Source organism: Eptatretus burgeri, chromosome 3 (assembly GCF_056783735.1).
Source record: "Eptatretus burgeri isolate ZD-2024b chromosome 3, Ebu_testis_v1, whole genome shotgun sequence".
NCBI classification, from domain to species: Eukaryota; Metazoa; Chordata; class Myxini; order Myxiniformes; family Myxinidae; genus Eptatretus; species Eptatretus burgeri.
The window spans coordinates 93956365-94028453 of record NC_140963.1 but is presented as its reverse complement, the minus strand read 5'-3'; the positions used below and the strand labels follow the sequence as shown (position 1 = coordinate 94028453).

Genomic DNA, 72089 nt, shown 5'->3' with positions numbered 1-72089 from the left:
AGTGAGCAAGTCTCCATTGCAAGTCACCTGATCTTTTTGTTATTGGTGTGCAATACATCGATTCCCATACAGGTTCAGAAGGGGTGGCATATGTCAAAAGCGTTTTCCATCTCAGTACTCCAACTGCAGAGGTATTTATAATAATAACAGAAAAACAAAAACGATAAATTGATTTACTGTCAAGATTACTAAATAAACAGGAAGCAATACTGACTGGAGATGGAGTAACCCCAGCGAATTGGACAAGTAAGCTCGGAAGTGAAGGCTTATGGGGTGTCCATTGGACCTCCGTACTCCACTGCAACCCAAGTTTAAAGGATGTACGGATGACATCGACAACTACTTTCCCGACAGCTCTTAACGACCTGGTGCCAGTGATTTCAGCAATTTCTTTAACAGACTTCAAGCAACAATTGGATGTGTCGTGAAGATGCCAAACATATTTGATACCAGCTGAAATGAAGTTTTGTAAAAAGCAATGGCTTTTGGGAACATTGGGAAAGAGTGGGTTGAGGAATCGAGGTTCTCCCACAAACATTTTGATGTCATACAAATTCCTCTGGCGGGTCACCACTCCTGCTTGCCAAGCATTCAACAGACTCTGGTAAAACAGAGGAAGGTGAGACGTGTCAATCTTTTTTGACTAAATTCGGAACAACTCAAGGCCGTAGCCGAGCAATCCAGCTTGTCTCAATATTCGTTGTGCTCCAGGGCGCCAGGGCCGTTTTTCCACATTGATCGCTCGTTGTATCGACTTCAGCCGAAAGGCCATCAGACGACACTTTACGTCAATGAGCCCTTGGCCACCATCAGACAAGGGGTGACAGAGTAAATCTGACCGCAACCAATGATAACCATTCCAGAAAAAATTAACCAGTATCTGTTGATTCTCTTTTAGCAAGCTGTGTGGTGGCTGTTAACAGATGAATTTGTGCCACAAGACAGAGGTAGCTAAAGTATGAATTATGAGTAAACGACCTCTGAAAGACATTTGCGGTAGGAACCTTTTCCATTTGTTGAGACGTTTGGTTACGTGATCTACCACTCCTTCCCAGTTAATAAGGGAGTACTGGTGAGGGCCAAGATAAACACCTTAGTATTTCACCCCCTCTCTCGTCCACTTTAGATCTTTTGGAAGAGACTGAGGTGGCACGAAGGGAAGCCCACCGGATGTACATTGAGCTGAGGACACCCACAGAGCTTGACTCTTTTGCCAATTACACTGCAAATCTGAAGCAAGATGAAACTTATGTAAAGATCCAAGAAGAGTGGTTAGATCCTGATCATTTTAATTACTATACAGACATCATCAGCATATGTAGACACAACGATAGGGTGTTCTTCTGGTGACTGTACAAAGCCAGAAAGAGAGTTCCGAAGATTAATTCGTAATGGCTCAAGAGAAAGGCAAAACAGTAAACCTGACAATGGACAGCCTTGCCGAACACCCCTCTGAACCTGAATGGGAGAGCAGAGACCATCGTTTACCTTACACAAACTAGATATATTGTTGTATAACAACTTAACAAAACCAATGAACTTTTCACCCAGACCAAACTTTTGCAGCATATGAAACATATTGTTACGTTTGAGGGAGGGGGGGGTATGCATTCAAAGGGTAATTAGGATGTTTAACTAGGTATGCCATGCTGTTCGAGTGTACCAGGATCTCGATGTAATAAGTAGCAATTCAGTGGTGATAAGTTGTCTTGTAAATGTCCATTTCTTCAAGGGGGAAATGATAATTGTCACGTAATTAGATAGGGACACGGGATAGGGTAAGTGTGTCTACGTAAACCCCTTTTAGTATTCTCTGGAGGCTTGCTGTGACGTCACAGGACAGTGCTGCGGATGGCTCCGCCCCGTGATCACGATTGGCGGAAGGCGACGGTGCAGGGCCAATAAAACGGCTCGATTGGAAGTGACGAGGAGGGGAGGATAAAAAGGCTCTGTTCGGGGAAAAGGTGAAGAGGAAGAAGATCGGTACCGAAAGACTGGTTTGGTGGAGGTTGTTGTGCTGGGAGCGTGCTGTGTTGTTACGCTGATTCGGCCCTGGTTTGATCGTGTCTTGGAGCCTTGCTGAGCCTCGTGCCTCACCTTGGTTGGCTCTGGGGTTCTGCTGGCTCGGAGTACGGGGTCCAACGGCGGGCGGACCTGCCTCCCTCCCCTGCTCGCAATTTGGCGCCAGAACTGGTTCCCTGGCGGCTGTGAGCGGACTTGGGCCAAGACCAGGAGGTCGACAGCACCACGGTTTCTCCTGCCCCCTGACGAGAGCAAGGCCAGCTCGTCCGACGCCAATCCAGGGACTGTTGCGTCCACACCACGGTCCAGCTTGACCACCAGGAATAGCTACGTTTTGTGTGTGTGTGTGTGTGTGTGTGTGTGTGTGTGTGTGTGTGTGTGTGTGTGTGTGTGTGTGTGTGTGTGTGTGTGTGTGTGTGTGTGTGTGTGTGTACCTGGCGCCTTAGAGGGTTTGAGATTTGTATATTCATTGGAATTGGCTGTGTTTTCCCCACGCCCGAACCCACACCACCATCCCGTCGAATCGCCCCGGATCCCTCTTCTTGCCGAGTGTTATTTCTGGTTAGAGAAAATAAACGTTATCAACTCAGTTAAAAGCGACTCGTGCCACCTTCCTCGTCCTGTTTGCGGTAGAGCGATTAGAACCGCCATCTTTGGGTTATAAATAAATAAACCGCCTCCATCGTTTCAGCTCATTCTACGTTGGCGGGACTGTTCAAGTCCCGTGGACGTCACAATATAAAAGTGATCAATGCAATCAAAAGCCTTTTTGACATCAAGGAAAATCAAACCAACCCCCCCCCCCTTCCTCCTAAAGACCACAATCAATCAAATCTCTAACTAAAAAGATGTTATCAGAGTTTGATCTCCCTGGAACACAGTAGCTCTGGTCCTGATAAACGAGAGTCCCGACGACAACTTTTAGCCGATTGGCCAACAATTTGGAAAAGAGTTTGTGGGCAGACCATCGTAATGAGATGGGGCGCCAGTTCTTGATTTGACGGAGATCATCGCTTTTTGGGAGAAGACAAACCACCGCTCTTCGACAGCTGAGAGGCAGTATGCCAGAAAGTAAACTTTCTTGCAGAACCAACAGTACTTCTGGACCGAAGATGTCCCAAAATTGTGAAAAAAATTCCACTGGAAGTCCGTCGATTCCAGGGGCTTTTCCACATTCAAAGCTGTTCAGAGCCATGTTGAGTTCCTCCAGGGAAAGCGGTTTTTCAAGAGCTTGACGCTGAACACAACTCAAAGAAGGAACATGATTTGTCATCTCATCAACACAATCTTTAAACACAGATTCATTCACAAATAAATCAGAAAAATAATTTTTCACAAGCCGACCAACATCACTTTCATTTTGTATAATAGTGCCTTGAGCATCCAACAAGGAGTAAAATATGTCTTTGGGATTTCTTTACCCCTTCTCAATGGAAAAACCTTGTATTTGGGGAGTCAGAAAACTTCACATTTTGGATTCCGAGTCGAACTGACATCCCCATGACTTTTTCATGAATTAATTCTCTGAGATAAGGTCTTTTTTCGTATAATAGCCGAAGCTCTCTGTCATTTTGAGCTTTAGCCAAGTCTTCCTCCAACTGCAAAATCTCAGTTTCCAAGAGTGAAACAGCAATTTTACTCTTGCTCCGAGAAAAGGACCGATAACATTGAGAGAAAACACGAATTTGAGCTTTTGCGTTGACCCACCATAACTGGATAGAAGCAGAGGAAGGTTTGCTTTGGATAAGTTTTTCCCAAAACCTATCAAAAGCATCATTGAAAATAACATCCTCCAACAGGCTGGTATTCAAGGTCCAATACGCACTTTTTTGCAGTAACTCAGAAGAGGATAAACCAAGCACTACCAAGTGCTGGATCAGATAAAATGGAAGGAAAGATGTTTCAAGACATGAGGACATTTCTAAAAGTAGAGTTAATGTACCATCTATCCAACCTTGCAAGTGTTATCAGCACGTTAGCACACCGGCACAATGTACACCGAAATGCTGTACGGTGCTGCATGCACCAAGCATCGAGAAGACCAAGTGATGAAAAACAACAAGATATGTGTTCATGAGATTCAGGATGTGGTTCTGGTGTATTCCTATCTAAATTAGGTTCAAACGTGCAATTGAAATCTCCTCCGATACAAATACAGTGATCAAAGACAAAAGTATGGAAGTAATAAGCCAGATGTGAAAAAAAAAAAAAAAAAAAAAAAAAAACTTTACGAGCCCCGCTTTCAAGAGGAGCAGAGATATTAAGTAAGGTGAGGTGAAATCCTTGATACATAAAGGACACTTGGCATCATTGGAGTTCAACTATTTCAAGGAAACGATACGAGTCAGGAACAAAACCTGGACGAAGCATAAAGGCAACACCCGCCGAGACAGAAGACAAATTACTGAAGAAACAAAGCCCCTTGTTAAGGCAGAGCCAGTCAGACTGTGAAGTCTCTGTTGTGTGCGTTTCTTGCAACAAACAGACATCCACATGTTTCCGAAGCAACGAGTTTTTAACTTGGATCCGACGCAAATGGTGAGCACCAACCCCCATTCATGTTTAAGGTGCCAAAAAGCACTTCGTTCCTTTTCATCCTGTATCAGGGGGGTTTGGCAGCTGTTGAGAACATTCTAAACCTGCTTTTGTAAGAAACTTCCTCAGTCTGTGAATTTGTGGTTTAGTTATTTCAAAATCTTTGGAGATCCTAATTATACACTTTGCAGTCTGCATAAAGGAAAGCAAGTTAGGAAAATGTTGATGAATGATGACATTCCGCTGCCTAAACATCCCATTCAGAAAGGATACTGTTGCGAATTCGCGCCCGCCGGCGTGCGAACGGCCACGTAACTCGAATCGCGGCACGTCGCCCACCGGACGGACAATTCTGTCGTGACCTTCTCGGACTAACGCCGGGAGCTAGTCATGGGTGGGCCTTTCGGCCTCACCACGATCGTGGCAATCGGCCCCCCGCGTGGGATAGGGTTGTTCGCCAAACTCGACCTACCTAAGTACCCACGCGGAGGGAAGACCGGGCGATCGCACCTCGCCGCAGGTCGACTCCGGACACGGGCCACTTAAGCGACCCGTTCCGTACTATCGGGATAACCGAGCGGTGTTATCGTCGGCCTCGACGGTTCGATTAATTATCGGGCGTATTAAGCCCACTACCAACCCTTTACGTGAAGCAAGATGGAGATTCAATTAAAGAAAAGACGAAGCGAAACGGGAAAACAGTTCAACATGAGGCACATTTATTCCACGGCACACGGAGAGCACACATATACAATTACAACAATTACGCACCAAAAGCAGATGTAACAAAAGAAACACAACAATGCAGATCTACAACCGACGACGCGAGCACACGGCAACACTTACACAGTTTTACTTTAAAGACGGTGCCAACAACACATTTACTCAAAAGCGAAAGAAAAGGGCCACCCTCAAAGACAAGGGGGCAGACGGGGCCTGTGGGCCGCGAGACCGGGTGGATCCTACCCGTGTCTTTGTGATGAGCCGCAAATGTGGCGGCGTGGCGGTGCCCGACTCCGCGCTCCTTCACGGGTTTCGTTGGCGCTGCTTGGAGTGGGGTGGGAACGGGGCCCCCTTTTCGCACTATCTCAGCGCGGGGGGAAAAAGGGGGGAATTGTTGATGCTCTGGGAAAGAGGATAGCTGGCTTGCTTGGGTCCCGCGACGAGCGACTCCACTGCGAGCTCGTCGCCGATCGCCGTCTTCCTTGCCTCGGACCCGAGCTATCCGGTCCCTCCGCAATTCTCCTCAGCCGACTGCAGCAAATCACCTCGACCGCGCTCCAGGCTTTCTCTCTCCGCAGCTCCCCGACAGACTCCGAACCTCGACAGACTGCCACTCTCCTGACCCGACTTGACTGCCTCGACCACACTCTGCCGCTGCCACACTCTGTTCTCCAAAACTGACTTGACTCGCCCCGCGCTCGGCGCTTGATAGTCCGGCAGGAGAACCCATATGCAAATTTCTGGATCAGAACGAGCTCGGGGTGGAACCACGCTCGCCCATTGGACGGAGAAAAGGGGCGCGAGTCTCCCTTGATCCTCGAATTTGCATATCCCGATTCTACTCCGACGCGCCTGGAGGCGGTGCCAAACCGCCCGCGCTTGCTGATTGGACGGATCAGAAGTGGGCGTGTATCATTCCTGATCCGACTTCTCCTCGGAAAGGCCGCACTTTGTACCCGCGGCTCGGCGCGCGTCCCGCACCAGGCCAGGACAGCCTGACGCTCGGTGCCCACAAGCGGTGCGGGAATGGCCGCATAAGGAGAGGCGAAGGTGGTGGAGGGTTTAAAGTGGTGGTCCATGGCCATGGCGACGTTTGGAATGGCGGTGATGCGATGTTTGCGGGAGCGAGTTGTGAAGGTAAAGGTCGTGGCTGTTGGCGTTGTTGATGTGAAGCGGCGTTGCGGTCGGTGGTTGTTGTGTGATGGCGGTTGAGACGTGGTTGGTTCAAAATAAAGATAGAACAGAAAAACGGCTATCTTAAAGGGTCGCAGCCCGAATGAATCACATAATTTCCTCTAAACAACGGGTTTGGGGCTAACTACACATGTACTTACAGAGATATCTCACCGACGGGACCTGAATGGTGGTTTGCGAATTTCCTCAACCGCAACAATACAATAACCTGCAGAGATATCTGTAAATGATCAGATGATGACTGTGACAGATCAGTCACCTCCATGTCATCATCATCTGAAGCAGACAGCCCAGATAACCTTCCACAAGGTTCGTAAGTATCACCCTGGACCTTTACAAACACGTCGAAGAGGGGTACCGAGTGATGCACGGTGGTATTTTGTGAGTCCTGTTTTACACTTTCATCAACATGAGATGGGGCGTCCAATCCACCATCTTGTACAACTACATCGGGCACCTCTACCGAGGCCTCACAAACTGCATGTTGATCATTTGTTGAGGCGCGAACATCTCATGGAGCTGAAACATTATTTCAATCTGTCTCAGGAAAACCGAGCGCTGATACTTCCCGACATTCTACACACGGTTCAGCAACACCAAGAGACACTTCACCGCTATCTGAAGGACCCGGACCACACTGTACACTCTGAAATACATTCTCGTTATCGGAAACCATTCCATCCTTTTTTTCATTCCGATGACGTTCCTCAGTTACCCGAACAACCGTATCCAGCACGACTCCCTTGGGAGAGCTCGTGGGGTCACGAGGAGCAGACGATCTACGTTTTTTTGACACAGTGACAAAATCATCCTTACCGTCCTCACTATGTGAGGAAACAGTATGAGCAGGAACGTTGGGTTCACTGGGCATCACCTCCTCCACCAGACGAGGTTGTGGGTCGTAAACCATTTCACCATCAACATCAACATGTACCGATTCCCCACACTTCGAACAACAACCTTTCCGACAAAATCTTTTTAAATGGCCAAAGGCTCCACAAAGAAAACATGTTAAAGTCGCTGACGAAGCCCACACTTGGTAATCATAATTATCAATTTTAATCTTTAATGAAACATTCAAACTCGTGTCCTCCCCACGGTCCGGCAGCACCATGTAAAGTTGCCGCCGAAAGCTCATCACGTGCTTTGCCTTGTCATGGCGGCACTCGAGGGGGATCATCGAGATCTTTGACACAATTTTCCCGAAACGAGACAACACAGAGACAAGTTGTTGATTCGACACGAAAGGAGGCACGTTAGAGACGATTATTTTCATTGCCAGGACATCCATCGGGGAGGCCGTAACAAAGTGACCATTGTGTGTGGTAAACCCGGAACTCACGACGTCGTGAACAAGACGAACATCGGAGATGAACACCACGACCTTCTGATTCATCCCGACATGCTCAATGTCGACAACGTCTCCAACGGCCAAAACAATCTCCTCAGTAAGAACCCCGTCGGAGGGGGGGGGGGTAGGGGGGGGTAGGGGGGGGACACAAATTAGAGCGTTTTTCCGAGTCCGTACCTCGAAAGTAGCATCGTGCTGCGAGCGAGCCGCCGCCATGTTACAACCAAGATGCAACGCTCGTCGTCTTCCTCACTGAGGAAGAGGAAGTTAAAAATACACTCCTACTTTCCCGAAATTTGGGAAAGACGGTGTGAACTAAACAAAATAAGGAAAGGCAAGCAAAATAAAAACCAAAATAAAGCAGGTTTAAATTGAAAGGCTTTTAAATAACTAGTGCATGCCCGGAGATACAAACAAAACAAAACAAAAAACTTTCAAACCGTGTGCCAGAAACAACAACACAGGCCGTTCCTTCGCTCTCACGTGCCCGTACGTGCGTGGCCGTACATGCAAAAAAAAACAAAAAAACTTTCAAACCGTGTGCCAGAAACAACAACACACAGGCCGTTCCTTCCCTCTCGGAAACGACGACTGGATTGGGGCATTCCCAGGTCAAAAAACCAGTAAAGACCAGTAGCTTACTGGTCAACTGGTACCAGTTGAAAACCAGTAGCCAACTGGTACCAGTAAAGCCAGTTGGTTTCTTACTGGTTTTAATATGGAAATTGGAATAGAGTTACCAGTTGAAATACATGTATTTAACTAACTGGTATCAACTGGGACCAGTACATTGTAACTGGTATCAACTGGGAGACCAGTACATTGCAACTGGTATCAACTGGGACCAGTACATTGCAACTGGTATCAACTGGAACCAGTAAGACTTTAACTGGTATAAATATGAGCTACTGGTTTTTTCAACTGGGAAATTGGAATTCTGACTGAATTTAACTGGTACCAGTTGAAACCAATAGAGACCAGTTAAAGACCAATTAGAACCAATAGAGACCAGTTGAAAATGTGTACTGGTTTTAACTGGTTTTTCGACCTGGGTTGTGTTTAAGAAAGTACAGAAATCGAGAAAGAAAGAATACAGTAAGTCGATAAATCAAGAAAAAAAATCGAGAAAGAATACAGTAATCGTCACTGACTGGATTGGGGTATTGGGTATAAGAAAATCGAGAAAGTACAGAAATCGAGAAAGAATACAGTAATCGTCACTATCCGGAAGTGAAGTCCTCACTGTCCAGAAGTTCACATATGGCAGTTCCGATGATTCGCAATTTAGTTTTAATGGCCAATAATTCAATTAGCACCAACGTATTTTGCCTTTTATCGCAAGGAAAAACACAAAGACAAGAGGAGAGGAGAAAAAAAAAACATGCAACAAATAATTTACTTCCTGCTTCGGAGCATACCAACACTGATGTCACCGAAATTTATGCACCGTCTAATATGAGAACGATCATAAATTGGGGCATTGTGTTTATCTATAAATGCGCAGAAGAAATCGAGAAATTATTAGAATACACGGTCATCATTATCCGGAAGCCCGTACGTTGTCACCCGAAATGGGGAACACGGCCGAGCTTCGCTTCCCCATCGGCCACGCCCACGCAACAACGTGCATTGTCATTGGTTTGGTAAATAAATGGGCATAACTTGGGAAGCACTTGTCCGATTAATATCAAACCTTGAAAAGGCACATCCTCAGGGCCGCAGCAATATATCTGGCAAGTTTCAATTAGATCGGACCAGCGGTTGTCAAGAAACAGCGGTCACAGACACACACACACACACACACACACACACACACACACACACACACACACACACACACACACACACACACACACACACACACACTGCTGGAATTATAGATAGATTAATGGACGAATAGGGCACCGCCCAAAAACAGGCGATACCCTGACTCGCACTGCGACGAGCTCTCTCTCCCCTCCACACAGAAGGGAAACAAGGGGAAAACTCACACAAAAAACACGAGCACAGAGGGATGAAATGGGGAAAGGGGAATCACAAACCGGCACAACGGAGGACGGGCACTCACGGCACGAAGTAAGCAGCCACCATGACAGGACACACGACGAACCAACAGCCAGCCGGGGGCGAGAGAGAGAGAGAGAGAGAGAGAGAGAGAGAGAGAGAGAGAGAGAGAGAGAGAGAGAGAGAGAGAGAGAGAGAGAGAGAGAGAGAGAGAGAGAGAGAGAGAGAGAGAGAGAGAGAGAGAGAGAGAGAGAGACAGATGCTTTATGAAACACACACACACACACACACACACACACACACACACACACACACACACACACACACACACACACACACACACACACACACACACTGCAGAATTTGGCAACAACCCAAAAACCTCGAGAACCTTTCACCGAAAAACAATGTTGCATTTATATTAACTTTATATAGATGTTTCAGGGATATGTTCACAAACATTAATCTTTAGACACAGCTGCGTGTTTCGTGTGAAAAAAAAATTTTGCTCGGTAATTTAGAAATCAGGTGAATGTGGAAAACGGCTCGGAAATCGGGTGTTATTTCAGAACTCACTCAGGGTGACGGGGCATGAACCACTCACTTCAGGTGTCAGAGCAGGAACCACTTGTTCAGGGCGAAAGAGCATGCACCATTCGCTCAGGGCAGCAGAGCACAAACCACTCACTCTGGGTGACGGAGCACGAACCACTAGCTCAGGACAGCACAGCATGAACCACTCGCTCTGAATGAGGTGGCGGGCAAAAGCTTCCTCACTGAATGAACGATTCGCTCAGAAGGACATAGCGCAGGACTCCCATCGACTGTAAGGTGATCAGTATGTGGTTTAATTGCTCATGCATGCAATCCAATGAAATGGTTGACAAGGAAAGGTTGGCCAGGTTGGCGCTGCATATCATATCGGATGCCTTTAACTTTAAAGCCGGTCTTCACTGTGCACACAGCAGTTAATGAAATAGAATGAATTCCTTCAATTAATGACTTTATCTCCAAAAGAGTTGCAGCTTAATGGAGAACAACCCTGGCGACATCGCAAAGTTCAATTGCCGGTGAAACAAACATTGCAGATAATCCATCATCTGCCTGCTCATCTGTGTATGCGTCACGTGGTACATCTGCTCAGGGTCAACGCAAACGTCATAACTTTTTTTTAACGTCCATTTTTCACCAGAGTTGCTTTGATTCTCTGCAGAGCATCTCGCAAAATCTCCGAAAATATAGACACAGATCTGTCAGACGCAATGGATCGGCATCCCCTGTAGGGGACATGGCGTGAGGTCGAGCAGTGAATGTATTGAATCATAAAGCTCAATGAAGCTGGTCAATTATGGCACGTTCCTGTATTTTTGTTCACACAATATAATTCTCCAAACAGAATAAAAAGAAAAGTTTAATGATTTGGAAATTTCACATTTTCCTGTGTATCGCTTGTCGAGGGAACATAGCCTTGCTTGCTTAAAGTAAATAGGTATATCGGCTTAGTTATTGGACTCTTTATTTCTTTAAATTATCAGATTTCACAACAGATTTCAACACTTATTTCGTCCGAACGATATCCGATCCTCAAAACCGAAATAATATTTTGATGATGTATTTTTATTGGGCTGTGAGAGTATATCATGGAAAATCGTATCATATAATGCATGAAATCACCCCAAGCTCCAAATTTGAAAACGAGTGCACTTACAAAAGTGATGTACATGGTGATTTGTACCTGTGATGAACAGGTATTCAATAATATGAGTGAGGAAAGTGAAAGAAAAATCTTTATCGTAAAGAAATCGTTGCGGGCTGTTCCAAGTCAGGGCATGGTTGAGCAGGCCAAAAAAACATGGCGGCTTCAGACCCCAGCGAGGTTACCCAAGAAACGTCTTTTTCCCCAGAGTGAGGTGGCCGAGGATCACCTGATGAAGGATATAATTTCAAAAGGCCATTAATTAATTATCTTCAAAAGGGGTGTTTAAATGAAACGAAACAACCACTTTTCACTCTTGCACTTCCTTGGAGTTCAATTTGTATGCATGCACAGTTTCATGATGCTGGGTTTTATTATTTTCGAGTTATGGAGAAGACACACACACGTATAGATGTATGAGCATTTAACATTTTCTTTGCTGTTCTCACACCAATCTGAATATCTCTCAAAATCAGTGTTCGAAGAATGAGTATCTCACCGAGCAGGTAATTTTCTCGCTCTCATGGGTCCTGCTCGACTTGCAACCATTTCATTCCTTTCACTTACCCCACAACCAAAGACAAAGGAGGTTTTGTTTTCACCTCTTTCTGCCTGCTTGTTTGTTACGTGCAAAATCTAAGATTTTTCAAATAAATTGGTTCGTCAATATTGTTGTTCTGTCTGTTTGTTTCTTTATTGCCTTCAGGTCACAATTTTAAGCCGATCTTCACGAAGCTTCATCACTTGGGAGAGTTTGTCATAACGATGAAGCCGATTGTTTTTGAGGTCAAAAGTTAATAAGGTAAACATGGGGCAAAGGTCAACAACATTGGTGAGATTTCTAAAATCCTCAATTTTCATCTGATCGACTTAAAATTTAAAGAGGTTTTATATTTCAGGTTAATTAATTCAACCAACCAATTATTTTTGAGGTCAACATGGACCAAAAGGTCAGCATTGGCCCAAGGTCAACAACAAAGCTGGTATTTCGAAAATCCGCAATTTTCATCTGACTGACTTGAAACTTGAAAAAGATATATATATCTATCTATATATATATATATATATATATATATATATATATATATATATATATATATATATATATATATATATATATATATATATATATATATGTTTCAGGTCAATGAATTCAAACTGTGAATTTTTTTGAAGTCACCATGGACCAAAAGGTCAGCGAAAGCCAAAGGTCAACAACTTGGGTGAGATTTCTAAAATCCTGAATTATTTCTTTCGAAATTCCTCAATCGGTTCTTCTGACCACGTCGTTGTCAAAGTGGACATCTCTCTGGCTATTATCAGAGAACCACCTCACCGCCGTCGAGTCTGGCATTTTATTCAAGCTGAGTGGCAGGATCTCCAAGCAGCCATCAAACTTGCAGATTGGTCTCCTATCGCAACTTTCTCCAACATCAAGTCATCCTGGGAATTCTTTCAAAGAAACTTGCTCTCGCTCATGCACAAATTTATTCCCTGTCGTCTTCAGTTGTCCGACCCTTCCTCTCGCTCCTGGTTCACTGAAGCTTGTGGTGAGGCAGTTGTCCTGAAACAACTTGTGTTTGCCTCATGGAAAGCAAAGCCAACTGAGGGTAATCTCAGTTCCTTCCATTAAGCTTGGAACAAGTGTGTATCTCCTCTCAGGAGAGCCAGAAAACATCATCTTTGAAAGCTCCAGTCCGAACTTTCAAACCTCTCTCCCTCCTCAAAAATCGTGTTGGTGTCTAATCAAATCTGTTTGTGGTGTATGTTCCCCCTCTATCCCCTCCCTTACCTCAAATGGCCGAGCTGCTGACACCGCACGTGTAAAGGCTGAATGCCTAAACTCGGTGTTTGCAGCTCAATCTTGTGTGCAAAACCAATCGCTTTCTCTTCCCACCTTACCCAGTCGCACCCGACTGTCCCTGGACTTTGTGTCCTTTTCTCCTGACAAGGTAGAGAGCTTGCTGTCAAACCTCAACTCAGATTCTGCAACCAGTCCAGATGGCACCAGCCCACGTGTCCTAAAAACCTGCTCGTCTGCTCTTGCTCACCCTCAGTCTTATTCACCCTCTCATTTACCCAACATCATCTGCCATCTGCTTGGATATCAGTAAACATTCCTTCACTGCATAAAAAATGTGCAAAAACAGATCCCTTCAACTACAGACCAATCAGCCTTCTGCCAATCATCAGCAAGGTTATGGAATCCATCATCGCTTCAGACATTAAATCCTTCCTCTTCTCCAATGGCTTGATTTGCGATCTTCAATTTGGTTGCATACCAGGTCACCCCACCCTGGATATGCTGCTTCTGCTCTCCCAACAATGGATGGAGGTCCTCAATGCCGGACATGAAATCTGAACCATATCCCTAGACATCTCGCGTGCGTTTGACATGGTCTGGCACCCTGCCCTGCTCACCAAACTCTTCCTGTGGTATCCAAGGCCATCTGCACTCTTGGCTCGCAGACTTCCTCTCCTATCACAGTCAATGTGTGGCCCTAAATTGAGTTCTTTCAGCCCCTCTTCCTGTCCAGGCTGGAGTTCCTCAAGGTCGCGTTCTGGGCCCTGTTCTTTTTCTGGTTTTCATCAATGATCTCTGTGACTCTGGAAAATCCTCTTTATCTCTTTACTGATGGCTCCACCCTCTGCCATACCATGTCATCCCTCAGATCGGCATGCAGCAGCTTCTTCGCTCACTGCAGATCTGGGTAAAATCACAAACTGGTCCAACACGGGGAACATGTATTTCATCCCGGACAAATCACACACTCTCTCTCTGTCTCTCTGAAAGGACCGTTGAGAAACCACCCCCATCCACTTTCTCAACAATCCTCTGGAAGAAGTCCTTTCTTTCAAGCTTCTGGGTCTCACTATCTGCCATGACCTTTCCTGGGAAGCCACATTTCAAACCTCGCCTCCAAAGCCAGTCACCGACTGGGAATCCTCCGTCGTGCAAAGTCGTTTCTTGGCCGACCTGATCTCCTGACCACCAACAAAGTTGTCGTCCGCAACCTGATGGAGTACTGCTCACTCCTCAAGGCTGGTGCTACTGCCTCCCACCTTTCTCGGCTTCACGCTGTGGACACCAAGACATTTCTGATCATTGGCATCTCCCGCGGTGAGGCTGAGTCTTTGGGCCTCTCACTCTCTCACCGCAGGCTGGTCTGTGGTCTTTCTGTCTTCTACAGTCTCCTCTCCAGCCTAACCCTCCCCCCCTGCTCCAACTGTGATTTGTCCCCACCACATTTCCGCAGGGCACTCTCGGTCCGCCATCAACTCCCTTCTGGTAAAACCACCAAAATCACGAATCACTGCTCACCTTCACTCTTTCATTCCTATTTTTTCCATGCCTTCGAAATAAATTCCTTCACTCTGTTCAATCCCATTGTTCCCTCCAGGCCTTCAAAACAGCTGCTCAACACCACCTCTTATCATCCCTCATCCAAATCCTCGATATTTTCTATCCCCGATAATCCACCCAAGCCAACCTCCTTAAAATTCCCTGCTTTCCTTCCTGAAAGTCCTGTAATGTCCATCTTGTATTCCCCATGTTCCCTGCCCCATTCATCTCCCTTCCACAGATCCCCTAATGTTTCTGTTCCCCACTGTTTTGTCCTTCGCACTCCCACTCCTCTTGTCTCATCACTCCCCCTTGCTGTGTGTTGTGTGTTCGCTCTCATACGAGCCTCGACAAGGAATACAAATGTTTTTCTTTTTTAAAACCTCACATATGAAACCCAAACCCTAACCTCACATGAAATATACCATCAGAGATGGGGAATCCCCCGCTATTGAATGATGTCATACATATTCCAGATAATGAGGGAGTTGAGTTGGAAACAAGACCCCATTTGGTCATCATCCCAAAAAAGTTCCCCAGGGGTGAGGAACGTAGTAACCAAAAATAATTGAAATCAGATAAGCGGTTTTCCATTTATTATGAAAAAATGTTTTTCAAGATTGTCACCCCAGTCGGCCATCTTCGATCCGGCCACGCCCAAAATCAATGGGGTTCTTCCTTTTCAGGTGGTACATGTGTGACTCAAATTTCAAATCGATATGGCGAAGAGTTTTGGAGTTGTCGCACTCACAGCTATAAATGTTGACGCCCGGACGGACGGACGGACAGCTGGACGACCCGGGTGACAACAATCGCGCCCTTCTGCTGTGCGGCGGGGGATAAAAACCAAACCCGAACACCCCAAACCCAACCCGAACCCTCACATGAAAACCCAAACCACAACCTTCATTCCCCAAACCCAAACCCAAACTCAACCTTTACCTTCACACTTAAAACCCAAACCCGAACCTTCACACTTGAAACCCAAATCCAAACCCTAACCTTCACACCTAAAAGCCAAACCCTCACCTTCATATCCCAAACCCAAACCAAACTCTAATCCCCAGATCATTAATCATTTTTACACATTTTTTTTTAAAAAACAACTCAACGAATTATAATTTTTTTAAAGTTTAATGTTTTTTTTGAGCAGTTCAATAAGAATACAAGGTCAAGACAGTTTTTCAACTCAACAAAGTTTTTGGTTTTTCCTTCCAGTTCCATCTTAAGAATGAAATTTCAGTTGTTTCAAGTTTGAAAAAGTGGAAAGGAAGCGATATATTGTAAATTTGTCTCAGGAAATCTCAGGTCTTCCCAACACTTTCTTGATTTTGCTGAAAAAGAATAAATAAATACATGATGTCTAATATCGAATTAAATAATATATAACCATAAATTTTTAATCAACTGAACTTACCACTCATCAAGCACCATCCAACCAAGAATGCCATGGATAGATGGTTTAGAACTCCAAAGGTCTCCAAGATGGAACTCGTTTTTCGAGTCTGGAAGGTCGGTCTCATATTTTGCGCCCTCAAGGTGGAACTCTTCTCCTGATTTTCCCGAATGTTTTGGATCATCAAGGGAGAATTGATATGCTGGATCAAGGCAGAACTCTTTTCTGGGTCTCTGCACACACATCAGCTGAAGGAAGTGAAAACCACTGTATATCACCACATTGATAATGTTCATCATTTTAATACCTTCTAACACAATCCTGGAAACACTGTATTCTCTCCATTGCTTTCTGCATCTCAGTTCAATTTCCCTTTCCTTTTGCCTTCAATTTCACACCTTGATTTTCTTCATCACAAAGTCCCACAGGCTTTAATTAACGTTTTTCAAATAATAAATTTTAATGCAGGAAAAGTTTATAATTGAAAAAATATGAACTTTCTACTCATCGGAAAAGGCGACGTTTCGGGAAGAATCCACTCGCCTTGGTCACGGCAGATGAGGAATGAGGAAGAAGCTGGAAATCTGCCACGTGACATCCAACCTGCTTCGATTTAATTACCAACATTCATCGATTTAATTAATTAATTTAATTGCATCGATTTTTTTTTACCAACATTCATCGATTTAAATAATTTTAATGATCATCCAGTTGCACACAATGAATTATATACGGATACATTAACACTCATGCCAGACTTTCACCAACTGGATGAATTTTTGGTGCTTGTCTGGATAAGAGTTCAGCAAAACATTCGTTTGTTCCGAACACTTTTGAGACACAGACAGAAAGGGAGACGATGGGGATGAAGAACATGCAGTTTATATCAAGTTCGGAATAATTTGTAATGTAAGGCAAGAATCTTGGCAACTTACGTTCCAACCGGTCAGATGGTTTCATTCGAGGGGGTGGAGGGAGTAAACGAGCACCTCTTCTGAGGAGTCTTCAGAAAAGAAACAATAAAAACATAAAAGAATAAATACATTGATATCTTCATCAGTTTAATAACTTGTTCAGGAAAGGGCACAGAAGGGAATGCACTGATGGAACAGGTAAGGACGAAAAGGTGAATAATCCAATCGAGGGAAGTTAAACGTCTTGTGATTTCAGCTGCATCACGATGACCATGTTAATAAGTTACCTTCCCACCAAAGTTATAATTACAATGATCTCCACAACTAAGAACATTCTTCTTCATCGAAGGAAGTATAAACAGCAATGTTTATAAAAGAACAAGTGGCAAAATGTATTTCAGTTTAACGTCCCGATCTTGGGGTTTCCTGTCTTTACACCGAGTGTGGTCACCCCAACTGCCCAAAGTATCGAAGAGTGCTTACCTGTTGAAGGTCCTGCATGTCGTATGACCTGTCAACATCGTGATGTTTCTGCTGTTGCTGTTGCAGCCCCTCAGTAACATGTTGCTTGTGTTGCTGTTGCAGCCTGTGATCACAATGAGGGTTCTGCTTTTCCTACAGCCCCTCAACACCGTGCTGCTTCTGTTGTTCCTTTCGACCCTGTTTACCCTGAAGAACTTTAGACCCCACATGACCCTTTCAACTCCTATATATCCTTTGACCTCTTTGACATTTATACCCGCAGATCCTTGAGACCCGTTGAGACCCCATAGATCCATTTGATCCCTTTTTTTGTTAGAGCCCGTATGACCTTTACACCGTTTGAACTGCTTTGACCCCTTAAGAACCCTTTACACACCACACAAACATCCAAATAGTCTTTTTGCAACAGAGACTACTCTTTTCAGCAGGTGATATGCAAACTCGTTCCTCCCAGAGGGTGGTAAACTGTGCTGATGACCTTGTCTCATCGAAAACTACTTGGAAAACTGCAACTGAAATGAAATCAGATTCCTGGAATTTGTACAACACAAAATAGAGCCTCTCCCCCTCCTCCCCTGCGAACCTGGTGTTCCTGTCCTCAATTGGAATCGTCATTTGAACAAAGACATTCATCGTCCCCATCCTCACAATGACATCCGTCATCATCACAATCACATCCATCATCATCGTCGCAATCACATCCGTCGTCTCCATCATCACAATCACATTCCTCGTCTTCTGAATCAAATCTCTCATCATCATCATCTTCCACTTCTTCCACATCTTTATCCTCCCCATCAGGCTCATCTTCTCCATCAACTTTCTTGTCCTTTCTGTGAACACACAAGAAAAACCAGAACTTCGTTTGAGAGAACATTTCTCTGTGTAGCACAAATGTATCAATCAGAGGACCACCAGAGATATAAACTCCAATAACAACATATTCATCAGTAGAAAGGTCCATCGGGATCATAGTTTGCTGTTCTTAATTTGAAGATCAATCATAAAATGAAGACTTGTGAAGAACTTTACCGGAACCGTTTGTTCATCCATAAATAAATCGCACAAAGCGAGTTGATGATAAGTATCACCATGGAGATGATCCCAACAGCAAATTCAAATCTCCCCCAAAACGACACGAGTTGTCCAACATCCATCGGACCGAAGATGGAACCTTCCCCAAAGATCTGCGGACACGGATATAACAAGTTTAATAAATAAATGTTACTTCAATGAAAACAGGAATCAATTTACTTCATAACAATCCTTAAATAGGATCCTGTCAAACTGAAATTGAAACAGGACGTTCTGACCATAGGCCCAGTAAACAGATCAAACATTCCAGAACAGGTGTGGTTTCCTTGTAACAAGATTTAAGAGAACAATTGTTCACATCGTAATCAAACCGTCATAATTTCTTGAATATCACAATCTGCTCCGTTCCTTTAACTTCCTTTTCATTCTCATCAATGGGATCTTTAAACCTTTATCCTCCGTCCATCAAGGACGGTCTTTCTCTTCGTTTCCCACTTACCTGGTAAGACTTCCTTATAGTCCAGACTCCTGGACGCACTTGCAGGTGTGCCGGAAACATATCCTCTTGAAATTCTTTGAAAAAACTCAAGAGCACAACAAGGTACGACCACATCGTAGCAGCGAATGTGGCAGAATGGTTGAAATGTTCAAAAAGGTGAACACACAATGCATCCCACCGATTGTCTTTGTGACGCTGCAAGCATTGTTGTCATGGTAACCCCATTGCGTTCCAAACGAACCCATTTCAGTTTTCATTGTATCATCATCCCATGTATTATATGTAATTATATCATGGTTTGTAATATTTGTGTACATGTTGGCCTGAAAGTCGTTTTACCCCTCACCAGAAAAGCATTCATTCTTAAACTCTTGAAATACAGGTTTTATTGTGCAGCACTGTACTTATTATATAAAAGAAACACTTTTTGTCTTTGTTTGTAATCCATCAGTATGGAGATGATCAACATCAATATCTTGAATGCATCCACATTATAATGTTCAGCACTGTTTGCATTCGCAATCAAATGCTGTCCAATAGCAGATGCACACGATGTTGGGATTGATGCTGGAACCTTCCTTCAAGCAGGTACCGGCTGTATTCGTGTACCAATGGTGTTTTTCCTGATGGACAAAGGGACGTGATGATTGATTCTATCAGTTGGAATCTGGGCAGTTCTGCCTCCATACCAAGCATCACAGCGGCACTTGAACTCATAAATAATTTATCTCTAATTCCAGCAGTGTGTGTGTGTGTGTGTGTGTGTGTGTGTGTGTGTGTGTGTGTGTGTGTGTGTGTGTGTGTGTGTGTGTGTGTGTGTGTGTCTGTGACTGCAGTTTCTCGACGACCGCCGGTCCGTATTGATCAGACAAGCGGTTCCCAAGTTACGGCCATTTATCTGTTGGCCAATGACAAGGCATGGTGCCATGACGTCACGAATGACGTCACAATTAAGGTTTATTTATTTATTTATTTTTTGCACGATCGACGGTCCGATCCGACTGAAACTTGCCAGGAATATTGCTGGGGCCCCGCGGATGTGCTTTTCAAGGTTTGATATTAATCGGACGAGCGGTTCCCAAGTTACGGCCATTTATCTGTCGACCAATGACAGGACAACACAATTCTTCTTCGTTTGATATGACGTCAAAATTGACGCTAGGGACCTGAGTATGTTTCCCAAGTTATGGCCATTTATGATACGGTTGGTCCAATCTAATTGACATGACGCCCCAATCCAGTCATCGTTTATGCACCGACGGGCCCGCCCTTACGGGCCCGTACTCGTATTGCTAAATTTTAAGGCAGGCAGACCATCCTTCTTAACTGCAGGAATCAGATGTCGAGAGGTGAAAATCACTCTTGGACAAACAGCGAGATACATGTTTGAGATGCATCTTTTGATTTGTTCCTCATATCTTTGCGTTCAAGATATGCATTCAAAAATTGAGGAGAGGACGAAGTACATCACATCTCTGAACACCAGAAGTAGCATTTATCTATTCCATGGACCCTGTGTTATGTCGGCAAACAGACTTTGTCCACTCTCTTTGCGTATTTGTGCAAAGAAGAAGAACACGAACTCGTCTCATGATCACAGATGTTGATGAAGAGGATTCTGAAACAGCCTCAGGGGCTCTGTCTCAGACTTGGCAACCTCCAACTGGAGAGCTGAACACTGAACTGAAAGCCTTGTGGTTTTCTTTTAGTCTGTTTTATGGAAATGTCCTTCAAATGTCTCAACTGATTAACTTTCTTTTTTAATTTCTGCACAATAAAACCTCTCTGTTAAAAGAGTTTAAGAACAAATGTTTATGTCTTGTGGGGTTTGTAAGGGAAAGACTCAAAAAGGGTGTGGATGGGGAAATTAATGGGGTGAAGCCAGCATGAGGATTGAGTTTAGAAATTGAGCTGTTAATGTTAAAATTGTGGTTTCCGTTATGTTGGAGTTCAAGTCAATACCACCCATCATTTCAATGATGGGAATACTAAAGGGGGAGGGAGAAAAATAGGGGGGAAGAGGGTGAGTGAGAGAGTGAGAGAGTGAGAGAGTGAGAGAGTGAGAGAGTGAGAGAGTGAGAGAGTGAGAGAGTGAGAGAGTGAGAGAGTGAGAGAGTGAGAGAGTGAGAGAGTGAGAGAGTGAGAGAGTGAGAGAGTGAGAGAGTGAGAGAGTGAGAGAGTGAGAGAGTGAGAGAGTGAGAGAGTGAGTGAGTGAGTGAGTGAGTGAGTGAGTGAGTGAGTGAGTGAGTGAGTGAGTGAGTGAGTGAGTGAGAGAGAGAGAGAGAGAGAGAGAGAGAGAGAATGAGAGAGAGAGAGAGAGAGAATGGGAGAGAGAGAATGAGAGAGAGAGAGAGAGACAGAGACAGAGACAGAGACAGAGGAGGAGCAAGGAGGGATGGGGAAGGGAAGACAGTGTGAGGTGGAGCAATAATTACCACCCAGAAGCGTCCAGAGAAAAAATCCAGACGTGTCTGGAGCCAAGCTGAGAGAGACAAACACTGCTTGGACATGTCCGGAGACAAACACCGCCCAGACACGTCTGGAGAAAAACACCGCCCAGACACGTCCGGAGACAAACATCCCCAGGACACCTTCGGAGACAAACCCCGCTTGGACACGTCTAGATAAAAAAACCTGCCCGGACACATCAAGAGACAAACGCCATCCAGACATAACCACTGTCCGGATATGTCCAGAGACAGACAGAAAGAGAGAGAAGGAAGGGGGAGAGTGAGAGACATGTGGGAGGAGGGTGCTGCACTGTATTGGGAGGGAGACGAGCAAAGATGGGACACAGAGAGAGAGAGAGAGAGAGAGAGAGAGAGAGAGAGAGAGAGAGAGAGAGAGAGAGAGAGGAGAGAGGAGGGAGGAGGAGCAAGGAGGGAGGGGAGTGATGAGGGAGGAGGGATGGGGAAGGCAAAAGAGTGTGAGGTGAGAGGAAGGAAAGGCAGACGTGCGGTGGAGCAATAATTACCACCCAGAAGCGTCCAGAGAAAAACTCCAGATGTGTCTGGAGCCAAGTTGATAGAGACAAACACGGCTTGGAGACGTCGGGAGACATACACTGCCCGGACACGTCTGGAGACAAACATCGCCCAGACACATCCGGAGACAAACACCCCCCGGACAAGTCCGGAGACAAACACCGCTTGGACACGTGCGGACAAAAACCCTGCCCGGACACGTCAAGAGACAAACACCATCCAGACATAACCACCGTCCGGATATGTCCAGAGACAGACAGAAAGAGAGAGAAGGAAGGGGGAGAGTGAGAGAGATGTGGGAGGAGGGTGCTGCACTGTATTGGGGGGGAGTCGAGCAAAGATGGTACACAGAGAGAGAGGGAGAGAGAGGGAGAGAGAGGAAGAGGGGGAGAGATGCTTTATCAACACACACACACACACACACACACACACACACACACACACACACACACACACACACACACACACACACACACACACACACACACACACACACACACACACACACACACACACACACACACACACACACACGGCTGATTTTGGCAACGTCCCAAAAACCTCGAGTCGCTTTCACCGAAAAATAATTTTGCATTTATATTAACTTTATATAGATGTTTCAGGGATATGTTCACAAACATTAATCTTTAGAAACAGCTGCGTCTTACGTGTGGAAAAAATTTTTTCTCTGTAATTTCGAAAATAGGTTAATATGGAAAACGGCTCGAAAATCGGGTGATATTTCAGAACTCGCTCAGGGTGACGGGGAACGAACCACTCACTGAGGGTGTCAGAGCAGGAACCACTCGTTCAGGGCAGCAGAGCACAAACCACTCGCTCAGGGCAGCACAGCATGAACCACTCGCTCAGGGTGACGGAGCACGAACCACTTGCTCAGGGCAGCACAGCATGAACCACTCGCTCTGAACGAGGTGGCGGGCAAAAGTTTCTTCACTGAATGAACGAATCGCTCAGAAGGACATAGCGCAGGACTGCCATCGACTGTAAGGCGATCAGTAAGTGGTTTAAGTGCTCATGCATGCAATCCAATGAAATGCTTGATAAGGAACGGTTGGCCAGGTTGTTGCTGCATATCATACAGGATACCTTTAACTTTAAAGCCGGTCTTCACTGTGCATACTGCAGTTAATGAAATAGAAGGAATTCATTCAATTCATGACTTTATCCACAAAAGAGTTGCAGCTTCATGAAGAACAACCCTGGCGACATCGCAAATTCAATCGCCGGTGAAACAAACATTGCAGACAATGCACCATCTGCCTGCTCATCTGTGTATGCGTCACTTGGTACATCTGTTCGGGGTCCATGTAAACGCCATAACTTTTTTTGAAACCTCCATTTTTCACCAGAGTTGCTTTGATTCCCTGCAGAGCATCTCGCAAAATATCCGAAAACATAGACACAAATCTGTTAGACGCAATAGATAGGCAGCCCCTGTGGGGGACATGGCGTGAGGTCGAGCAATGAATGTATTGAATCATAAAGCTCAATGAAGCTGGTCAATTTTGGCATGTTCCTGCATTTTTTGTTCACTCAATATAATTCTCCAAACAGGAGAAAAGGATAAGTTTAATGATTTGGAAATTTCACATTTTTCTGTGTATCGCTTGACGAGGGAACATAGCCTTGCTTGCTTAAAGTAAATAGGTATATCGGCTGAGTTATAAGACTTTATTTCTTTAAATTATCAGATTTCACAACAGATTTCAACACTTATTTAGTCTGAACGATATCCGATCCTCAAAACCGAAATAATATTTTGAGGATATACTTTAATTAGGCTGTGAGAGTCGATCGTGGAAAATCGTATCATATAATGCATGAAATCACCCCAAGCTCCAAATGTGAAAACTACAGCACTTACAAAAGCGATGTCCACAGTGATTCGTACCTGTGATGAACAGGTATTCGATAATATGAGTTGGGAAAGTGAAAGAAAAATCTTTATCGTTAAGAAATTGTTGCGGGCTGTTCCAAGTCAGGGCATGGTTGAGCAGGCCAAAAAAACATGGCGGCTTCAGACTCCAGCGAGGTTACCCAAGAAACGTGTTTATACCCCAGAGCGAGGTGGCCGAGGATCGCCTGATGAAGGATATAATTTAAAAAGGCCATCAATTAATTATATTCAAAAGGGGTGTTTGCGTGAACTGAAACAACCAATTTTCACTCTTGCACTTCCTTGGAATTCACTTTGTATGCATGCACAGTTTCATGATGCTGGGATTTATTATTTTTGAGTTATGGAGGAGACATACACACACACACACACACACACACACACACACACACACACACACACACACACACACACACACACACACACACACACACACACACACACACACACACACACACACACACACACTTACACACACACACTTACACACACACTTGTATGAGCATTTAACATTTCCTTCGCTGTTCTCACACGAATCTGAAAATCTCTCAAAATATTCGTTCGAAGATCGAGTTTCTCACCGAGCAGGTGATTTTCTCACCCTCATGGGTCATGCTGGACATGCAACCGTTTCATTCCTTTCATTTACCCCGCAACCAAAGGTGAAGGTGGTTTTGTTTTCACCTCTTTCTGTCTGTTTGGTTGTTACGTGCAAAATCGAAGATTATTCAAGTAAATTGGTTTGTCAATATTGTTATTACTTGACGAAATTACTTAAAGATTTTGTCAAGTATGTTGGTCGGTTCAGTTTGTGAGTTTGTTTGTGTGTACGTCTCGCTCTACAGGTCGCATTTCGAGTCGGAATGTCATGGAACTTCACCAATGGACTTATTGGCCACCAGAATTGAACCCAATAACTTTTGGCATGTCAAGGTCAAAGGTCAAGGTCAGGAAAAATTCCTGAAAATCGCGAAAATCCGTATCTTTTAGCATGGGCCGATTTTCAAAAATTCATGTCTCCGCCAAATCTTAACGGATTCCTTTCAATTTTGAAACACGGACATTGGAGGGGAGTATCTTTGACTGGATTAAAAATTGGTCACATCCATTACGGATTTAGGAGGAGGCAGGAATTTTGATTTAATTTTTTAATTGTTTTGTTTGTTTTCCCTAAAAAACTATGTTTAACCCCAAAAATACCTATTATCGCTCAATATTCTCGATGGTACGCGATTTTGGTGAATTTCGTAAAGTCCTGGCACTATGGGCCATTTTTTTTCTGTCTGTTTGTTTGTTTGTTTGTTTGTTTGTTTGTTTCTCGACTGCAGGTCACAATTTTAAACCGATCTTCACGAAGCTTCATCACTTGGTACAGTTTGTCATAAGGATGAAGCTTATTGTTTTTCAGGTCAAAATGTCAGAAGGTCAACTCAATATAGGGCAAAGGTCAACAACTTTGGTGAGATTTATAAAATCCTCAATTTTCATTGATCTACTTAAAATTTGAAGAGGATTGAAATTTCAGGTCAATTAATTAAACCAACCAATTATTTTTGAGGTCAACATGGACCAAAAGGTCAGCATAGGCCTAAGGTCAGCAACAAAGTTGGTGTTTCTAAAATCCACAATTTTCATCTGATTGACTTGAAACTTGAAGAAGATATATATTTCAGGTCACTGAATTCAAACTGCGAATTATTTTTGAAGTCACCATGGACCAAAAGGTCAGCATAAGCCAAAGGTGAACAACTTGGGTGAGATTTCTAAAATCCTCAATTCTTTATTTCTAAATTCCTCAATTGGTTCTTCTGACCACGTCGTTGTAAAAGTGGACATCTCTCTGGCTATTATCAGAGAACCACCTCACCGCCGTCGAGTCTGGCATTTCACTCAAGCTGATTGGCAGGATCTCCAAGCAGCCATCAAACTTGCAGATTGGTCTCCTATCGCTGCTTTCTCCAACATCAACTCATCCTGGGAATTCGTTCAAAGAAACTTGCTCTCCCTCATGCACAGATTTATCCCCTCTCGTCTTCAGTTGTCCAAACCTTCCTCCCGCCCTTGGTTCACTGAAGCTTCTGGCGAGGCAGTTGTCCTGAATCAACTTGTGTTATCCTCATGGAAAGCAAACCCTACTGAGGGTAGTCTCAGTTCCTTCCATAAAGCTTGGAACAAGTGTGTAGCAACTCTCAGGAGAGCCACAAAACATCATCTTTGAAAGCTCAAGTCCGAACTTTCAAACCGCTCTCCCTCATCAAAAATCGTGGTGGTGTCTAATCAAATCTGTTTGTGGTGTATGTTCCCCCTCCATCCCCTCCCATACCTCAAATGGCCGCGCTGCGGACACCGCCCGTGAAAAGGCTGAATGCCTAAACTCGGTGTTTGCAGCTAAATCTTGTGTCCAAAACCCAATGCTTTCTCTACCCACCTTACCCAGTCACACCCAACTGTCCCTGGACTTTGTGTCCTTTTCTCCTGACAAGGTGGAGAGCTTGCTGTCAAACCTCAACTCAGATTCTGCAACCAGTCCAGATGGCATCAGCCCACGTGTCCTAAAAACCTGCTCTTCTGCTCTTGCTCACCCTCAGTCTGCATTATTCACCCTCTCATTTACCCAAAGTCATCTGCCATCTGCTTGGAAAACAGTAAACATTCCTGCCCTGCATAAAAAATGTGCAAAAACAGATCCCTGCAACCACAGACCAATCAGCCTTCTGCCAATCATCAGCAAGGTTATGGAATCCATCATCGCTTCAGACATTAAATCCTTCCTCTTCTCCAATGGCTTGATTTCCGATCTTCAAGTTGGTTTCAGTCCAAGTCACCCGACCCTGGATATGCTGCTTCTGCTCTCCCAACAATGGATGGAGGTCCTCAATGCCGGACATGAAATCAGAACCATATCGCGAGACATATCGCGTGCGTTTGACACGGTCTGGCACCCTGCCCTGCTCACCAAACTCTCTTCCTCTGGTATCCAAGGCCATCTGTGCTCATGGCTCGCAGACTTCCTCTCCTATCGCAGTCAACGGCCCAAAATGGAGTTCTTTCATCCCCTCTTCCTGCCAGGCTGGACTTCCTCAAGGTAGCGTTCTGGGCGCTGATGACTCCGCCCTCTGCCATACCATCTGTCATCCCTCAGACCGGCATGCTGCAGCTTCTTCGCTCACTGCAGATCTGGGTAAAATCACAAACTGGTCCAACACGTGGAACAACGTGAGTCAGACGTAGAGATCCTCCACGAGGATCTAAAAACTCAACGAATTTTGATTTTTAAAACAGTTTATTATGTTTTTTTTGAGCAGTTCAATAATTATACAAGGTCAACAAGTTTTTCAACTCAACAAAGTTTTTGGTTTTTTCTTCCAGTTCTGCCTTAAGAATGAAGTTTCAGTTGTTTCAAGTTTGAAGAAGTGGAAAGGAAGAGATATATTGTAAATTTGTCTCAGGACATCTCAGGTCTTCCCAGCACTTTCTTGATATTGCTGAAAAAGAATAAATAAATATATTACATGTCTCATATCAAATGAAATAATATATAACTATTAATTTTTAATCAACTGAACTTCCCACTCATCAAGCACCATCCAACCAAGAATAACATGGATAGATTGGTTTAGAACTCCAAAGGTCTCCAAGATAGAACTTATTTTTCGAGTCTGGACGGTCGGTCTCATATTTTGCGCCCTCATGGTAGAACTCTTCTCCTGATTTTCCCGAATTTTTTGGATCATCAAGGTAGAATTGATATGCTGGGTCAAGGTCGAACTCGTTTTCTGGGTCTCTGCACACAGATCAGCAAAAGGAAGTGAAAACCACTGGATATCACCGCATTCATAATGCTCGTCATGATAATGCCTTCTTACACAATCCTGGAAACACTGTTCTCTCCATTGCTTTCTGCATCTCAGTTCAATTTCCCTTTCCTTTTGCCTTCAATTTCACATCTTCACTTTCTTCATCACAAAGTCACACTGGCTTTTAAGACACGTTTTTCAAACAATTAATTTTAATGCAGTTAAAGTTTATAATTGAAAAAAGCTGAACTTACGACTCATCGGAAAAGGCGACGTTTCGGGAAGAATCTACTCGCCTTGGTCACGGCAGATGAGGAAATGAGGAAGAAGCTGGAAAACTGCCACGTGACATCCAACCTGCTTCGATTTAATTACCAACATTCATCGATTTAATGATCATCCAGTTGTACACAATGAATTATATATGGATACATTAACACTCATGCCAGACTTTCACCAACTGTTTGATCTGTTTGGTTCTTGTCTGGCTTGGAGTACAGCAAAACATTCGTTTGTTCCAAACGCTTTTGAGACACAGACAGAATGGTTCCAAACGCTTTTGAGACACAGACAGACACAGACAGTGAAGAACATGCAGTTTATACAAAGTTTGGAATAATTTGTAATGTAAGGCAAGAATCTTGGCAACTTACGTTCCAACCTGGAAGATGGTTTCATTCGAGGGGGTGGAGGGGAGTTAACGAGCACCTCTTCTGAGGGGTCTTCGGAAAAAAACAATAAAAATATCAAAGAATAAATACATTTATATCTTCATGAGTTTGAAAACTTGTTCAGGAAAGGGCACAGAAGGGAATGCACTGATGAAACAGGTAACGACGAAAAGGTGAATAATCCAGTCGAGGGAAGTTAAACTTCTTGTGATTTAACCTGCATCGTGATGACGATGTCAGGAAGTTACCTTCCCACCAAAGTTATAATTACAATTATCTCCACAATTAAGAACAGTCTTCTTCATCGAAGGAAGTATTAACAGCAATGTTCAATAAAAGAACAAGTGGCAAAATGTATTTAAGCTTAATGTCCCGATCTTGGGGTTTGCTGTCTTTGCACCCAATGTGTTCACCCCAACTGTCCAAAGTATAGAAGAGTGCTTACCTGTTGAAGGTCCTGCATGTGGTATGACCTGTCAACACCATGATGTTTCTGATCTTGCTGTTGCTGTTGCAGCCACTCAGTGACATGTTGCTTGTGTTGCTGTTTCAGCCTGTGATCACAATGAGGGTTCTTCTTTTCCTGCAGCCCCTCAACACCGTGCTGCAGAATTCTGTTGATGCTTTGCTCGTTTCGACCCTGTTTACCCTTAAGACCCCACATGACGGTTTAAACTCCGATATATCCTTTGACCTCTTTGACATTTATACCCACAGATCCTTTAGACCCGTTGAGACCACATAGATCCATTTTGATCCCTTTTTTTTGTAAGAGCCAGTATGACCTTTTCACCGTTTGAACTGCTTCGACCACTTCAGCACCCTTTACACACACCACAATAACATCAAAATAGTCTTTTTGCAACACACACGACTCTTTTCAGCAGATGATGTGCAAACTCGTCCCACCCAGAGGGTGGTAAACTGTGCTGCTGACCTTATCAAATCGAAAACTACTTGGAAAAATGACAACTGAAATGAAATCAGATTCCTGAAAGTTGTACAACACAAAATGGAGCCTCTCCCCGTCCTCCCATGTGAACCTGGTGTTCCTCTCCTCAATTAAAATCGTCATCGGAACAAAGACATTCATTGTCCCCATCCTCACAATGAAATCCGTCATCGTCATCGTCACAATCACATTCGTCTTCTCCATCGTCACAATCACATTCGTCGTATACATCGTCACAATCACATTCGTCGTCATCGTCGCAATCACATCCGTCGTCTCCATCATCACAATCACATTCCTCGTCTTCTGAATCCAACCTGTCATCATCATCTTCCACATCTTTATCCTCCCCATCAGACTCATCTTCTCCATCAACTTTCTTCTTCTTTCTGTGAACACAAAAGAAAAACCAAAACTTCGTTTGAGAGAACATTTCTCTGTGTAGTACAAATGTATCAATCAGAGGACCACCAGATATATAAACTCCAAAAACAACATGTTCATCAGTAGAGAGGTCCATCGGGATCATAGTTTGCTGTTCTCTGTAGTGTCCGGAGGGCAGCGCGACTCGGATAGTCGTGAGGGTTGTCGAACTCTGTTTATTGCCCGTCCGAATGCACACTATTACAGACGACACACAGACGACTCAGGCGGCGCGAACACCTATATCCCCTGCAGACACGTGACCACCAAAACCACTCCTCCACGCCTTCACAACGCTCCCCGCATTGTGCCCTGCCTACACATGCCAGTACACCACACTCCTCCCTCCTAAAAATATGATTATAAAATGACCATTATAATGATAAGCATAATTGGCACAGAATACCATGACATAAAAGCAAAGAGGAACAAAAACGAAAATAATCAAAAAGCATAGGCACCACCACACAGAAAGCAACCAGAGCCAAAAACGGCATTAATCAGGCGGCCGCGAACCTAAACCCAGACGAGACGGCACAAAAGGAACCGTGCTTCATCTGCTACCCGTAACCCTCATGCCGTTGGTGTAATCCGGCCCATAACTCAGCCCTCTATCTCCATCACACCATATAACGTGTCAATGTGAGCGAGTTGAATTTCAAAGCAACAGACAGGTGCTCGAATACTGAGTCGCACGACGAACCCACAAAAACCCTGACCACGTTAAAGATATCAAGAAGCAAGTTGGGAAGCACAGCATCACTACGCAGCAGAAGCGCCCCCAGGCGGCTCATGACTACACGCCCTCCGGCGAGGTCGCGATGACCTCCCGAGCGAACCTCCCCCGGCACCATCAAATGCCCCCGGTCGACAAGGCGGCACATCTCCACCAGACACAACCGAATCAGATAAACATTCCGAGCCTGGAAGCCCCACGGCGCCAGCGCAGCCGACCTTGGCGAGACCAGACGTTTGTGCTGCACGACGCCAGGCCCGTCTGACCTTGGCCATATCAGGGATGGGCGGTGACGCTGAACAGCGCCGTCGGCTGGGCGCACCATCGATCCCATAACAAACCCACGCATCACATCCAGCCAAGATCTCAACGCACGTCCGAACAACCTTGGCGAGAACAGAGGTTTGTGCTCCAGGGCGCCAGGCACGTCTGACCTTGGCGAAACCAGGGGTGGGGATAACACTGAACAGCGAACCAGCCCCGGCTCTGAGCCGATCTCTGATTCCCACACCAAAACCGTGCATCCAACCCAAACGAGAAAACCACGCACGTCCACATGGACGGTCAGCGTAGCCTGGAGACATATCAGTGTTATACCACAGCAAAAACATCGTCCGCTCCGACGCAACCTTCCCCTCACGTACAGCGCGTCCTCCCAGCATAATCCCCACACATGACAGGGTAGCGAACCGTGGGCTGCCCTCGCAGCTGGAGATCGGCAAGACCTCTTTAATCGCCACGATCGCCCCCAAGCCCTTCACATCACATCGATCATATCGGATATCCCATCGATTGATCCCAGCCAAACATATTATGCTCACACGCGAACTGTCGGCATTTATTTTAACAATGCTAAATCGCATCACTCGTGCAGCGAGAATCAAATACGCAACAATTAGCAACCCACGAATCACATCGTGTGTACGCCTCTTGGTTGTCGTTGCGACGTTGCGATAACTTGCTTGTCGTCGATGGTCGCGTTCCGCGAACTTCCTGAACGCGACCGGCTCGCTCCAATTCCCCGCTGAAATCGCCTGAACGACACGGGTGTGCACTGTATCATGAGCGCAGCGGGAGCGCGAGAGACCGTCGCCGCTGGCATGGCTCCCGTTGCTCCAGACACATATATAGTCGTCGCCGGAAGCAATGAACGGCAGCCCATGTTGCATCGTCGCGGCTCCTGCCACCAGAACCTCGCCCTCGGGTCTCGAAGGAGGCACAGGTGTACCTGGAGGTATGAACTCCGAAACAGGAACCGCGAGCCCCTCCCCTCGCACCACAAACCGCGAGAGCGCAACCCGCTGACCTTGATGGGCGACCAAGACATGTGCCCTGCCAACCGCCGATAGTGCTTCACCGGTATACGTGCGCAATGAGAGTGTATCACGAGCGGACTCAACTCGAAACACGATCAGTGCCCCGATCATCTCGACCTCCACTGTCATTGATCTTGTCACCTTCGGACCAATTGAAAACAGGTTCAACATCGGCAGCATCAGTGCCCCGATCATCTCGACCTCCACTGTCATTGGTCTTGTCACCTTCGGACCAATTGAAAACAGGTTCAACATCGGCAGCATCTCCTGCTCCGGGTCGCCGGGATCGCTCTGCCCAGGCTGCACGCCTCGACCCGGGGCGTAAAAGCGTACGCCATGCACAAAACACCGTACCGGCAGCAGGTCTCGACCCGGGACGTAGGGGTCGCTCCGCACACCGCCATCCATGCCCGTTATGATGGGCAATGACTCTCGGCACACACACCGTAGACGTCCCCGAGCGTTCAGACCGCCGTCTGACTGACTGCATTGCAACGCTCGGTCACGACCCGCACCGAAGACCGTGCGTGCGGCTGTGCGCGCTTGGAACATCGCGCTGACCTCCGGATCATCTGCTGCGCACCGACCAGAGACCCCGGACATTCCTCAGAGCTTTTGAGCTGAACTTAATGTCCTCATCCTTTAGCCGTGGCATTGCAGAAACCATTCCCGAGGCTTGCAAAGCAGAAATAAAACGAACTCCGAGCGCGGCCGTCGTTCACTCAATGTGACCCGCAGGCACCGGCGAGACGTCAAGCTGCAGGACTCGACCCGCACCGAAGACTGTGCATGCGAAACTCGTGATGCGCTTACCTGGGACCCTCGCCAGGTGTCGAACTCGAACCGCGCGAGTTGCGCTGAGCTTCTCGCTTCAGCGATCCAATCGCCCCGGCCAAAGACTCCAAGTCAATACCGACGCAACCCAGGCACTTTGCACACGCCGATCCGAAACAGACTCGTCGCCAATGTGTGTCCGGAGGACAGCGGGACTTGGATAGTCGTGAGGGTTGTCGAACTCTGTTTATTGCTTGTCCGAATGCACACTACTAGACTACACACAGACGCCTCAGGCGGCGCGAACACCTATATCCCCTGCAGACATGTGACCACCAAAACCACTCCTCCACAACGCTCCCTGCATTGTGCCCTGCCCACGCATGCCAGTACACCACTGGCATGCGTGGGCATGCGTATTCCAATTTGTAGATCAATTATAAAATGAGGACTTGTGAAGAGCTTTACCGGAACCATTTGTTCATCCATAAATAAATCGCACAAAGCGAGTTGATGAGAAGTATCACCATGGAGATGATCCCAACAGCAAATTCAAATCTCGCCCAAAGCGACACGAGTTGTCCAACGTCCATCGGGCTGAAGATGAAACCTTCCCCAAAGATATGTGGACATGGAGAAACAAGTTTAATAAATTAATGTGACTTCAATGAAAACAGGAATCAATTTCCTTCATAACAATCCTTAAATGGGATCCTCTCAAACTGAAGTTGAAACACGATGTTCTGACCATAGGCCCAGCAAACGGATCAAATATTCCAGAACAGGTGTGGTTTCCTTGTAACAAGATTTAAGAGAACATTTGTTCACATCATAATCAAACCGTCATAATTTCTTGAATATCACAATCTGCTCCGTTCCTATAACTTCCTCTTCATTCTCATCAATGGGATCTTTAAACCTTTATCCTCCGTCCATCAGGGACGGTCTTTCTCTTCGTTTCCCACTTACCTGGTAAGACTTCCTTATAGTCCAGACTCCTGGACACACTTGCAGGTGCGACGGAAACATATCCTCTTGAAATTCTTTGAAAAAAAAACTCAAGAGCACAACAAGGTACGACCACATCGTAGCAGCGAATGTGGCAGAATGGTCGAAATGTTCAAAAAGGTGAACACACAATGCATCCCACCGATTGTCTTTGTGACGCTGCAAGCATTGTTGTCATGGTAACCCCATTCGGTTCCAAACGAACCCATTTCGGTTTTCATTGTATCATCATCCCATGTATAATATGTAATTATATCATGGTTTGTAATATTTGTGTACATGTTGGCCTGAAAGTCGTTTTACCCCTCATCAGTAAAGCATTCATTCTTAAACTCTTGAAATACAGGTTTTATTGTACTGTACTGTACTTAAAATATAAAAGAAACACTTATTTTAATTTAAAAACATCATTTAAAAATATCTGAAGGGAGTAAGCACTGGCATCAAGGCGAAAAGAAACAGCCTGCCACGCTTCCAGCATGCTTCGGTAAAACAGAGGGATCGATGTCATGTCCACGCACTTCGTATCAAGAAGAAAAAGCTCGTCACCATAGCCTAGTTTCCCAGCTCGCTTCAGCAAGCAATGGGCAAAGGCGATCCATGGGACGTCAGAGCATAGAAGCCTTCCTGCTGAAAGGAGGCGAAAAGCCATCACTGCTCGTCACATCTATTAGCCCCTGTCCACCTTCTGCAGTCGGCAGACTTAGCATTCCTGGCCGGAGCCAATGCTTTCCCCCCCAGAAAAAATCTACAAAAAAGCTTTGAAGTTTTTTAAGGATAAAAACTGGGGCCTGCAGTGCCTTAAAAACATGCCATAGCATTGATGCCGCAATATTATTAATGACCAGAGTACGACCCCGGTAGGAAAGGTGCCTCAATAATCCCCTCCATTTTATCAACCGCTGCTCAGTTTTTTGAAATAAAATCTTGAGTTCCAAGAAAGACACCGAGGTCGCATATTCCTTCATTGGTCCATTCAAGCTGCCCGAGTAAGGTTGGAAGGGGAGTTTCATTCCGTGGACCTAAGTAAAAAGCTTTGCTCTTTTCCAAATTAACTTAAGTCGAGCTTGCCAAGCTAAATTCCTTGACAGACTCAACCAAAGCACGAACATCGTCATCAGAGTGCACAATTGCGCAGAGATCATCCGCATAAGCAATGGTCTTTGCGGGATTTTCTAACGGCAGAGGATAAAACCCTTGTACGTAAACGATGTAGTAAAGGTTCAATTGATAGGGAGTATAGAAGGCCAGACAGGGGGCACCCTTGACGAATACCCCTGGTGACAGGGAAAGGCTGACTTAAGATGTTATTTACTTTGAGCAAGCTAAAAATATTATTGTACAATAGTTTAATAAATAAAATTTCCCTTAAAATCAAACCCCCGTAAAACAGCAAAGAGATAAGAATGATAAATCGTGTCGAAAGCTTTTCTTCGTCTAAAAACACTAGACCAACATTGCGATGTTCAGCAATACAAATGTCGATCATGTCAAGTACAATAAAAATGCTATCATGTATTGTCCTTTTAGGGATGCAATAACATTGATCGGGGTGTACAATCTCCCCAATCAGAGGTTTGAGGCGGTTGGCAAGAACTTTTGAGAAGATCTTGTAGTCCGTGCAGAGGAGCGAAATGGGACACCAATTTTTATGTTGCTGGAGGTCTCCTTTCTTAGGTATGAGAGCAAGTATAGCCCTGCGACAGCTGAGTGGTAGCAAGCCTAATTGTAGGCTATCAATTAAGAGGTCAAGCAACTCGGGTCTCAACAAATCCCAGAAGGCTTTGTAGAACTCTGCAGGGATTCCATCAAGTCCGGAAGCTTTACCTGTGGGCAAAGTTTGCAAAGCTGTAAAAAGTTCGTCAACAGTCACTTCCTTGTCAAGTTGTTGGCATGAAGATTCGGACAAGGTGGGCAAAGAAGTGGTTAAGGAACTAATCATGTCTTCTTTCGTGTTTCTGACGCAATACAAGTCAGAGAAGTTTTGTTTCGTCAAGCTTCTGATGTCTTTTGGATCGTATGTTGTTCGGCCTCATGGTGCCTGCAGCAAAGTTATTTGCTGGTTTCTCTTTTTTTTGCACTTCCAAAGCAAAGAAAAATTTGGAAGGAGTATCAATAGAGCTGTAGTTCTCCATTCGCAGCCAAATTAGAGCCCCTCTGGCTTGTTTTGCACAGAGTTGAGCAAGGAGGGCTTTCTTTGTTGCTATTAGAGAAACAGTCCTTTCAGCACTGAGAGTTGGAAGGCTTGACTGGAGAGACAATATTTCTTTGGCAATTAGAGATTGCAGCGCAGATTCGTTCTTTGTACAAAAGGAGCTATATTGCTGACAAAAGGTTGTAATATGGGTCTTCGCATTGTCCCACCATTGTGTGAGGCAGGAGTAGGAAGGATTCCGTCGTAGTAAAACTCCTCAAAAGGTTCGAAAGGCGACAGAAAACGCGTCATCATGCAGAAGACTCACATTGAAGGTCCAATGGGCAGTGCCACAATTTCGAGCCGGGGAAAGTATATGAAGAACAACCATGTGGTGGTCTGAAAAACCACTTGGGGTGAGGTCAACATGGTCTCTGACATTTAACGAGTCATTATTAATGTAAAATCTGTCTCGCCTTGCAAGAGATAGTCGGCCATTTGCACATCGGCACCACGTGTATTGCCGTGCAGATGGGTTCTGGAGTCTCCATACATCCATAAAGGAGAATTTAGACAATGCTCTATTTTAGGGTATTGTACTTGGTGGGTGGGGCTCTTCTCCATTACGATCAAGGGTGGGATACAATGTGAAGTTAAAGTCCCCACACAGACAAACAAGACCAGCAAAAACAAGGTGTGTGAGGAACATTTCTAACTATGTGAAAAATTCTATTCTTTACATTCTCGTACTTGGTGAGTATACATTTATTAAAGTGTGTTTATAACCGTTATAAAGGAAATTAACTGAAGCTAAATGCCCTTTAATAACCTCCTTAAAAGTGACATTTTCAGGTCAGAGAGAAGGATTTCAGTAAAAAGCTACTCCAGCACTAGGGCAGATCAAGCTACGAAAGAACCATTGTCCTTTCATGATGCGAGTCCATTCGCTCATGCACGAGGAGCTACATCTTGTTTCTTGAAAAAGAACAACATCAAAATGTTTTTGCTTGACAAGCAACTTTACCTGAGCTTTACGCAGGGGTGAACATCCCCCATTTATATTTAAAGTTACAATAGAGAAGGTCATAGTGTAGGTGGGGAAGGTTTGTCAGGTAAAGGAAAGTTGGGTTGCGCTTGTAGCTCCTTCCGAGCTTTCAATACAAACTTTCTATGGCGGAAAACTTGTGACTTAGTCACACCAAGTTTTTCAGCCTGAAGGAAGAGACGTTGTGAGGAGTTTATAAAGCCAGACAGGTTTGGGAAGAAGGTTATAAATTTAACGTTTTTCTTTCGAAAAATGTCCTGAAGAAACTTTAGGATTTCCATGGGCGATACATCATCATCATCACCCACAAGTTCCTTGGCTATTGCTGGGTCATTCCAGACTTCGCTACCAGCACGAGAGGCAAACGACGAGGCCCCATCTGAGTCATAATCCGAGTGGCCTTTATTTTTCTCCTCACACACCGAAGCCGATGCTCTTACAACAGGAATATCGTCTTCTACTAAAAGTGTAGCTGTTTGCACAGCGGGAGTTTTAAAAACGTAACAGGGATTACCGTTTTTATATCGGAGGCTTCGCACTCTCCCTCTGGGGCTGCCACGTCTTCTGCCTCCATTACCTCAGACACTTCGTCGTCAGCAGGGCGCGGGACGAGAGCAGGTTTATGGTTTTTCATTTTAGTTTCAGTGACCGGAGTGGTGACCACAACATCTTGGGGCGTTGCGCTCGGTCCTTGTTCATGAGAGGGATGAACGGAAGCGTCTTCCTCCGTTTCAGCGAACACACTGAACCTATTCTGCAGCAGAAGACCAGCTGCAGGAGCTTGTGTTTCTAAAAAAGAAACATTATGTTCATTCGACGGTGCTATCTTTTTCGAACAGCTCGCCTGTGTGGCCTCACTTCCGCTTCCTCTTTTATTACTCCTCTTGGAGCACACAGTAAAAAAACCCGCGTCATCAGCGGGAGAATTATTGATTTCCGCGCTCGAAAATGAAGGCTGATCTGCCATCCCCGATGCACCATTATTATTATTAATATCGGCATCTGGTTCCGTCCGTCGAGATGTGCCACGAGAATCGGCGTTTCTTCCTGACTGTCTATATGTGCCACCGGATATACACTCTGGACAAGCACCTTTTAAATGTCCGAATGCACCACACGTGAAACACGTCATTGTCTCTGTTGCAATGAACATTCGATAATTTCCATTTTCAACTACCAATGTAGCTGAGGCATTGAGCGATTGAGCGTTGTTTTTTTAACACCATGAAACAGTGCCGCCGGAAGGTCATGATATGGCGGACTGAAGAATCCGAACGCAAATGAAAGGGAATCATGGAGATTTTTGACACCACCGTGTCAAATTGTCCCAAAACGGACAAGATCTGTTCGCTTTTAACAAAAGGCGGTAAATTAGATAAAGTGACTTTCACCGCCGGTGGGTCCAACATACTAACGTTAACGAAAATATCTGGCGGTAAAGACAAACCGGTTTCAACCGCCTGAGCGACATAGCGCTCCTCGGAAAGAAACACAACAACTCACTGGTTCATCTTTGAAGCTGCGAACACATTTTCAAAACCAACGAGTTTACCCAAGCCCATCATGACGTCCTCGACCCGAACCCCGTCGGGTGGACTAACGAATATCCCATTCTTACGAGTAAGTGACTCGTAAATGCTATTCTGCAAACAACTGTTCGCCATAGCTGAAAACAAAAGAAGAGTTTTTAAGTTTAACAAAGGAAAACCGTCACAAGCAACCAGCAAGTGGGTCAAATGAAGTATAAGGGAAAAGAAGAGTATTAGGAAGTCGCTAAACCACCGATAAACGGCAGGCCTATGAAAACAAGGCAGATGAAAACGTAGGCCCGGAAACCCGAAGGTTTCAAGAAAAACCCACAAAGCACCTACCGTGCGCGCGTTCTCGCGTTTTCGTTTTCTCTTTCTCTTTCTCTTTCTCTTTCTCTTTCTCTTTCTCTTTCTCTTTCTCTTTCTCTTTCTCTTTCTCTTTCTCTTTCTCTTTCTCTTTCTCTTTCTCTTTCTCTTTCTCTTTCTCTTTCTCTTTCTCTTTCTCTCTCTCTCTCTCTCTCTCTCTCTTCAGCAGGAAGGGAAACGGGAAAAAAAAACTCGACAAACACGTACGGGGACACAGAGGGAAACGAAATGGGGATAGGAACAACACAGTACTCACAGCTGCACACACAGAGCCGCCATTACGCCACAACCACGCACAACTCACCAACGACCAGCAGGGGGCGAGAGAGAGATAGAGATAGAGATAGACTTTTATTACAAAAGTATAAAAAACAATTTGCAAAGGAGAACCATTTTTCATGAGGACACAAAAGTTACATGTTCAAGAATACAAGATTACATCATGACAGCAAAAGTGATCAGTCTGTAATTAAGAGACCATTTTGAACAGTACAAAGTGCATCATTTAGAGCCCACACACTTTTAAAAATGCACATTTTGTTTATGAAGGTGTAAAAAGAAAATTACATTTTAATATGGGCAAAAACGATTCCTTCAAACAAAGCCAGGTTGTCAGCACACCCTGAAATATTTTCAATGTTTGCTTTCCTTGTGCGATAAATTGACTTCTTTGCAGTGGCAATGAGAAAGTTGGCCAAAATCACTTCTAGTGGATGTGTTTAGGATTCAAAGCCAAAAATAAAAACTTTTAAAGTGAACTTCAAAGAAAGCTTGGAGCACAATTCACAAAGCAAACCAAACAAAGGGATCAAGCGTGCACATTCAACATAAGCATGTGACAAGGTAGCGAGAGTTCCACAGAAGGGACATTGGTCAGGTATTTCAGAGGAGAAAACATGCAGGAGTTTGTTGGTCGGCAATACCCAATGTGCCAGTCTCCAAGACAGGTCAGCAGTTTTCTTTGGAATAAGAACATGGTAAAAGGCTTTCCAGTTCGGTTGGAAGGGGTAATTTCGAGGCAAGTAGTTGTGCCACTTCCTTGACTGCCAAGTTCCTAAAGAAGGTCGAATTGCTTTCACACAGGCCTGGTAAATGTGACGTTTTCTCAGACCTACTTGTGGTGTGATTTCAAAATGTATTTTTGGTAAATATTTTACAATTGAACCAGAAATCATGACAGTGGGAGTTCGTTCGAGATTTGGGAAGAGAGGATTTGATTCGCGAACAGTTGAGCCATCGCCAGTGTGAGGAGATCTCTCCAGTGTACCTTAACTCTCTGGTACACCTGAAGTACTTCACATAATAAAAAAGATACTTGGCGGTAGGACCGTATGCCAACCTTGGTTGCTGGTGCTACAGCACTCAACCATCTCGTGTTGTCAATCATTACATCAGAAACGCAATGGACACCGTTCTGAATAAAATGATCGATAAAAAAACGCTCCGTTCTTATTCTTTTAAAAAGAGAGTTGTGAAAGAGAGGTTCCTTTAAAAACATATCTTTGGTGTAGGAAAGATAATCACGGTCGACTATAAAAACATGCCAAGCATTTAAAATGCTGTTATAAAAAGGTGGAAGCAAGGACAAATCAATACATTTCATATTCATTAAAAATAATCCTGATGAAAAGTCAAGCATACCAGCTTGACGAAGGATAAGAAGGGTGGCGGACCTCCAGACCAAGTCCGACGGACCGTAGAGAAGCCGCCAGATTGAGGCGACGCCGAAGGCCATTGCCCTGCACGCAATGTCCACAAGACCCTGTCCACCTTCCTCCAATGGAAGATTCAGGATCTGTGGATGAAGCCAGTGTTTTCCACTGAAGGAAAAATTTGTTAAGGTTTTCTGTATGTTCAACAAAAAATGTTCAGGAGGTGGTTTGGCTTTGATCCTGTGCCACAACAGAGATGCTGCTAAGTTGTTGATGACCAGGACTCGGCCTCGATAAGAGAACAAAGTCAGTCAGCCTTTCCATTTCAGCAGCTTTTGTTTGAGGGCTTCAGCGAGACCCTCCCAATTCTTTGCTTGTGTTGCTGCATCACCGATGAAAACGCCAAGGTACTTCATTCCGTTGTTCGACTAGGTGAGGCGTTCCAGAAGAACAGGCATGGGCAGCTGGCATGGGCCGATCCACAGTGTCTGGCACTTGTTCCAGTTTATTGCAGCTGAAGAAGCTAAACCATAATTGTTCAAACCGTCCACCAGTTTCTTGATCTCCTTGCTTGTGTGTACAATGACACAAATATCATCAGCATAGGCAGAAACTTTCACAGGTTTTACTTGCAGCTTTGTGTAACCAGTTTAGAAGCTGCGAACTTTGATTAGGAAAGGCTCGATAGTAAGAGAGTACAAAATGCCAGACAAAGGAGATCATTGGCGGATACCCCTTCCAACCTTTACAAGTGAAGTCAGTTCAGAGTTTACTCTGAGTACTGAGGAAATGCCATGATAAAAGAGTTTTATAAGGGAGGTAAACCTGGGACCAAGTCCAAAACACTCGAGAACCTTGAAAAGATATGCTTGACTAACACGGTCAAAAGCTTTCTCTTGGTCGAGCATAATCAAACCAAGATTATCATTTTTAGCTTTACACACATCCCAAAGATCTCTTATTAGGAATATGTTATCATGTATCTGTCTGTTAGGGATACAGTAGGACTGATCACTTTGAATCACAGATTCTAGAAGGGGGGGAGATGCGTCGAGCAAGAGCTTTGGAAAATATTTTATCGTCAGAAGTTAAAAGAGAGATTGGGCACCAGTTGCCAACGAGCTGAGGGTCCCCTTTTTTCGGTAATAAAGCAATTGCTGCTCTACGACAGTTCATTGGCAATTCCCCACATTGTAAAAAAACTAGTAAAGACCTCCAAAAGCTCTGGACCTTGTAAGGACCAAAAGGATTTGTAAAACTCGACTGGGAGGCCGTCTAGTCCAGATTTTCCAGTTGGCAGAGAAGCCAGCGAGAGTGTAAGTTCTTCCAAGGAAGGTAAGGAATCAAGCTGGTCTCTTTGAGTCGCACTTAACGTGGGAAGATCAGACGTGAAGTATTGCATTGCATCATTGTCAACATCGTTTGCCAAAAACACGTCTGAGAAGAAGTTATAGATCTCCCTCTTTATGCTATCTTGTGATGTCACAATGTCCCCAGTTGAGAGCCTTAGGGTTTCAATTTGCCTTTGATGGGTGATCTTTTTATCAAAATGAAATAAAAATTTTGTTGGAGAGTCCAAATTATAAATCTGATCCATCCGTAATCGGATCATAGCACCTTTCACTTGATAGTCAACAAGATCATTTAAAAGGGCCTTTTTTCCAGTAGCAGATGGTTATTTGTTGCACTGGGGTTGTTTGCAACATCAGATTGTAATTTCAGTATTTCTTTTTCGAGTACAATCCTTTCCTTTTTTGCACTAAAAAATGAGAAGTGATTGAACTGTTGACAAAAGACAGCAATCTGTGCCTTTGCGTAGTCCCACCATAATCTGGGGCTACTTAAACGATTCTTTCGTTCGATGAGGCTATTCCAAAACACCCAAAAGGCTTCACAAAAGTAACATGATGTTAAACTTCCAATACGGACTACCATGTTGCTGCAGAGCCAGCTTAAAGGAGAATGTTGTCACCAGATGATCAGAGAAAAGAGAAGGCATGATATCAGATTTTAATATCTTATCAAGCATTGGAGCATTAACATAAATTCGGTCTAACCGGCCTGGAGTGTGTCTCTGGGACACACATCTTAACCAGGTGAATTGACGTTGTCTGGGGTGTTGGATCCACCAAACATCCATGAGTCCCACAGTTTTTATAATTTTTTCCAAAGTTTTGGCAGATTTTGGATGTGGCACCACACTGTTTCTGTCGAAAGCAGGGTCAAGGGTACAGTTGAAGTCACCACTCATTATAAAACAACAATTCAAGTCAATTGCGCTTAGAAAGGCCTCTGGTTTAAGGAAAAAAGTATACTTTTCAGCATTCTCATTGGGGGCATAAATGTTTACAAAATTAAAGATTTGATTGTTGGCAATGAACTGAAGACAAGCCAGACGTCCAGGAATTAGTTCATTAAAATGAACTTGCGAGAGCATTAATGAAGGAGAGACAAAGAAGGCAATCCCAGCAGTGAAGGAATTTACATCACTGAAGAACCACTGACCCTTCATGAGCCTTCTCCATTGGGCTTGGGCAGTCAGATCTCCATGGGTTCCTTGCAATAACAAGACATCCAGGTGCAAACGCCGAGTCAGGTCTTTTACCTGAACTTTGCGTTCTAAACTAACGCCACCATTAATGTTTTGACTTCCAAAATTGACATTCATGTGCTTAGAAAGGTAAAGAAGAAAAATAAATAAATAAGAGAAATACACCATAAGGACCTTACTAAAGAAGCTCCTGTCGAGCTTTCTGGATATTTTTTTTTAAACCTGTGCTTCTGAGCCTCAGTGAAGTTTGCGGTGACAGGGTTACGCACAATTTCTTTCAATTTCGTAATTAACACCGGAAGATCAGGGAAATGATCTTTCAGTTCATATATTTCTCTTACGATAACAGTCCCTCAAGAAGTCCCGAAGCTCGTCAACCGAAGGTCTGCTTTCAGCCTTTAGAATCTGACAAGAGTCATCTTGACTCATCATCAGATTCCTCACATGGGGAATCGATTGGTGTTTCAGTTTCATTGTGAACATCACATGATTGCTCGGTTTCAATGAAACAATCTTCTTCAGGAGCCTTATACATCAGAGTTACGCCTGGGGATTCTTGGGAATGTAAGAGAGGGGACTCCAAGCTTGTCCGTGACACGGCCACGGTGCTCGGGTTGTGTCACTCTCTATTGGAGGATTTAAACGATCCTCCCTCGTTTCCTCAGCGTTCTTAGTTGTTTCATTTATTGTTTTGTTAGAGAGAGACTGGAAAAGTTTATCCTCCTCCTGTAACTGTTGGATATGGGAGCAGTCTCCATTAGGAACGTCCTTGTACGAGCGGACGCTCTCTGTGGGGTTGGAGATGCTGATTGTCAAGTTCAATACGATTGCTTTATTGATGATGTTTGAACACGTGGACGTTTCTGGGTTATTTTCTTCTTCCAGAAAGGCAAATCTGTTATTACATGGGATTCCAGTTATTACATTTTCGCTGATTTGCCTTTTTCCAGAAGGTGACACACGTGGTGCAAGGGATTTACGTTTTTTAACTTTTGAGACGGTAATGAAACCCTCACTTGCACTGTCCATTTGCTCATTGAGAGGGGGCGTGTCCACTTGTTGAACGAGTTTGTCCCGTACGTCATTGGGTGGGGGCGTGTCCACTTGTTGAACGAGTTTGTCCCGTACGTCATTGGGTGGGGGCGTGTCCACTTGTTGAACGAGTTTGTCCCGTACGTCATTGGGTGGGGGTGTGTCCACTTGTTGAACGAGTTTGTCCTGTCCGTCATTGGGAGGGGGCGTGTCCACTCGTTCAGCCGGTTTATCCTGTCCGTTCGTTGAAAGAGAAACGTTAACAGTTGTTGAACGCGTTTGTCCCATACGTCATTGGGAGGGGGCGTGTCCAGTTGTTGAACGCGTTTGTCCCGTACGTCATTGGGAGAGGGCGTGTCCAGTTGTTGAACGCGTTTGTCCCGTACGTCATTGGGAGGGGGCGTGTCCACTTGTTGAACGAGTTTGTCCCGTACGTCATTGGGTGGGGGTGTGTCCACTTGTTGAACGCGTTTGTCCCGTTCGTCATTGGGAGAGGGCGTGTCCAGTTGTTGAACGCGTTTGTCCCGTACGTCATTGGGTGGGGGTGTGTCCACTTGTTGAACGCGTTTGTCCCGTTCGTCATTGGGAGGGGGCGTGTCCACTTGTTGAACGCGTTTGTCCCGTACGTCATTGGGAGGGGGCGTGTCCAGTTGTTGAACGCGTTTGTCCCGTACGTCATTGGGAGGGGGCGTGTCCAGTTGTTGAACGCGTTTGTCCTGTCCGTCATTGGGAGGGGGCGTGTCCACTTGTTGAATAAGTCATCACAGTGTCCAGAGTCGAGGGACAGGCCTTTTTGGACGATGGGACACAAACTCGATAACCCGTTTATTCATGCGCGACGCGGCTCGTACCTCACCAAACCGGAGAATGTTCCCGATCGCCAGAACAATCGCTTCCACCGAAACGCCCTCGGGTGGAGAGCAGGCGACGCCATTTTTGCGCGAGAACCGTTCGAACGCGGAATATCGCTGCGAACGAGCGGCCGCCATGTTTCACCACACGACGACCGACGTCTTCCTCACTCAGGCAGAGGAAGTCACCAAAACACCCCCAACCTTTCCCGAACCTTGGGAACGAGTTTGTCCCGTACGTCATTGGGAGGGGGTGTGTCGAACCAACCAACTCTTTCCCGAACCAACCGAACAAAATAAGGAAAGATAAATCTAAAAATAAAAAAGCAAAATAAAGGGTTAAAGCGAAAAGTTTTTGAAGCGACTCACAGGGAACCGCCGAAAAAACCGACGATACCCGAACCAGCGCCGCGACGGGCTCTCTCTCTTCTCTCCACACAGAGGGGAAACACGAGAAAACCTCACGAACAAACAACACGAACACAGGGAGTGAAATGGGCAATGTGGGAACACAAACCAGCACAACGGAGGACAGGAACTCACGACACCAAGCAAGCAGCCGCCATGACAGTACGAGAGAGAGGAAGAGGGGAGAGGGGAGAGGGGAGAGGGGAGAGGGGAGAGGGGAGAGGGGAGAGGGGAGAGGGAAGGGGAGAGGGAGAGGGAGTGGGAGAGGGAGAGGGAGAGGGAGAGGGAGAGGGAGGAGAGGGAGAGGGAGGAGAGGGAGAGGGAGAGGGAGAGGGAGAGGGAGAGGGAGAGGGAGAGGGAGAGCAAGGAGCAAGCAGGGATGGGGAAGGGAAGGCAGACGTGCGGTGCAGCAATAATTTCCATCCAGAAGCGTCCAGAGAAAAAAATCCAGACGTGTCTGGAGCCAAGCTGAGAGACAAACACTGCTTGGACACGTCCGGAGACAAATATCGCCCAGACACGTCCGGAGAAAAACACCACCCGGACACCTCAGGAGACAAACACCACCCAGACACCTCTGGAGACAAACACCACCCAGACACCTCTGGAGACAAACACCACCCAGACACCTCTGGAGACAAACACCACCCAGACACCTCTGGAGACAAACACCACCCAGACACCTCTGAAGACAAACACCACCCAGACACCTCTGGAGACAAACACCACCCAGACACCTCTGGAGACAAACACCACCCAGACACCTCTGGAGACAAACACCACCCAGACACCTCTGGAGACAAACACCACCCAGACACCTCTGGAGACAAACACCACCCAGACACCTCTGAAGACAAACACCACCCAGACACCTCTGGAGACAAACACCACCCAGACACCTCCGGAGACAAACACCACCCAGACACCTCTGGAGACAAACACCACCCAGACACCTCTGGAGACAAACACCACCCAGACACCTCTGGAGACAAACACCACCCAGACACCTCTGAAGACAAACACCACCCAGACACCTCTGGAGACAAAGAGCGCCCAGACACGTCCGCAGACAAACACCAACCGGACACGTCCAGAGACAAACACCCCCCGGACACGTCCAGCGACAAACACCCCCCGGACACGTCCGGAGACAAACACCCCCCGGACATGTCCGGAGACAAACACTGCTTGGACACGTCCAGAGAAAAACCCTGCCCAGACACAAGAGACAAACACCATCCAGATAAAACCACCGTCCGGATATGTCCAGAGGCAGACAGAAAGAGAGAGAAGGAAGGGGGGGGGAGTGAAAGAGATATGGGAGGAGGGTGCTGCTCTGTATTGGGAGGGAGTCGAGGAAAGATGGTACACAGAGAGGGAGAGAGGGGGAGAGGGGGAGAGATGCTTTATCAACACACACACACACACACACACACACACACACACACACACACACACACACACACACACACACACACACACACACACACACACACACACACACACACACACACACACACAACATTCACTTCGCTGTTCTCACACGAATCGGAATACCTCTCAAAATCTTCGTTCGAAGATTGAGTATCTCACCGAGCAGGTGATTTTCTAACCCTCATGGGTCGTGCTGGACTTGCCACCATTTCATTCCTTTCATTTACCCCTCAACAAAAGGCGAAGGAGGTTTTGTTTTCACCTCTTTCTGTCTGTTTGGTTGTTTCGTGCAAAATCGAAGATTTTTCAAGTAAATTCGTTCATCAGTATTGTTATTCTGTCTGTTTCTTTGTTTATCGCGAACAGATCACAATTTTAATCTGATCTTCACGAAGCTTCACCACTTAGTAGTTTGTCATAAGGATGAGGCCTATTGTTTTTGAGGTCAAAAGGTCATAAGGTCAACATAGGGCAAAGGTCAACAACTATGGTGAGATTTCTAAAATCCTCAATTCTGTCTTTCTAAATTCCTCAATCGGTTCTTCTGATCATGTCCTTGTCAAAGTGGACATCTCTCTGGCTATTATCAGAGAACCACCTCACCACCGTCGAGTCTGGCATTTCATTCAAGTTGACTGGCAGGGTCTCCAAGCAGCCATCAAACTGAGAGACTGGTCTCCTATCGCTACTTTCTCCAACATCAAGTCATCCTGGAAATTCTTTCAAAGAAACTTGCCCTCCCTCATGCACAAATTTATCCCCGCTCGTCTTCAGTTGACCTTCCCTTCCTCCTACTCTTGGTTCACTGAAACTTGTGGAGAGGCAGTGGTCCTGAAACAACTTGTGTTTGTCTCATGGAAAGCAAACCCAACTGAGGATAATCTCAGTTCCTTCCAGAAAGCTTGGAACAAGTGTGTATCTCCCCTCACGAGAGCCAGAAAACATCATCTTTCCAAGCTCAAGTCTGAACTTTCAAACCTCTCTCCCTCCTCAAAAACCCTGGTGGCATCGAATCAAATCTGTTTCTGGTGTTTGGTCCACCTCCATCCCCTCCCTTACCTCAAATGGCCACACTGCTGACACCGCCCGTGAAAAGGCTGAATGCATAAACTCGGTGTTTGCAGCTAAATCTTGTGTCCAAAACCCATCGCTTTCTCTACCCACCTTCCCCAGTCGCACCCAACTGTCCCTGGACTCTGTGTCCTTTTCTCCTGACAAGGTGGATAGCTTGCTTTCAAACTTCGACTCAGATTCTGCAACCAGTCCAGACAGCATCAGCCCACGTGTCCTAAAAACCTGCTCTTGCTCACCCTCTATGTGTTCCCCACTGTTTTGTCCCTCCCAATCCCACTCCTCGTCTCATTTCCCCCCTTGCTGTGTGTTGTGTGTTCGCTCTCATACGAGCCGGGACAAAGTATACATTTTTTTTTAACCCATCAAACCCCAAACCCAAATGCTGACCTCACATGAAAAACCAAACCCTAACATCCCCACAAACAACCTTCACACTTAAAACCCAAACCCCAACCTTCATATCCTAAACCCAAACCCAACTCTATTCCCAAGATCATTAATAATTTTTCACAATTTTTTTTGAGCAGTTCAATAATAATACAAGGTCAATACAGTTTTTCAACTCAACAAAGTTTTTGGTTTTTTCTTCCACTTCCATCTCAAGAATGAAGTTTCAGTTGTTTCAAGTTTGAAAAAGTGGAAAGGAAGAGATATATTGTAAATTTGTCTCAGGAAATCTCAGCAGGTCTTCCCAACACTTTCTTGATATTGCTGAAAGAATAAATAAATACATTACATGTCTAACATCGAATTAAATAATATATAACCATTAATTTTTAATCAACTGAACTTACCACTCAATAAGCACCATCCAACCAAGAATGACATGGATAGATTGGTTTAGAACTCCAAAGGTCTCCAAGATAGAACTCATTTTTCGAGTCTGGAAGGTCGGTCTCATATTTTGCGCCCTCAAGGTAGAACTCTTCTCCTGATTTTCCCGAACTTTATGGATCATCAAGGGAGAATTGATATGCTGGGTCAAGGCAGAACTCGTTTTCTGGGTCTCTGCACACACATCAGCTGAAGGAAGTGAAAACCACTGTATATCACCACATTCATCATGTTCATCATGTTCATCATTTTAATACCTTCTAACACAATCCTGGAAACACTGTATTCTCTCCATTGCTTTCTGCATCTCAGTTCAATTTCCCTTTCCTTTTGCCTTCAATTTCACATCTTGATTTTCTTCATCACAAAGTCACACTGGGCTTTAATTAACGTTTTTCAAATAATTAATTTTAATGCAGTGAAAGTTTATAATTGAAAAAATCTGAACTTTCTACTCATCGGAAGAGGCGACGTTTCGGGAAGAATCCACTCGCCTTGGTCACGGCAGATGAGGAATGAGGAAGAAGCTGGAAATCTGCCACGTGACATCCAACCTGCTTCGATTGAATTACCAACATTCATCGATTTAAATAATTTTATTGATCATCCAGTTGCACACAATGAATTATATACGGATACATTAACACTCATGCCAGACTTTCACCAACTGGATGATCTGTTTGGTTCTTGTCTGGTTAAGAGTACAGCAAAACATTCGTTTGTTCCGAACACTTTTGAGACACAGACAGAAAGGGACACGATGGGGATGAAAAACATGCAGTTTATACAAAGTTTGGAATAATTTGTAATGTAAGGCAAGAATCTTGGCAACTTACGTTCCAACCTGGAAGATGGTTTCATTCGAGGGTTGGAGGGGAGTTAACGAGCACCTCTTCTGAGGGGTCTTCGAAAAAAAAAAACAATAAAAATATAAAAGATTAAATTCATTGATATCTTCATCAGTTTGAAAACTTGTTGAGGAAAGGGCACAGAAGGGAATGCACTGATGGAACAGGAAACGACGAAAAGGTAAATAATCCAATCGAGGGAAGTTAAACTTCTTGTGATTTAACCTGCATCGCGATGACCATGTTTATGTTACCTTCCCACCAAAGTTATAATTACAATTCTCTCCACAATTACATTCTTCTTCATCGAAGGAAGTATTAACAGCAATGTTTATAAAAGAACAAGTGGCAAAATGTATCTCAGTTTAACGTCCCGATCTTGGGGTTTGCTGTCTTTACACCGAGTGTGGTCACCGCAACTGCCCAAAGTATTGAAGAATGCTTACCTGTTGAAGGTCCTGCATGTCGTATGACCTGTCAACACCGTGATGTTTCTGCTGTTGCTGTTGCAGCCCCTCAGTAACATGTTGCTTGTGTTGCTGTTGCAGCCCCTCAGTAACATGTTGCTTGTGTTGCTGTTGCAGCCCCTCAGTAACATGTTGCTTGTGTTGCTGTTTCAGCCTGTGATCACAATGAGGGTTCTGCTTTTCCTGCAGCCCCTCAACACCGTGCTGCTTCTGTTGCTGTTGCTCCTTTCGACACTGTTTACCCTCACGACCTTCAGACCCCACATGACCTTTTAAACTCCTATATATCCTTTGACCTCTTTGACATTTTCCCCGCAGATCCTTGAGACCCGTTGAGACCCCATAGATCCATTTTGATCCCTTTTTTGTTAGAGCCCGTATAACCTTTACACCGTTTGAACTGCTTCGACCCCTTAAGAACCCTTTACACACCACACAAACATCCAAATAGTCTTTTTGCAACAAAGACTATTCTTTTCAGCAGGTGATGTGCAAACTCGTTCCTCCCAGAGGGTGGTAAACTTATCTGATCGAAAACTACTTGGAAAAACTTCAACTGAAATGAAATCAGATTCCTGGAAGTTTTACAACACAAAATAGAGCCTCTCCCCCTCCTCCCCTGTGAACCGGGTGTTCCTGTCCTCAATTAAAATCGTCATCGGAATAAAGACATTCATCGTCCCCATCCTCACAATGACATCCGTCATCGTCATCATCGCAATCACATTCGTCGTCTCCATCGTCACAATCACATTCGGCGTCTCCATCGTCACAATCACATTCGTCGTCTCCATCGTCACAATCACATTCGTCGTCTCCATCGTCACAATCACATTCGGCGTCTCCATCGTCACAATCACATTCGGCGTCTCCATCGTCACAATCACATTCGTCGTCTCCATCGTCACAATCACATTCGTCGTCTCCATCCTCACAATCACATTCGTTGTCTCCATCGTCACAATCACATTCCTCTTGTTCTGAATCCAATCTGTCATCATCATCTTCCACATCTTTATCCTCCCCATCAGGCTCATCTTCTCCATCAACTTTCTTGTCCTTTCTGTGAACACACAAGAAAAACCAGAACTTCGTTTGAGAGAACATTTCTCTGTGTAGCACAAATGTATCAATCAGAGGACCACCAGAGATATAAACTCCAATAACAACATATTCATCAGTGGAGAGGTCCATCGGGATCATAGTTTGCTGTTCTTAATTTGAAGATCAATAATAAAATGAAGACTTGTGAAGAGCTTTACCGGAACCGTTTGTTCATCCATAAATAAATCGCACAAAGCGAGTTGATGATAAGTATCACCATGGAGATGATCCCAACAGCAAATTCAAATCTCCCCCAAAGCGACACGAGTTGTCCAACGTCCATCGGACCGAAGATGGAACCTTCCCCAAAGATCTGTGGACACGGATATAACAAGTTTAATAAATAAATGTTACTTCAATGAAAACAGGAATCAATTTACTTCATAACAATCCTTAAATAGGATCCTGTCAAACTGAAGTTGAACCACGACGTTCTGACCACAGGCTCAGCAAATGGATCGAACATTCCAGAACAGGTGTGGTTTCCTTGTAACAAGAGTTAAAAGAACAATTGTTCACATCATAATCAAACCGTCATTATTTCTTGAATATCACAATCTGCTCCGTTCCTATAACTTCCTTTTCATTCTCATCAATGGGATCTTTAAACCTTTATCCTCCGTCCATCAGGAACGGTCTTTCTCTTCGTTTCCCACTTACCTGGTAAGACTTCCTCATTGCCCAAACTGCAGGACGCACTTGCAGGTGTGCCGGAAACATATCCTCTTGAAAAAAATTCAAGAGCACAACAAGGTACGACCACATCGTAGCAGCAAATGCGACAAAATGGTCAAAATGTTCTAAAAGGTGAACACACAATGCACCGCGACGATTGTCTTTGTGACGCTGCAAACATTGTTGTCATGGTAACCCCATTCGGTTCCAAATGAACCCATTTCAATTTTCATTGTGTCATCATCCCATGTATTTCTGTAACTGGCGATACCTGTGCACATGCACGGGATAGCAGTACAACATTGCTGGTAGCAGACGACAGACCGTACACGGGGAATAACAAAAATACGCATTGTGCTAAATGCAAGTGGTACTATGGAACGCCAAGAATCCCCAAACATTGTCGGCATGTCCGCTAAGTGCCACAGCAATTTCATCGGGATCGTGTGACGGCGAGCCGAGTTTTTAGTGTGTAAGCTTGGTATTATAATATATACTGAACAAAAATATAAACGCACCAACCTAAATATCTAAGTCAAGATTGCCATTATGGGAAAATGGTCAAACCGATGATATGTTTGAGCAATGGTTCCTTTGTTTTGCTCAAGACAGATGTTCCCATTGAAATTGACCACTCTGAGTGTGTGGACTCACAAGTTGAGTAATCCTTCCCATGAGCACTATGGGGCTTGACAGAGTGATGGTCAGTGAGTGTGACCAGGACACAAACACTCCCTATAGCTTGCCCTATAAAAGGCCTCCCCAAAATGTGGACTGGTGCCAAATGTCAACATGCCACAGATGTCACAAATCTTGAGGGAGCGTGCCATTGGCATGCTGAATGCTGGGACGTCAGTACGGGCCGTTGCAGCACACTTCAATGTCCACCACTCCACCATTAGCCGCCTGAGAACGCGCCTCAGAGAGACTGGAAGCACCGTGAACCGCCCACATGCCCGGCGACCACGTGTGACCACCGCCGGTCAGGATCGTCACATGAGGCTGCAACATCTCTGGGATCGACTCCAACCGGCCATGAGGACTGCCGATGAGACTGTCGGGCTGCATAACAGGCGCATTTCAGCCCAGACGGTGCGTAACCGCTTGAGGGAGGCCAACCTCCGAGCCCGCCGACCACACCGGGGACTCGACCTCACTGCAGTCCGGCGTCAGACCCGACTGAACTGGGCCAATGTTCACTTGCGCTGGACCCTCGCACGATGGAGGAGAGTGCTGTTCACCGATGAGTCGCGGTTCCAGCTGTATCGGGCTGATGGCAGACTCCGCGTCTGGAGTCGGGCTGGGGAGCGCTACACTGACGCCAATGTCCTTCGTCGGGTGTCACACGGTGGTGCCAGTGTTATGGTGTGGGCAGGCATATGCCATGGAGAGCGCACTCGGCTTCATTTCATTGAAGGCAACTTGAACGGGCAGCGGTACAGGGACGAGATACTCAGACCCATCGTCGTGCCGTTTGTGCGCCTTCACCATGTGACGTTTCAGCACGACAATGCTCGCCCCCATGTTGCCAGGATCTGCATGGACTTCCTCGGTGAGGAGGACATTGATGTCCTCGACTGGCCTCCATATTCTCCCGACATGTCGCCCATCGAGCACCTTTGGGACGTACGACAACGTTACGCAGTCCCAGAGAACGTCCGCCAGCTCCGTGTGGCTCTCCAGGAGGAATGGGAAAACATCCCTCAGGCCACCATCGATAATCTGGTGATGTCCATGCGCCGGAGATGCACCGCTCTGCGCGACGCCAACGGTGGACACACCCGCTACTGACTGTGTGAACTCTGACAGTGACACCTCGGTTGTGTCGGCTGTTGTAGCGCAAAGACTGTCGCCAGAATTCTCAAGGAACTCTTTGAAATTTAATGCTCATTTGTCATGGATTCTATAAGCAAATTGTTGTGAAGATTTAGTATTAATGAGTTCGAGGTAAAATGGTAACAATTGCTTGGTGCGTTTATATTTTTGTTCAGTATAAATTATATCATGGTTTGTAATATTTGTGTACAGGTTGGCCTGAAAGGATGCATTTGTATTCCCCATGTTCCCTGCCCCATTCCTCTCCCTTCCACAGATCCCCTAATGTCTCTGTTCCCCACTGTTTTGTCCTTCCCACTCCCACTCCTCGTCTCATGCCCCCCCCCCCTTTTCTGTGTGTTGTGTGTTCGCTCTCATACGAGCCTCGATAAGGAATACAAATGTTTTTTTTTTTTTTTTAAACCCTCACACCCCAAACCCAAACCCTAACCTCACATGAAAAACCAAACCCTAACACCCCAAACCCAACCTTAACCCTCACATGAAAACCCAAACCAAAACCTTCATACCCCAAACCCAAACCCTCATACCCCAAACCCAACCTTAACCTTCACACTTAAAACCCAAACCCAAACCTTCACACTTAAAACCCAAACCCAAACCTTCACACTTAAAACCCAAACCCAAACCTTCACACTTAAAACCCAAACCCAAACCTTCACACTTAAAACCCAAACCCAAACCTTCACACTTAAAACCCAAACCCAAATCCTAACGTTCACACCTAAAACCCAAACCCTAACCTTCACATCCCAAACCCAAACCCAACTCTAATCCCAAGATCATTAATCATTTTTACACAATTTTTTTAAAAAAAAAAAACAAGCTCAAATGAGCGAAGATCCTCGTCCTCTTAATGATGACGTCATAAAAACGAATATGACGTCATTGTGATGTATTATCTGTGCCAATGCCCCGCTTGATTCCCACAAACAAAATTCAAACAGCTTGCCCAGTTTCGGAGATAATGGTATTGGTGATTTCCATTGGAGGCGATATTATGACGTCAACTTTTTTTCTCGGAAGAATTTCCAAAATCAGAGATGGTTATTGCCTGTGCGTGGGCTTTCTGCATATACGTGGCAAGTTTCAAGAAGATCCGATGAAAACTCTGGGTTGTGAAACCAAAAGTCAAAAAATAGGAATGACGTCATAAAATTGATATGACGTCATTGTGATGCATCATCCGTGCGGTAATTCATCTCTGCTACTGCCCTGTTCGATTCCCGCAAACAAAATTCAAAAAGCTTGCCAAATTTCGGAGATGATTTTTTAGGCGATTCCCATTAGCGGAGATATTTTGACATCACAACTTTTTTTTCTTGGAGGAATTTTCAAAATCGGAGATGGTTACTGTCTACGCAGGGTATTTATACATATATTTGCCAAGTTTCAGGAAGTTTCAATGAAAACTGTAGGCTGTGAAACAAACTAGTTTCGGAGGGAATGGTATAGGCAATTTCCATTAGCGGCGATATGACGTTAACTTTTTGTCTCGGAAGAATTCCCAAAATCAGAGATAGTTACTGCCTGCGGTGGACTTTCTGCATATACATGGCAAGTTTCACTAAGATCCGATGAAAACTCTGCGTTGTGAAACAAAATGTCAAAAAATAGGAATGACGTCATAAAAGTTGATATGCCGTCATAGTGATGTGTCATATGTGCGTACACGGGGAATAACTCTGCTAATGCCCTGTTCGATTCCCGCAAACAGAATTCAAAAAGCTTGCCGAATTTGAGATAATCTTTTCGGCGATTTCCGTTAGCGGAGATATTTTGACGGCATATCTTTTTTCTGGGAGGAATTTTCAAAATCGGAGATGGTTACTGTCTGCGCAGGGTATTTTTTACATTTTTATGCTGTTTCAGGAAGTTTCGATGAAAACTGGAGGCTGTGAAACAAAAAAGTCCACAAGAACAACAACATGAGTAAGACTTAGAGATCCTCCACGAGGATCTAAAAATCCCACAAGGTCCTTCGTTAGAAGCATGCAAGTACACCTGCACTCATCATACCTGGTGTTGGCTTCATGGTTAGGGTGGTGGGCTTTGGATCCTCGGGTCCTGAGTTCAATTCCCGCTCAGCTGTTGAATTATTACCAGGTGGGGTTAACTCGGCCTGTCATCCTTCCGAGGTCGGCAAAATGAGTGCCAGCATGCTGGTATACTGTGTCGGAGTGGCAACCTGTCCAGGATTGTGCCCAATAGCCAAGGAGACTGCTTAAGCAGCACCAACACTCTGCACAGAGTATGGTCCCAATCTCCTCCTCCTCCTCCAGTCAGATTCTAAATTCCTGCCCTGACTACCGCTGGAAAGGCAAATGACATACCACCTACAACGTGCCCCTGAATAGACCATCATGGTCAGGTCAGGTGAGGTATGGGAGCCTGCACCAGAGCAGCGGGTCACTGCGTCCACTTTCTGCTGGTACTCGAGGGGCCTCTATCTGGCTATCTCCCAGGCAGATTCCTGGCCCATCCCCATCTCCTTGAGATGCCGATCAACCTGCTGCAACCACGAGGCACGTGGTCGGCCCATTGGCCTCCTCCACTCACGAGACTCCCTCGCTGAGAGAATCTGGTGAGCAGGATCAGCGTCAGGGAAACAATCCACATGTCCATACAGCTGCAGCTGACGCTCACGGACTATGCAGGTAACAAATCTCATTTGAGTCTCAGCAACCGTTCGTTGGACACAAAGTCCGACCAGCGATAGCCAAGGATTCTCCGAAGAGACCTGTTACCAAAGGAATTGAGCCTCCATCTCAGATCCTTAGTCAGAGTCCAAGTCTCGTATCCATAGAGCAAGGCTGGAAGCACCAAGGACCTGAAGACTCGGCCTTTCGTCCACCCGCACAGGTACCGGCAGCACCACACCCCATTATCCATTAAATCCACGACTCCCCAGGCCCGATCCAAATGTCTATTAACCTCTGACTCACAGCCAGCAGAGACATGAATATCACTGCCGAGGGAATCGGAGGGAGAAGTCGGGGTCAGAGGATGAAGTCGGGGGTCAGAAAGAGGGTATGGTTGGAAGGAAGAGAGAGGGAGAGAGCAGGTACGGTTGGGAGGGAGAGAGACAGAGAGAGCGGGTGGGGTTGGGAGGGAGAGAGAGAGAGAGGGGTGGTAGGGTTAGGAGGGAGAGAGGCTGAGGGGCGAGAGGGATTGAGGGTGAGAGAGGCCGAGGGAGGGAGTGGGGCGAGAGGCAGAGGTGTTGTGAGGGATTCCGGCAGATGTGACACCCAGTTCATCATCCATCTGAGAGACGGCACATACATTGATGAATCACCCAGCCTGTGAAACACCGGGATGACTGTTTATAGCTGGGTCAGGATTCAAATATAGGCTACACAGAGCAAACATGCGTACCTCTCGGCTTTCCTGCCATGATATGGAGATTCATTATCTCATGACTGAAAACATTTTTTACTCATTGTGATCAAATAATTCATTTTGCTTTGCCACCTCCGGTATAGAATCGCGGTATCGCCATTGCAACTTAAACGTGCATCAAGCGGCTTCACCAAGCAAAATGGTTGAAGAAACTTTTTAAAAAACGAAACGTTTAATTTTTACTTGTATTCATCTTTGACGGAGTGATGGGTCGTATAATGGAAGAACGTACAAAAAGGGTAAACGTCGTTGAAAATAAAATTTCACATTTTCAGAGAGCCAGCCACTACCTGTTGCAGTGCAGAACAAGTACACGTGGCTAAAAACACATGCACGTGACCCCTGAACTTTGTTCAAGTGATCGAGGTACAGTAATCGGTGTCGAATATTGTAAAGCGCTTGCCAAGTGGTTACAGCACCTCAACGAAACAGCTGATATGAAACGGCTTCTTTGGCACGTGATAAGCCATCACAGAACCCTCATATTAAACATATACCTCCTGGAGACTCCCAAAATGTTAAATATGTCCGAATTTGACAAATGAACACTTTTGTAGGAGTCGGAACTGCTTCTAAGTTCGATTGTGGAGCTTAAGTTTTGTAATTCAGCTTAGTTTAACAAATTCTCGCAGTGATCACATGTGCGGAAATGAAATAAAGCAATGCTGACATCTCCGGGCATTTATAAGCATTGCAATGTGCCCAGCAATTCGTAGCTATGATGGACAGTTTGTTCCAAGTTGTGGCCTGTTCCAAGTCAAGGTAAGGTTGAGCAGGTCAAAAAAAATATGGTGGCTTCAGACCCCAGCAAGGTAACCCAGGAAACACCTTAAGACCCCAGAAAGCGAGGTGGCTGAAGATCGCCTGATGAAGGATATAATTAAATAAGGCCATTAATTATCTTCAAAAGGGGTGTTTTAATTAACCCAAACACCCAATTTTCACTCTTGCACTTCCTTGGAGTTTTCTTAGTATGTATGAAAAGTTTCAGACTGCTAGGTTTTATAGTTTTGGAGTGATGGAGGAGACACACACACTCACACGCATTGCCTTTTATTGGTATATACATATACTGTATACACATATATATCTTCTTCTTTTCTCAAGAAGGAAGAAAGATTGCAAGTATTGGGGGGTGAGGGACGGGGGGGAGTAAGGGAAGACATGATTCCTAGGAAATGCATCCTCACCAACGCATGCTCACCGAACAGCCACTCGACAAGGAACCTACACAAAGACGAATGAAAAAAAATACCCCCGTGTGGGGGTGATGGTCATCTCTATAATACCACAAGTTCTCAATGTTCAGTTATGACCAAAGACTACTGCGCAGTTCTACTGCACAGCTCGAACTGCGCAGTTTGGTTAAAGATGACTCGGCATTTTGGCGCAAGCGCACGAAATTATATTTTGAAAATAAATGCCGACGTTTACATTTCGGGTTTTGAAACTTTTGCACCTTCGGCGGAAAATGTATAAATATACAAGGTCAGCTGCAATGCAATGACACCATTCACTAACTTTTACCATGCCCAGTAGAGAATATATAGCCTCCTGAAGGTAGGGCAGTTTTTGCAAACTTTGAAGTCACGTGACGCGAAAACGAAAGCGAAATTCGAAAATCCGTCCCGACCAAAATTTAGATATTGTCCCATACATTTATATGCCACAATCAAATTGAAGATCACTTGAGAAATGTAGGAGGAGATAGATTTTGAAAATCGTCATTTTCGCATTTTTTTGCCAACTTTGAAGTCACGTGACACGAAAACGAAAGCGAATATCGAAAATCCGGCCCGACCAAATTTAGAGATTGTCCCATAGATTCATATGCTACAATCAAATTCAAGATCGCTTGAGAAATGGCGGAGGAGATAGAATTTGAAAATCGTCATTTTCGCAACTTCAAAGGCCTCGTGACCTTGACCTTGGGTGACCTTGAAAGTCATACCATCGTGTACGTCTCATCGACCTCTATCAGGATCACTAATGACCAGATCTCCCGCTTCAACTTCATTGTGAACGGACGGACGGAAGGACATCGACACCCATATTATTAGGTCATGCTCAAAGAGATGACCTAAAAAAACCCAACTAATCCTCGGGTCACCTCAGTGTCCATGTATGCTCTTTGCCTGGGGTAAGTTTTCCAAAACCGTAACAATACATTTGATCTTCCCTCTCATTGTCAGTCTGTATGCTCCTGCCCTCTCATCCTTTCACTCTTCCATGAGCTGAAGCATTATATGCGTTTGCTCGTTTTGATTATTTTTCAGGCAAGATTAATTTTTAATCATGTTGAACTTTCAATACAAGTACTCAAAATAATAAGAGTTAATTTGCTGAATTGAGATTAGTTTGCAATATCTGCAGACAGTATCAAAGTATTCAAGTCTTACAAGAGGTGCTGCTCTCAAGGTCTCGGTTGAAAGGACACGTTCAGATTTGGTTTGTACTTTGGGAAGCCTAGTTCTGATGCTGCAGGTTAATTTTGTATGCAAGCAATGTAGACAAAAGCTCTCGGAAGTGCGTAAATCTATCAATCGCACAACCACACGATGCAAAATAGTTTGGCATGCCTTTCTCCCTTCCCGCGTAGCATCGTCGGTGCCGACGGACCAACCCAGATGCAAGGCCTCGTTTGACTTTGAGCCGGAAAACGACGGAGAGTTGGGCTTCAAGGAGGGCGACGTGATCACGTAGACAAACCAAATCGATGATAACTGGTTTGAGGGGATGCTACAAGGGCAGTCTGGATTTTTCCCAATCAACTATGTGGAGGTTTTAGTTCCTCTACTCCAATGAGTGACCAAAATCCAAAAGGTTTGGGAAAGGAACCGATCTTGGAAGAAAAAAACGAAATGCTTTTGGAAGACAAACATTTAAAAAGTTATTTGTCCATAAAAGTCTCTGCCATTGTAATTCTTTCAAAATGAATGTTGGAGGCTACAGCTTTACAACGCTTCCAACTTACCAAGCACTGCTTGGTACAAGAGGCCGAGGATAATCCACTTCTCATGTTCTGTTTGCAGGTGCAGAGTGCTTGATGAGTTCAGGGCAGTTAAACTCAATGCAGTTGGTGACCAGTGTGAACAGCTGTAACTAGTAATAGGCATCCACAACTATTGTTGACCATGGTGTGGAATATGGTCGGCCAAGACCCTCTTTTTTTTTTCTTCTTTTTTTTCCTTTTCGTCCTCACTTTTTCAATTTTAAATTGGTCTTCTCCGCAACTGCTTGAGCGATTCAAAATAAACTTTCAACATGGGAGTGCCTACCTATGGATAATTTTAACAAAGTTGCATGATTGAATGGAAAGTGTGGCCGGTGGTCAAAAATAAATTAATGAAAATGGGTTTCAGGGTGTTTCATATGGCAGGAATAAATGGCCTCAAACTTGCTTCGCTCAGCCTAATAACACTTTTCAGGGTCTAATTTGAACTTTGAAGGGAAGAGAAATGAAGGAAAAGAAATCAATCAATTCACCAATAGTTTTGATGACCCCTCGAGTGGCTTTTGGCCTTAAGGGGCAAATATCCAGATAAAAAGTTACAGCAGGGATTGTACAAACAGAGCTATAACGGTGTAAATAATATACACTATATTATCAAAGTATTGGGACTAAGGAAATATGCCGGATTATGTTGTTGGTAGGGATTAAGTATAGAGTTGTACCAACAGCATTCCTTCCTCCTCCACAGCAAGTGCAAGTTCCATGTTGGATTGTGCACACGACTGGTGCTTATAGGATTCCAAGGAATCCCAAAGTGGTTCGACTGGCTTGAAGTCGACACTGTGCTGACCACTGCAGGTTTTAATGTTGCTATTCTGAAACCATTTCCCAACAGTAGTACAAGGTGTATGGGTGGCCCTTGCCATACTTTCGCAATAAAGGCAGGAGTGGAGAAACATCCAAAATGTCATGACATCTTAAGCACAAGTACATCAAGAGAGTTCAAGTTTGGTTGTGCTGCCCCATTATTCATGGTGATTGTGTACATTACATTTGACATGAGGTCAAGGAGAATGAATTTTTGAGCAGAGAACAGTTGGTTGGGAACATTCATGAGAAAATGTATTACATTAATCATATACCAACTTCCAATATATTTAAAGGGTTAATTGTAGCATCAACTAGAATAAGTTCCAAAATAAACCCCCACCAACCCACCACGATTTTATAATTATTGCCCACAAATCAATATTTTTTGGAGATTCATTGCTGGTTTCTCTATTTTCCCCAGAGTTTATCATCCTGTTAACAATGCAGTTTGTGGATGTTCTCCAAGCACCCCTCACCCTTCCTTATGTGCATGTCAAAATACCAAGCTGTGCATCAACATTGGTGGCAGAGACAATGGTGGTCATTGTTTTCAGAGTGCACCATTTTCCCACCAGAGAATATGTTGATCGAAACATGTGAACACTCTTGGATGGTCACTACCAAATCAACAATGTGCTGAGTCAGATTTCCCCCCCCCCCAAGACTTGTGGTGATGGGTCAAAAAGTTTTTTCCCCTATCCCTAGCCCAACCATTTTCTGTTTCCTTCCTCGAAAACAGCATTGAAGGCCATAAATTTACAAAACGGTGAGCAAATAGATTAACTCAAAGTGTAGACACACAATTGGCTAATTTTGCCACTTTCATGCCAAAAGCTATTCCAGAACCTGTTCCCCAATTAATGTTGATTGTTTGCAATAAGCAAACAGCGAGTTTGAATACTTACAACACAGGGCCCACTAGGATAGGTGGTTGGAGTTGACCACAGCATCTTGGAAACGAAGGAATCAGTAGAAATGTGCAAACAGTTAAGGTTTGGTCAAGTCGTGAAATTTATTTATTTTAAAAATGATTACACAGCTTACTTCAGTCACGTTGGTATTCATTTCAATTGTTGATGTCAGAAGTTTTGAAGATGCTGAATTCACATAAACACTACATGAGAGTGTACAATTGTTCAAAGGTCATCGCTCAGATTTGGAGCATGAAGGGGAGGGGAAACCTGAATCGGTGTGTACTGCTGTACTGTGTAAAATGTACTGCAGGTTTTCTCTCAGACAAGTAGACCAAAAGTGGATTTGTTCGAATTATTTTTGTGGCCTGTGGTCACGTCTTCCTGCAATTTGAAACGAGTCGGTGCAAGGAATAGTTCGTTTCCTTTGTTTACATTTTGCTTTTATTTTTTGTTCGTTTCAAACAGTGTTGGATGGGTGAGGGAACTGTTTGTTGGTCTTGTGAAGCAGCTAGCTCCAACCTAAACTTGCAAGTGCTCTGTGGCCCAACCGACTACTAATGTTTTGCATAACCCATTGAAGACAGAGGTCTATGTAATGGTGGCTGCTCCCTCTCACACCTTTCCCAATTCCTGAGCCATGTCAGTATTTGTGCCTCATTTTTACCTGGACAATGCAGGTGTCTCAACAAGTCTCCCACTTCCTGAACCACTCCAGTATTTGCACGTTTTTTTATGTATTTAATATATATATATATATATATATATATATATATATATATATATATATATAATAAAATAACATGCACGCACGCACTAATTATTATATTTTAATCGGTGTGAAAGTATTGTGTATTTATTCCTAATGTTCTGTTCGTATTAGCAAAGATGTAAAAAAGCATTTCCATCAGATGTGCTTCGAGCCACCGAACTGTGCGAGTCGCATCAACGGTTGAGTTTTTCCATCAAATGCAATCTGCCTCTTGTCTCGGTACAATAAATGTCATGAAACAAGAGATTGAGGTAACAATCTTTATTTCTCATGTACACATTGTATACAATAACTCATGATTACATACAAATGGTTGATTAAAAAGAGAAAACAAAAAGTATAGACATTTTAAATCGATTAAAAATGGTTGAAGTGCAAAGGCATTAGTGATGTGTACACTTACAAGCTTTACAAGTCCACCAATTGTACATACATTGGAGATCATTACTTTGGTATAAAAAGGCAGGGCAAAAAGGAGGCCAAAAAGGCTACTTGCCGTAAAACTTGTTGTTTATTAGAAAAATGAGGAGGTTTACATTGACTTTTATCTTGTCGAACATCTTCATTATGGCCACTCCCTCGTATTGGAGCTGAAGAAGATCCTACATGGGAGATGAGACGGCGAAGTCATGACAACGTCAAAGTGAAACGTCTAATTCATGGCCGGCTGTGACCTCAGGACCAACTAGCAGCAAATATATCCTGCATTTCCAGCATCTGGCATAAAATTAAATTAACGACCATTGCAGATATTGACTACTTGCTTAATGCCCCCAATTATTCCCACCATGTAGGGTCTGGTCTGCCAGGGAACACTTTTAAAAAAAAAAAAAAATTTTTTTTTACAGCAGGAGTCTTTCACGACCAAGCTGGTCAGGCCATGCATTGACCGAAGGTTTGGGATTTGTATTTTGTTCAGAGTGCTGGCAATAACTTGCCAACTCTTCGCAAAAGACGCCGTGGGATCTTTGACGACCACCGACGTACAATGCTGGTAGCCTGGTCCTCTGGTTTGACGTCCTTCCGACGGACGACTCACACATTGATGCCTCACCCTGCACGTAAAACACCAGGGTGAGCGCATAGCTGGGTCGAGATTCAAACCGAGGATAGACAGCTCAAAGGTGAGTGCATAGCACCTACAAGCTATACTGTCAGCCAATAAACATTGCAGATGCATGGTATTAAATTTAGAGAATACAGCTGCCTGGTCTCTCTCTAAAAGTGCCTGGTTTTGGAATTTAAGAGGTTGTGGACTGAATTTCATATTTTGCACTAAAAATAAAAATAAGTCTGAAGACGACAATGGTTCACGAGCGGTATTTGACGATGTAGATTGTTTCAGAAGTCAAGGATGAGACAATGTGACCAAGTTATAAAAATGATCAACATGATGTGGTACGAGTGGCAGGTTATCAGCTGCAAAATGTCGAAAACTCGGTTTCGTTCAACAACTTTCAAAATTTGACCTTTGCATAACCTTTAAAGGTCACAAAACAATGGTGTGGACATTAAAATGAGGAAAGAGGATACGTGCTACAGCTTATTGGAGTTAGTTCGTCGAAGGTCAAAAACCCGGTTAGATTCCCACAACTTTGAAAATTTGACCTTTGTGGCGTTCAAAGGTCAAAGGTCAAGGATTATGACCTTTGGTGCAAAACTTCCTCTGGAACATTCCAGGAACAATATAACTTCATATAGGCTATATGGCATTTCGCACTCCTCAGATGTTCCATACTTTGATGAAATCAGCGTAAAAACAAACTTGAAGGGGGCACCACGGGCAAGGTGTTCGAGATAGAGCAAACTGGTTTCAAGACGTTAGGTGGGGAATGACCTCAAGATTATGCATCAAAAATATTGTCATCCGAGCTCTCAAAGTTTGGGCGGTTGTATGATTTTTATGTCAAAATTGGCAATTTTATAAGTTTTTGACCTTGTGACCTTGACCTTGGGACAAAAATGAAAAATCGGACAATGACAAGTTTTAGATAATTCATTTTGCTATTCAAATACCGAAGTACCCATTCCATTCAGTCAATTCCCTCGGAGAAGATATATTTTAAATCTGACTACCCCCTAAAAATGGCTATTTTTTGGGCGTGGCTCCACCCACAATGGGCGTAGCACACCCTCATCCAGGAAAACACACCGAGACATTGATATCAAACACATAACCAAGTTTCATCAAGATCGGATCAAAGTCCATGGAGTTATGCTATGGACAGACAGACAGAGACAGACAAGCTGGTAGGCAGACATGGGTAGTCGATCAAGTCGAATTTAGTCGTTTTTCAGCCGTTACGAGCCAACAAAAGCGTCCATAGCAACGGTTCTTTCTCACACATAACGAGGACATACCATGAACCTTCCATACCAGTTTTATGTATATCTGACTCATAGTCTCCGAGATAAAACGAACTTCGTTATTTTATTGTTTTCGACCAGGGTTCATTCAAGGTCTATCTTCTCCGACAGTTTTCATAGGATCCGGCTAGAAATTTTTGACAATATGGCTGAATGTACTGCCCACAGTCGTTCGTGGCCCGATTTTTGAAAAAATTAATTTGAGATTTTTTTGAAAAATTCAAAGGTTCGTTGCTAGGCAACGGATGGGTCCACGGCAACGGTTCTCATTTGCACACAACTAGGTCATGGTATGAACCTACCAACCAAGTTTCATCGAAATCGCCATTATATTAGCGGAGCACTGGACCGAACAGACATACATACAGACAGACAGAGACATATCGATGGAAATACTGATAATAAGGGTAGACGAGATTGACTACCCAACAGATAGACAGACACAGACATAACGAATATAGTGGTCACTGGCTGGCGCTCATGAACCAACAGCCAGCATAATCAGAGTCCATACTCCAAATCCCAACCATTAGCATGCAAAAGATTATCAAGACTAACTTTGTAATCACTTTTGTAGTAGGTTTATGCTTCGACCTGGAAGCTTGTCACCAACATGAATACATGAGGCTTTGCCAGTACTTCCTCCAAGAGCCATTTTACAAGATTGGGTGAAAAGTTCACAATGGAGAAGAGCTTCAAAAAAAGGAAACTGAAAACAAACATCTGCAAAAAATTTAATCCACTTACTAACCTGCTTTTAAATACAAAACTTCACATATCACTGCGACAGCCTTTTAGGTAAAAGGATAAGACGGCGCCCTTCTCAACAATGCCGTCAGATATTAATAATGATATACTTGTGCACCTGTTTGCTCGGGGTGCCTCGTAAGCAGATTTTGCATGCACAGATTTAACAATCGATTTCTTTGTCCGTTGACGGTCTATTCATGGTGATGTCAGCACAAGATATCTTTTGAAGTACCCCCAACACCTTTCAATTGATCAGGAAGAATTCTCGAGTTCAACCTTGTTTGCAACTCACCTGGAAGTTAAGCTGCACCTTCTCCATATTCACTCCCATGAACTTGGCTTTCACATCAAAACTGCCGATCTCCTCTGCTGGAGTGATGTCAAACTGAACGTTCCGAAACCTGCAGAAAAGTAGTCAATGCAATTTCTTCAACTTTTCAACATATTCAATTAACTAGTGTGGAATACATTTCTCAGCACCTGGTATAACACTTAGCCATAAAAGTATTATAGGTAGCTGGTATAACAACCATACAAAGTCTTTATTTTGTTGTTATCAAAGTGCTCTGGCAAATATACCAGATACAAGGGAAGTTTAGACCTTGTTGATCATATTTACGCACTGATTTTGTTGCAGGTTCTCAATTTCCAGCAGAACTCCTTTCTCGTGCAGTCGCGCTGCCGTGTAGCGCAGAGTCATCTGCTTGGCCTTCCTGTTATGCCTGGTGTTTCCAGTGTGCACCGTATGCCGGGATATTCTGTACCGAGGCCGCATGCGGAGTCACGTCAGTAAAAATTAAAAGTGACATGACCATCTGAAAATTACGAAAAACCTTTGACACATTTCGTACTTTCGACCACGGTCCAGGTTGTCCAAGCACGTGTGGATGTATTGGTTGTAATAATCCGCCTGCTCCCCAAAAAATGTTGCCTTGCGCGTCAAGGCATCCAGAGTCTGCTGGAGCTTCAGCAGCTCCACCCTCCTGCGCTGCCGATGGCGTCGCTGGTTTCTCAAGTCCTTTTGTGCCAAGGGCACATAAAAGTAATTGTACAATGTCAATTTTAGACCTGTAACAATCTGCAAAAGCTCTGCTCAGTTCTCACCTCAAGGGACCATGTACAGTTTATCAGAGATGCAAATCAGCTCACTTATTAGGGTTGCATAAGCATATGGCTTCAAATTAGCTCCCATCAATTCCACTTTGAACATTTCTGCTGCTTGGGCCAGAAATTGTCAAGTTGACATTGCAGCAGATGTGATGAGGAATCAAGAAGTGAAGCATTTAAATTTTATTCAAAAATAAAGTCACTCCCCTCTACTCCAATGCCACACTTCACCCTCCACCACCTCACCCATCTCCACCTCTCTAAAAAGAAAGAAGGCATGCCACACGGCTATGGAAGATCTTTCCAATGAGTTATCGATCTATTTGTGTCCACAAACGTTTCACTGTATGATTGGCTGACAGTTTTTAACATAGCCATTACTTCTTAATTAAAAATAAAACGAAATAGCCAAACATCCCAGAAATTTACCAAATTTGCTGCAAAACAGAAACTTGAAGAACCACACTTCATTTTGGGGATTCCAAATGGAACTGATGCAGCCCCTTTATTATACTACGATTCATCTTCCTCTTCAACATATTTTTTTTTTCCTTTTACTTTTAAATCTTCGCTTTCCCACCCCCCCCCTCCACCCCCACCCATCTATGTGGATAAGCTTTTACAGGATAAACATACCTTTGCAATTTCGTTAACAAGTTCCTGGTAGTTGTTTGCAGCTGAGATCATTGTGGAAGCTTCAAGAATCTGAAGGTTCTTCATTACACTGTTTTTCTTTTGCTCTAGTGATGAACTGCAGTTCTCATCCGTCCGTCCAAGCCGTCTCCTCATCATGTGCTCATATGCAATCGCCTGATTGGGTGGGTGAGGGGTGAGAGGGTGAGAGGGTGAGAGGGTGAATTGAGAAGAAAGTGATAAATTGGATCTAAACTTTGGCAATTTCATTGTCAGCATCAGGATAAACAAGCGAAGGTCTTTTACTTTTGGACAGTGAAACAAGTGGTGCATTGAGCCACCAAAGTAACAATGGACAAAGTGTCATCGCTGCAGTTCACACCTGCTCCGACTTGGCGGGTGTTTTCAAGATGTCGAGCAATGTTTCCCCGGATTGCGCTCTGATCACGTCCACAATGTGTTGCTTCGTCCTGCAATAAGGAAGTCAATCAAATTCCTCACTGCAAATGGGGATTGTTGAATACAGCTTTTGACAAACAGCCAAAGGTAAATGCATCTTGGTAGTCTTCCTGTTAAAAGTAGGTGAGCTTTACCGCCACCAGTAGTAGCGAAATGGGGGTTCTGGGACACAATGTGTGTGTGTGTGTGTGTGTGTGTGTGTGTGTGTGTGTGTGTGTGTGTGTGTGTGTGTGTGTGTGTGTGTGTGTGCATATGTTACACCCACGGGTACCGAGTGTATTACGAGGGGATTAATCCCTGTTTCTCCTCTGAAGAGCCGGACCTGGGGCCACTGCTCACAATTAACTTTGTGGTACGGTGGGTTGCTTTACAACCACGAATGCCAATCAGTTAACCACGAGTTCCAGTGTCCACTGTGTAACTTTTTCCATTTAACTAGAGGTCACGTGGCTTCCTGAATGGGGCAGGCGCCCTCAGCAATGCACCAATCTTATCTTGATTAGGGCGGTTGGGCATTTACCGCTGGTGCATGTCGACTATGACAGGTTAATTAGTTTGGGAATTATCTCCCGGTCTATCTAGGTTCGGACAATGCTGGATCAATGGAAGGAAAGGACAAGCACGGACAGGTTGAAACGTCAACAAGGAATTTATTAATAAGGAAAAAGTAAATAAACTGAAGAACTTAATATTTCTTTGTGGTGAAAATAGGTCGATTCAAATCAATCGAAATAATCTTAAGCAAATAAAGAATTAATCAGGCAATGAAAGAAAAACAGACAAAGAGCAGATTATTATCACTATGCCTTAGTTAGTAATTAAACACGAGACAAGGGTACCCAGCAGATCATGCAGGGTGGCGAAGAAATCCAGTCTCGGCTTACCAAGGTAGAAGTCGTCGTGCGTCAAATAAAATGTCCCAAAATGAGTGAGCATGCTTTGGTCCACTGCCAGCGCCCTGCCTCGCCGTACACACACTCGCAAACAGGCTCGAACACCAATCGACGTCACGTCATCACCCACAGGAACCAGGGGCACCAATAATCAGATACGCCAAGAGCAGGCCCCGAGCAGAACGAGCAGGAACGGTCCGTCACCCACCGTCAGGAGCCACCAGAAGCCACAACCAACGGACAGCTGTAAGGAGTGGAAAGGCACTGTGCGGAGCTGTAAACAGCTGTCACAAACTGTCACCAGTGATCAGAGCTGTAAGACTGTCGCCAGCTCACCAACCATCTGACTGGAACAACTGACTGGAGCTGAAAATAACAGTCAAGATGGAACCACTGCCCACATGGCACGAGCCACGGTGGAGTTTTATAAGGCAAATTTTTGGACACCAAATAATTTCGCTAAATTCAGAAATTTCTTGGCCATCATGTTCTCCTGATTTGACGCCTCCCGATTATTTTATTTGGGGTTACCTAAAGGAGCTTGTATACATAATAAGCCACATACAATTCAGCAGCTCAAGGACAACATCTGTGCAGAAATTCGAGGGCTGCAGCCAGAGTTATTGTCCGCTGTTCTGGAAAATGCTGTCGAAAGAGCCCGTCTCTGCGAAGCTGAAAATGGATCTAAACTGCATCATTTTTCATAAATAAAGTAAATTTATCTCCATTTTGTAAATTTTCTTTTGGTATAAAAATGATAAATTTTTTAAAACAGGAATGTTATTTAATTTTTAAATCCCAATGTGACTTTTGGGACACCATATATATATATATATATATATATATATATATATATATATATATATATATATATATATATATATATATATATATATATATACACACATATATACATATATACACATATATACATATATCTTCTTCTTCTTCTTTCGGCTGCTCCCGTTCGGGGTCGCCACAGCGGATCATCCGTATGATCCGCATAGTGATTTGGCACATGTTTTACGCCGGATGCCCTTCCCGACGCAACCCTGGTCGCCTCTTATGACACAGGGATATGGTACACCTATTTTAACCGGGGTATACACCGGCCCAGTATACTTGTACTCATTTCGCCGACCTCGGAAGGATGATAGGCTGAGTCAACCCCCTGGTGTATTAATTCAGTGGCTCAACGGGGCTTGAACTCAGGACCTTTTGGATCCCAAGCCGCTGTCCTAACCACTGCGCCAACACCAGGCTTATATATATACATATATACATATATATATATATATATATACATATATACATATACATATACATATATACATATATACATATATATATATATATATATACATATATACATATACATATACATATACGCAGTCGCGCCCAAAAGTTTGCATAGACTTGAGCAGAATACCGTTGACTTCCATTTATACATCTTTTCTCGACAATAATCATAATTATTTCCATTCCGAGAACAATTTCAACCATTCTCCCTTATTTCTATCAAAGGTTTCTGCAACTTTTGTACTTTGGATGATTTTATTCACAGTTTAATTCATGATGTGACAAAAATAGCGGGTCAAAAGTTTACATACAACAGCACACTCTAATATTGTCGAAGACTTTGTTGCATAGCCTTTAACGTTTAGAACTTCAGTCAGTCTTGCAGGATAACCATCAATGAGCTTCTTGCAGTGTTCTCTGAAGGTATTTTAACCCATTCTTCTTGACAGTGTTGGTAGAGTGCAGTCAAATTGGTGGGTTTCCTCTTTTGCACTCTTTTTCAATTCCCTCCACAAATTCTGTATAGGATTTAAGTCCAGGCTTTGAGCTGGCCATTCCAAAACATCAACCTTGATCTGCTGAAGCCATCCAGCAACCAACTTGGAAGTATGTTTTGGGTCGTTGTCATGTTGGAAGGTCCAGCGACATCCAAGGTTCAGCTTTTGAGCGGACCGATTCAGGTTCCTTTGGAGAATTTCCAAGTAGTCTTCCTTCTTCATGGTGCCATCTATCTTATACAGTGCTCCTGGACCACTAGCAGCAAAACATCCCCATAGCATGATGCTGTCACCACCATGCTACACCATGGGTATTGTGTTCTTCGGTTTGAAGGCCTCTCCCTTCTCTCGCCAGTCGTACTGTTGGTCATCGTGGCCGAAAAGTTCCATCTTGGTTTCATCAGACCAAAGGACACTCTGCCATAAGCCTCTATCTTTGTCCTTGTGCTTTCTTGCATATTTCAGCCTGGCTTCGCAGTGGCGTTTTTGAAGGAGGGGCTTCCTTCATGCTCTGCAGCCACTTAGTCCGTTTCAGTGCAGGGCCCTCTGGATGGTGGACACTAACACCTTCGTCCCTAAAGCCTCCAATTCTTGGCACATGCGTTTCTTGGTAGTCCTGTGGTTGAAGCGTACCTTTCTGACCAATGCCCTCTCATCGGTTCGTGCTAACTTGGACTTCCAGCCTGATCTTGGAAGGATCTTGGTTGTCCCGAGGTCCCAATACTTCCAATAGTCTGGACAGATGACCGTGGCACTTCTAGTTGCCTAGATATGCCCCGAGAGAAGTCCCTGACTTGTGCAACTGGATAATGCTCTTACTTAGGTATTGAGTATTCTTTTGCCTTCCCCATGCTGGCTCAAGTGGAAATAGGGCTTGAATAGGAAACCTAGGCCCTTTATACAGCCATGAGAGCACCAGCTGACCTCTTACATAACAATTATAATCAGCAGAGAGTCAGGGACACAATACAAGTGAGAGAAGGCCATGTCAGAACATTCTAGGCCTTTCAAAAGCCAATCATGCAGCAAGTCACCTTGGTTTATGTAAACCTTTGAGCCGCTATTTTTGTCACATCATGAATTAAACTGTGATTAAAATCATCCAAAGGACAAAAGTTGCAGAAACCCTTAATAAAAACAAGAGAGAATGGTCGAAATTGTTCTAGGAATGGAAAGAATTATAATTAATGTGGAGAAAAGAGGTATAAATTGAAGTCAACTGTATTCTGCTGAAGCGTATGCAAACTTTTGGGCCCGAATGTATACATACATTTAACACACACACACACATATATATATATATATATATATATATATATATATATATATATATATATATATATATATATATATATATATATATATATATATATATATATATATATATATATATATATATATATGTAGTCAACTGCAATTGGTTAGAAATTCAACATGGAACAAAGTGTATGCAAACTTTTAGGCCCGATTGTCAATATATATATATATATATATATATATATATATATATATATATATATATATATATATATATATATATATATATATATATATATATATATATA

At 44.3% G+C, this 72089-nt stretch overlaps 4 protein-coding genes across 21 annotated transcripts in view; all 4 read right to left on the bottom strand.

Moving 5' to 3' along the window:
• Nucleotides 1-9068, bottom strand: part of LOC147030471 (uncharacterized) — a 19797-nt gene extending 10729 nt beyond the window's left edge. For 6 of the 7 annotated variants that reach the window (XM_085874569.1, XM_085874573.1, XM_085874571.1 and 3 more), the window contains exon 1: nt 7550-7860. In XM_085874569.1, the coding sequence (XP_085730695.1) occupies nt 7550-7765 (216 nt within the window). In that variant the 5' untranslated portion in view covers nt 7766-7860. Of the gene's footprint in view, nt 1-7549; nt 7861-8002 lie in introns of those variants that run through there. The other variant, XM_085874576.1, reaches the window with a different exon arrangement.
• A 6953-nt stretch (nt 9069-16021) lies between these two features.
• Nucleotides 16022-51412, bottom strand: LOC147030469 (uncharacterized). 11 transcript variants are annotated; one of them, XM_085874567.1, is made up of 6 exons: nt 33235-33359; nt 29835-29906; nt 29011-29119; nt 28548-28616; nt 16286-16497; nt 16022-16202 (listed from the first exon to the last, which is right to left on the bottom strand). In XM_085874567.1, the coding sequence occupies exons 1-4, from the start codon at nt 33357-33359 to the stop codon at nt 28569-28571; spliced, it is 354 nt and encodes a 117-aa protein (XP_085730693.1). In that variant the 3' UTR covers nt 16022-16202; nt 16286-16497; nt 28548-28568. The 11 variants fall into 11 exon arrangements, 9 of the variants coding, with proteins under 9 accessions (XP_085730693.1, XP_085730688.1, XP_085730687.1 ...); XM_085874562.1 differs by lacking the exons at nt 29835-29906; nt 33235-33359 and adding an exon at nt 50007-51252 and having other exon boundaries at nt 29011-29038; XM_085874561.1 differs by lacking the exons at nt 16022-16202; nt 16286-16497; nt 29835-29906; nt 33235-33359 and adding exons at nt 22650-27881; nt 28149-28251; nt 50007-51252 and having other exon boundaries at nt 29011-29038.
• Nucleotides 17983-19992, bottom strand: LOC147030470 (uncharacterized). Its single transcript, XM_085874568.1, has 2 exons — nt 18694-19992; nt 17983-18494 (listed from the first exon to the last, which is right to left on the bottom strand). Exons 1-2 carry the CDS (start codon nt 18816-18818, stop codon nt 18260-18262), a joined length of 360 nt encoding a protein of 119 aa, XP_085730694.1. The 5' UTR covers nt 18819-19992; the 3' UTR covers nt 17983-18259.
• An 11353-nt stretch (nt 51413-62765) lies between the features above and the next one.
• IQGAP2 (IQ motif containing GTPase activating protein 2) overlaps nt 62766-72089 on the bottom strand; it is a 101181-nt gene continuing 91857 nt past the window's right edge. For both annotated transcript variants that reach the window (XM_085874551.1, XM_085874552.1), the window contains 6 exons: nt 67759-67846; nt 67380-67553; nt 66488-66654; nt 66260-66394; nt 65929-66037; nt 62766-63121 (listed from right to left, as the gene is read on the bottom strand). In XM_085874551.1, the coding sequence (XP_085730677.1) occupies nt 63008-63121; nt 65929-66037; nt 66260-66394; nt 66488-66654; nt 67380-67553; nt 67759-67846 (787 nt within the window). In that variant the 3' untranslated portion in view covers nt 62766-63007. The remainder of the gene's footprint in view (nt 63122-65928; nt 66038-66259; nt 66395-66487; nt 66655-67379; nt 67554-67758; nt 67847-72089) is intronic.

Excerpts from the sequence above, each read along its gene's own strand:
- LOC147030470 (XM_085874568.1), bottom strand. The coding sequence starts at position 18,818 with ATGGATGTTGGACAACTCGTGTCGTTTTGGGGGAGATTTGAATTTGCT. Across the intron at positions 18,495-18,693 it reads TGGATGAACAAACGGTTCCG|AAAGGACAAGAAAGTTGATG; the intron begins GTAAAGTTCTTC and ends GTGTGTTCACAG.
- LOC147030469 (XM_085874562.1), bottom strand. The coding sequence starts at position 51,202 with ATGATCCCGATGGACCTCTCCACTGATGAATATGTTGTTATTGGAGTT.